Below are 72,089 nucleotides of genomic sequence, written 5' to 3'. Positions count from 1 at the left end.
AATACGTTGGAAAACATTGGCTGGGACATCCCTGATGCTATGGCCACTGGTGTTTGAAAAGACCCACTTGCAAGGAAATGGAGCACTGACAGCACCTGCCCTTGAGGGGGGATTCCTGTGGGATGGCGTATTGCTGACATCAGGTCTGGCTCCAACTGGGTACACAGTTCCTGGATTGTGGCACGGTCAAACCTGTAGGTGATGATCAAATGTCGCTCCTCCATTGTCGACAGGTCCACCAACGGGCGGTATACCGGAGGATGCCGCCATCTCCTCACATGTCCTAGCGGACGGTGCCTATGAAGGACAACAGCTAGCAAAGAGTCAAACAACTCAGAGGTACGAATCCACAGTTTACACAGAACACCAATCATACACAAAAGGTGGCCTGTATGTGTGTTGAGACTAGGCCTAGGTATGTGTGACGCAGTTTAAAATGAGGCCATGTGGGCCCCTGAAATGGCAGCTGCCTGACCTCTAAAGTGGGACAATGGGATGTGAGGTAACTGCGCTGGCGTTGTACACCGTCGCGGTAGGCGGTCGGAGACCGCAGCGCAATGCTGCATTGGTTAACATTGGACCCTATGGGTACCAGGAGCTAATGACGATGTACGCCGGCGGTGACGGTACGCACTGCCGCGGTCGTGACCGCCATTTTCTATCTGTTCAATCACTCAATACCTGATCTTCGACAGGAGAGGACCTACACTGCAAGTGCTGCTGTGACCTCAGTCTGGAAGAGACAATGGCTCGTGCGTCTGGGGAAAGGGCCCCTGCCTTCACATCGGAGGAGTTGGAGAAGCTCGTTGATGGGGTCCTCCCCCAGTACACGCTATTCTACGGTCCTCCAGACAAACAGGTAAGTACACAGGGAGCATGTTGTATAGGCTATGCCTGTGTGGAGAGGGCTGGATGTAAGAAGGAAGGGGGCAGAGTGCTGCGTGCATGAAAGAGGGTGGGTGCATGTGTCACATGGCTAGGGTAGGGATGGGGGCCACTCACTTTGACGGTGCAGTTGGTAATGACTTCTCTTCTTCCCCTGTGCATTTCATGTAGGTCAGCGCCCACCAGAAGAATGATATTTGGCGTGCCATCGCCAAGGACGTCCGGACCCTGGGGGTCTACCACAGACGGAGCACCCACTGCCGGAAAAGATGGGAGGACATTCGCCGCTGGAGCAAGAAGACGGCGGAGGCTCAGCTGGGCATGGTCTCCCAACGTGGGAGGGGTACCCGTCGAACCATGACCCCCCTGATGTTCAGGATCCTGGCGGTGGCATACCCGGAGTTGGATGGGCGCTTGAGGGCATCACAGCAGACACAAGGGGGTGACTCTACTGACTTTGCACGCAGTGGAGGTGTCTGGGTGGGGAGGAGGGCTGTGGGTTTCCCTAGGCCAGGGCGAGTTCCGAAGGCTAGGGCCCTCCGTAAGGCATGGTCCTGTGGCCCCCCACCCCACCTCTGTAGAGTGCCAAGTACAGCTATTCATGCCCCTCTGTCATCTATGTGTGCAGATGTCCTCCATAGCCTTGTAGGCCATTTTCCAGGAATTGCACTGTAGAGCCCAAGAGCGCGGCGTAGTGCAGGGGGAATCTGTGTCTGTCTTGTCCGCCAACGGTAGCGGTAATCCATGCACTGAACATGTCTTTCTTCTGTTCCCCCCCCCTTTTTGTGGTCTTCCTGTTCTTGTGTACATTAGCATCATCAGGCGGAGGAGCAGTGGCACCGGAGCACGAGGGAGCTGCATCCCACATGGCCCTGAAGGCCGAGACTACGGACTCTGAATTCACCAGTGTTACGGAGAGCAAGGGCAGCTCCACGGCAGGGACAGGAGCTGAGACCAGAAACACGGACTCGTCCTCTGATGGGAGCTCCCTTGTGCTGGCGGCAACATCTGTGCCCCCCGCATCTACAGGTACAGCCGCCACCCCCCCCCACCAGCACTGCCCTCCCAGCAGCCCCTCAGCCTTCGCCCCGTGCCCGCTCACCCAAGAGGGTGGGCATCACCTTCGCCCCAGACACCTCAGGCCCTGCCCCAGTCACCCCTGCTGCCCTCAGTGAGGAGGCCATTGACCTCCTCAGGTCCCTCACTGTTGGGCAGTCTAACATTTTGAATGCCATCCAGGGTGTAGAAAGGCAGTTGCAACAAACTAATGCATTCCTGGAGGGTATTCATTCTGGTCAGGCGGCCCTTCAGCGAGCTTTTCAAACTCTGGCCTCAGCACTGATGGCAGCCATTGTTCCTGTCTCTAGCCTCCCCCCTCCAACTTCCTCCACCCAGACCCAATCCCCTGTACCTCTGCCTATCCCAAGCACACCATCAGACCAGCCTGCACACACCTCACCACACAAGGGAAGCTCAGGCAAACATAAGCACCACACATCCCACAGGCACTCACGCAAGCATCACACACATGCAGACACACCAACATCCACTGCCTCCACTGTGTCCCCCTCGTCGTCGTCTCCCTCCTCCCTCCCAGTCTCGTCTACACACACACCTACATGCACTACCTCTACAGCCACTATGGCCATCACCAGCACACCCACCAGCACACCCCGCTCACGTGCAGTCACTACCCCACTACCATTCACACGTCCCCTGTGTCCTCTCCCAGTGTGTCTGTGACGCCCCCTCCCAAGATACACAAACGCAGGCACCCACTCACCCAACAGCCATCCACCTCACAACAGCCTCCAGCACATGCACCTGCACCCAAGGTCACCAAACGTACACCTCCTACTTCCACCACCTCTTCCTCCACTCCCAAACCCCATCCAGCTACCCGCCCCAGTGTGTCCAAAATAATTTTCCTGTCCAGCCTTGACCTTTTTCCCACACCTCCCCCACCCCGTCCATCTCATAGGTCCCGAAGTAGCACCTCAGCCACATTATCTCCGGGACCAGTGGTGCCTGTTGTCACAGGTATGTGGAGTGCACCGGCCACCAGGACAACCAATGTGGCACTGAGCCACAGCACAGCCATTCCCCCCCCCCCCTGTGAAGCATCGTAAGTTGGCCAGTGCCCGGCGGGAGAGGGGGAAGACTCCAGCCACCAAAGCCGCTCCCAGGGGTCCCGGTGGGAGTATGGAGTCAGCTGTTACACCTACCAAGGTGGGGAAGGGCCACAAGAAACCCGGCAAGTCTGGGAAGAGCAGCACGGCGGAGAAGACCGCCATCATCCCCGCTGCCCAGGAGGGCCCCGCCAGCCCCAGCCCAGCTGCCCAGGAGGCCAACGCCAGCCCCAGCCCAGCTGCCCAGGAGGCCACCGCCAGCCCCAGCCCATCTGCCAGGAGGCCACCACCAGCCCCAGCCCAGCTTCCCAGGAGGGCCCCGCCAGCCCCAGCCCAGCTGCCCAGGAGGCTACCGCCAGCCCCAGCCCAGCTGCCCAGGAGGCCATCACCAGCCCCAGCCCAGCTGCCCAGGAGGGCCCGCCAGCCCCAGCCCAGCTGCCCAGGAGGGCCCCACCAGCACAAGCCCTGCTGGGCCATGAAGGACCGCCAGCAAAAGCCCCGCTGGGCCATGAAGGAGCACAAGCCCCGCTGGGCCATGAAGGACCGCCAGCACAAGCCCCACTAGGCCATGAAGGACCGCCAGCACAAGCCCCGCTGGGCCATGAAGGACCGCCAACTTAAGCACCGCTGCACAGGGCACCGCCAACTCAAGCACCGCTGCACAGTGCACCGCCAACTCAAGCACCACTAGCCCATGAGCGGCAGGGGCACTGACGCAACTGGGTCCGTCACGGGGTGAGTGATGCCCTCGGGCACCAGTCCCCCTCCAGAACCAGTGGAGACATCCATCCACTTCCTCTGTCCTTCACAGGATGAAGCACTCTGGGCACCAGCCCCCCTCCAGAACCAGTGGAGACATCCATCCACTACCTCTGTCCTTCACAGGATATAGCACTCTGGGCACCAGTCCCCCTCCAGAACCAGTGGAGACTGTTATCCACTTGAGAGATGGTGGCTTTGCACTCCCCAGGATTGAATAGTGGGCAAGCCACCCACTGTAGAGACTTGAGAGACTGTGGCTTTGCACTCCCCAGGATTGAACAGTGGGCAACCCACCCGTTTGTGTGACTTGAGAGACTGTGGCTTTGCACTCCCCAGGATATGGCAGTGGGTAAGCCGCCCTCTTGTGAGACTTGAGAGACTGTGGCTTTGCACTCCCCAGGATTGAACAATGGGCATTGGGCCCCCTCATGGATCTGGCGTTGTGCACTCATCCGGCTGAGGTGCCCCCCCTTCCCTTCCCCCTGAGGGGCCTGTTGTATTTCTATCTGATGCCCCTGCAGTGTTCTCTCTGCTTTGATCTGGTATCGGGTGTGGGCCTCGCCCATGCATTTTGGGCCCAGTGGTCCACGGACTATAAATGGTGCAATACCTGGACTTGTATTATTGGTGTATATATTTGTTTATTGTGTATATATGTTTTGGAGTACTGGATTTTAATAGATTACAATGGTTACAATCATTTCCTTTTGTCTTTGCATTCTTCCGGGGGGCTTGGGGGGTGATACTGTAATGTATCAACATGTATTAGTGTGTGTGTTGTAGTGGGTGAGGGTGGGGGTGTTGCGTGTGTGTGTCCCTGTTTTTTGCCTCCCCCCTCCCCTGTGTCGGAGGTGCAGTACTCACCGTGGTCTTCGCCGCTGGCGTTCGTGCTCCTGGTACAGGAGCAGGAAGACTAACGCAGGTAGAATTTGGAGTTCTGGGTCCAAGGTGTCCTCGTTCCTCGTGGGGTGTGTAGAGGTGAGCATTTTGCCTTCGAAATTCCTGTTTCTGCCGTGTTTTTATCCGCAGTGAATCCTCCCCGGAAAAGGTGGTGGATTGGTCTGTCATAATAGTGTGGGCAGTACATTGTTCCCCGCCTGTCTGTTGGCGGTGACCGCTGCGCTGTTTGTTTGTACCGCCGTGGCGGTCGGAGTGTTAAAGTGGCTGTCTATGTTGGCGGTTTCCGCCACGGTCGTAATTGCAAAATTTTCACCGCCGGCCTGTTGGCGGTCTTACCGCCACTTTAACACCGTCCGCCAGGGTTGTAATGACCACCTTAGTCTGTGAGCAACAGAACAAATCCTGGGACATGAGCAACGCAACAGCGCATCAGACCTTTCAGGTGTGCAGCACCCTGATCACGGCTCAGGTTCATGCTCTGGAGAAGAGCCAATTGCGGGGGCTTTTGGGCAACAGTCAACGGCATTGACCAGCATTCAACAGCAATGAACTGTTCATCAATTCCCGAAAATAAATGGGTGGATTACGTGGCCAACATCTTTTTCAAACTAGACTCATCTGAAGCAAATTCACATCTGATGGAGCCTGCAAGTCCTAAGGTCCTCTGTCAGATCGACGTTGGATACAGTGCCAAGGCAGACTCCCAAATAATTACGAGGGGGCGTAGGGATGGTGCCCCCGGCCCCAGTGGCCTTCCACAGGCAATATTTAAGGCTTATATGGAGTACTGGTCAAGTACACTTGCAATCCTTTACACTGAAGTAGAGCGCAACTTAACCATCCCTGACAGTTGGAGAGGCTCTATCATCAATCCGATATTCAAAGGGGGTGACAGAACAAATCCAGCCAACTACAGACTGATTACTTTAATTGACAGTGAGGCCAAATATTTTGCCACGCTGATTTTGGATGATCTGCTCAACTGGTCCAATTAATATAACCTTATCCCCCTGAATCAAACTGGTTTCTGGAAGGGTTACGGCACAATGATCAATATTCTAGCACTAAGTGACATTGCCGGAGCAAAACGCCTAAAGAAAAATATACATTTATTCTGTCTGGATTTCAAAAGCGCCTTTGATTGGATGGCCAGACCAATTATTTGGTGCAAATTGCAAAGCTGGGGCCTGCAGGAACGGCTTCTCCGGAGCATCGAAATGCTATACGATAAAACCTGGGTGCAGATCAAGGTAGCAGATGGCTTGAAAGTTTCAAGGAAGATTCCAACAAATGTAGGCTTAAAAACAAGAATGCGTTCTGGCCCCGCACCTTTTTAAACTTTTTATGGCTGACCTCTACCCAAAGCTAGATGTGACCAATTCACACTCTCCAAGGATGAGGAACCTGCTTATATCACACCTCTCATATGCTGATGACATTGTTTTATTGAGCCACATGAAAATAGGGCTACAGTGGCTAGTTAGCACCCTGGGTGATTTTGCAACGTCAAACAAATTAGAAATCAATACTACGAAGACAAAAATTATGTCTATAGGACACCCTTCTAACTCTTTAAATAAAATTAAGTTGGGCAGCATTAGCCTTCAAGTGACTTGCTGCAATAAATATCTTGGTTTTACTATAGACAACAAGGCTAACCTTGTGCCGCAAAAGCAGTACATCACTCAGAAATGCAAAGCGCTGACATTCACTTTTTGCACCCTAGCCAAAAGGTTACAAGGACCATTGTATAAAACTTTACTGTCTGTCATGTCGGCCAAATTCCTTCCAGCTACCACATATGGAAATGGAGCACTATACGGGAAAGAGGACTAGGGTTTTACCCTATAAGTAAGGGGGATGTATTTAATTCAAAAATAAATTTATTTACATTTGTGAGAAGGCTTAAACTCAAGAAATATTTTGAATTACATAATACACAAGATGAAGCAAGAAGCAGGTCATCATTCAAGAGATCACAGAGGTAATTGTCAATACAAGACATTAGTGATACAATGGATCTTATGTTGATTACGGACTATGAGGAATTTCCAGTTACCACTTCAAGGGTGTTACAAGAATTAACTATTGCATCTGACGTACATGTGAGTAGTGGTCTTATCCACATGGATACCCACACTATCCATAGATAACAATATAGATGTTTTTTATAAACTGGTCAATGAGGATTTAGATAAATGCATGATGACAGCTACTGAGATAAGAAGAAAGTATAATTTGAATTACAAAGAATATATGGCTTTGAAAACGTTAAAGTGAAAAGAGGATATAATCATAAGGAGAGCAAAGTAAGTAACGTTGTAATTATGAATCGATGTGATTATGATAAAGAGATCTATACACAGTTGAACAATGTTGCATGTATGAGAAATTAAAGCATAACCCTATGACAACAATTAACTAGTATTGTTAATAGGTAGGTAAAATTGTGGTATGAGAAACATATAATAGATGATGATGTGTACAAGTATTTACGAAGTGATTGTCCTAAGTTCCCTTGTTTTTACACTCTACCGAAAATACATAAAAATCTTTTGTTTCCTCCATGGAGACCGATAGTATCTGGGATTGGGGGACCCACAGAAAAAATATCGGAGTTTGTTGATATATTTCTGTAGTGAGTCTCCCATCATATATTAAAGATACTAAACACTTGTTAAGTATGCTGTAGACATGAATTAGGAACCGAATATGTATATGGTGACACTAGCTGTAGAGGCCTTATATACAAGTATAACACATGATTCAGGTATTCAGGCTACTAAACATATGTTAAATAAGAGGTCAGGAAGTTTATTGGATTATACAGATATGTTAATAGAAATGATGGATCTTTTTCTTAAACACAATTACTTTCTGTTTAATGGTGAATGGTTCAGGCAAAAGCAAGGAGTTGTGATGAGGTTGAGATTTTCTCCCTCATATGCCAATTTACTCGTGGGCTGGTTCGAGGAGACCTGAATATGGGGACATGGAGCAGCAGAACGGCACACATATATTATCTATTGGGGGAGGTATGTAGACGATTGTTTTATGACATGGACAGGGGCTCTAGAGAAATTAGAAGCGTTTTGTGAATACTTAAATAACAATAAGGTGAATATGAAATTTACTTATCAACATAACACAACTCATATAGAATTTCTAGACGTTGAATTGTATGTGGTTAATAATGAGATAGAAAGTAAACTGTATAGGAAAAATACATCTTGTAACTCAATATTGTACGCTACAGGTGCTCATCCTGTATGTCAAATAGAAGCAATACCATATGGAGAGATGATAAGAGCAAGAAGAAACTGTAGTAGAGACAAAGAATTTCTTGAATGTTTACATGATATGAGGAAACACTTGCTAGAGGATATAGTGAGGAGATTGTGAAAAAACCCTTAGGAAAGGTGTCTCGGATCTCTCAGCAGCAAATGTTAGGATTAAAAAAAAATATATATAAAGTTGATGGACAAAGAAGAGAAAATAAAAATAATTTTGGACCATACAGAAAATTCAGCCACATTATTGAAAAGTATGAGAAAGCACTGGGAGATCCTTTTGCAAGACCAGACACTGAGAAAATATATTACGAATAAACCTATAGCTTCTTATCATAAAGGGAAAACATTGAGTAGCTTCCTAAGCCCCAGCTATTAAAAGAAAAAGATTGAGGATATATTGGTTTGATACATATAATAAAGGTTTCTTTAAATGTGGAAGTTGTGGGGTATGCAAATGGGCATGTCAAGCAAAGAAAGACTTCTAAGGAGTTTTAAACAAGAGATATCTAATTCAAACATATATAAATTGTAACACTACTTATGTAATATACATGTTGATCTGTAAGTGTGAACACATTTACATTGGCAGTACAAGCCGTCCTCTCAGAGTCAGAATTGCAGAACATTGGAGGGCAATCAGACAAGATGATGAAAGATATCCTATTGCAATACATTTGAAGGGGTGTATTGCACAAAATGTACATAAAGAATTAAAACTTTTTGGTTTTGAGCATGTAAAGAAAAGTCTACGAGGAGGAAACAGGAAATTAGCTCCAAGGAGGAAAGAGTCCATGTGAATTATGAGATGAAGAGCAGTAGAATGTGGATTGAATTCAGATTACGAACTTGAATATTTCTTAGGAGAAAGATAATTGGTTTGATTGTGTATTAGTAGTTGGAATATGTGTGACAAACAATGCACACACAAGTTGAATTATAATTTAGAATAGGTTATTATGAGATATATTATATATAACAGGCTAATTTAGATGAGAATATTAATATATATATGGGTAGATGCCTGTATTGAGTACATGATATGAAATTCTAAATTACAACTTACTATAACTAATAATGGTAGATCTAAAATCAAGTGTTGAAGATATTGGGGGTCATTACAACATTGGCGGTAAAAGCCGCTTACCGCCGTGCAGAAGACAGCCAATACGCCGCCGCGGCGGGAGACCACCACAGCTATTATGACACACATTACGGATTCCGCCGAAATTCAGACACCCACACAAGTCCGCCACACCAAAGGTCAGCGATAAATATACGGAAACAAATCATACACCTCCACGCCAACAGAAACACACATATGCTATTACGACCCACGAATCCACGCGGCGGTCTTTCAACCGCGGTATTCCATTGGCGGTACACTCTGCCGCGCTCAAAATACACACACAGCTCCAAAACACCTCCATATTGGACAATTACAAATACACACACCTGATACACATACACACACCACTCCCACACACCCAACACAATATAAAACACACACCCACATCACCCACAAACCCCTACGACCACAAATTAGAGATGAAGGCCAGAGAGAGACAGCACAGAATAGATAACACCATCACACAGAGGCACACTACACCATCACCCACACAACATCCACGCACAAAACACCACATACCACTACACTCACCACACTCATCAACACATACACCACCCCACACATCACACACACCACCCCATGTCATGCCAAAGACACCCCCGCTTCTCCGAGGAGGAGCTCAGGGTCATGGTCGAGGAAATCATCAGGGTAGAGCCACAGCTATTTGGCTCACAGGTACAGTACACATCCATAGCCAGGAAGATGGAGCTATGGCAAAGAATAGTGGACAGAGTCAACGCTGTGGGACAGCACCCAAGAAATAGGGAGGACATCAGGAAGAGGTGGAACGACCTACGGGGGAAGGTGCGTTCCACGGTATCCAGGCACCACATCGCGGTACAGCATACTGGCGGCGGACCCCCACCTCCTCCCCCACAACTAACAACATGGGAGGAGCAAGTCTTGTCCATCTTGCATCCTGAGGGCCTCGCAGGAGTCGTTGGAGGAACGGACACTGGTAAGTCCAATCTTCACTACCATATCCCCCACCCTACCTGCATGCTATGACACACCCCCACCCTCACACCCTCCCCTATCACCCTAACTCCTCACTAATCTACCCATAACACCAACCACCCATCCCAACCCCAAGACCTGCATGACACAACTAAGCATGGACATCCATCACTAAAGCATGCCCACTGCACAGACCCACAACACCCCCCAACCATCACCACACAAGCCCCCACACAGGAATGCCTGCACTGGGGTTCACGCACACCCAACCATTTCACACCATGAAACACAAACATGCAATAATCATGTACTTATACCCCCGCAGGAACCCGAAGGAACGTCACCACACCAGAGGGTCCAGACAACACCACTCCACCCCCAGAAGAGGCCCACAGTGACGACAGCAGCTCTGCCCTACTGGATCTTGATGACCAGCCCGGACCATCGTGGGCCTCAGGACAGTCGGTTCCCCTTGCCCAGCCACAGCCCAATACCGAGCTTACATCCTCTGGTAACCCCAGCACAGCACCCACCCAGCGGGCCCAGACCTCCCTACCCAGGACAGGTCAATCAGCGGTGTGTCCACCACTACAGGGCACCCAGGGTAATCCACCACCCCAACAACAACAGGGACCTAGGGGCAGTGGTAGTGGGAACACGGTCCAGGGGACGGAGGCACAGGAACACCGGGGAACTGGGAGGGCTGCTGTGCGACAGAGGGAGGACAGGCCAAGGGAACCTACTCTCAACGAGGCCCTATCCTCCATCATGGGAGCATACCACCACTCCCAGGAGACGATGGCAACGGTACTGGACAAGTTGCAGGAGACCCTGCGTCTGCAGGAGGAGCAGTATTTGGGGTTCAGGGAGGAGCTCAGGACCATCGCCTCCGCCCTGGGCATCATCGTAGGGGTGCTGACGGACATTCAAAAGACCTTGAGGGACACCGTGGCTCTCCAAGGGGCCCCTGACACTAGCCAGGACGATGAAATGCCCACCACCTCCGCCGGTGCTAGTGGACAGGACGCCCCGCCACAGGACCAACACACCAGCACCCCACCTCCTGCAGACGGACAACCACCACGAAAGCGGGCCCTGAGATCCAGGAACAGGACAGAGCAAGATGGCAAGACCCCCGCCAGGAAATAAGACCACCCTGATTGTCCCCCCACTGTCCCACTTTGTTACCCTGTCCAGATTGGAACTGCCCCAGCTCCACTTCCAATGGCCAGATGTGCAATGTACCTGTGAGATTAATAGACTGGACTCTGCCATGGACATTCTTCCACCATGACCTCTCCCCATTTCACAACCCCCCTACATTTTTATGCACTTCAATAAACACCCTTGAAACCTCAATAATATTGGAGTCAGTCAATGATTGTGAACTTTGTATTGTCAATTACAGTGTTAAAAAAGGTTACCCATTGGAAGGTCAACATACCAATATCACACATCACAAGCCTTTCAAGGGTGCAAGCTGTTGACACGGAGGTTACCACATTACTGAAACTGAAATGGAAGGGGACAACTCAGTTACCAAATAGGGAGTGAAATGTAGGTACAGGATAGAGGTAGATGTGTAAAATGTAATATAATGTGAAACATGAAATTGTACTCACCTGTGTCTCATTGAAAATATTGCTGTATGACTGACTCCCTGTTGTCGTTTTCATCTTCATCAGCTTCATCCTCATCACTGTCCACAGGCTCCACAGGCTCAACCGCTGCAACAACACCGTCATCTGGATCATCCTCCTGCAGAAAAGGCACCTGGCGTCGCAATGCCAAGTTATGGAGCATGGAGCAGGCGATGATGATGTCGCACACCTTCTTCGGTGAGTAGAATAGGGACCCACCTGTCATATGGAGGCACCTGAACCTGGCCTTCAGGAGGCCGAAAGCCCGCTCGATCACCCTCCTAGTCCGCCCATGGGCCTCATTGTACCGTTCCTCTGCCCTGGTCCTGGGATTCCTCACTGGGGTCAGTAGCCAGGACAGGTTGGGGTCCCCCAATAGCCATACACGGTGCCTCTGGAGTTCACCTATCATATCAGGGATGCTGCTATTCCGCAGGATGTAGGCGTCATGCACTGAGCCAGGGAACATTGCATTTACCTGCGAGATGTACTGGTCTGCGAAGCAGACCATCTGGACATTCATGGAATGATAACTCTTCCTGTTCCTGTACACCTGTTCATTCCTGCGGGCGGGGACTAGAGCTACATGGATCCCATCAATGGCACCTATGACGCTGGGGATATGTCCAAGGGCATAGAAGTCACCTTTCACTGTAGGCAAATCCGCCACCTCAGGGAAAATTATGTATCTCCTTACATGTTTCAGCAGGGCAGACAACACTCTGGACAACACGTTGGAAAACATAGGCTGGGACATCCCTGATGCCATGGCCACTGTTGTCTGAAAAGACCCACTTGCAAGGAAATGGAGCACTGACAGCACCTGCACGTCAGGGGGGATTCCAGTCGGATGGCGGATTGGTGACATCAGGTCTGGCTCCAACTGGGTACATAGTTCCTGGATTGTGGCACGGTCAAACCGGTAGGTCACGATGACATGTCGCTCTTCCATTGTCAACAGGTCCACCAGCGGTCGGTACACCGGCGGATTCCGCCATCTTCCAATATGTCCCAACTGACGGTGCCTAAGAAGGACAACAGCGAAGAAACTGTCAGCATTCCTCCAGGTATGTACCCACAGTCACACACAAGACTACACCAGACAATTAACCCATCCGGGAAAGGTTTTGAGTGTAGGCCTCGGTATGTGTGACGCAGTACTAATTGAAGCCATGTGGGCCCCTGAAATGGTGGCTGCCTGACCTCTAAACTGGGACAATGGAATTGTGGGGTAACTGCACTGGCGTTGGACACCGTCGCGGTAGCCGGTCGTAGAGCGCGGCGCAATGCTGCATTGGTTAACATTGGACCCTATGGGTCCCAGGAGCCAATGAACAGGTGCACTGGCGGTGATGATGCGCACCGCCGCGGACGTCACCACCATTTTCTATCTCTTCAATCACTAGATACCTGACCTTCGACAGGAGAGGACCTACACTGCTAGTGCTGCTCTGACCTCGGTCTGGAAGCGACGATGGCTGCTGCGTCTGTGGAAAGGGCCCCTGCCTTCACTGCACAGGAGTTGGAGAAACTTGTGGATGGGGTCCTCCCCCAGTATACGCTACTCTACGGTCCTCCAGACCAACAGGTTAGTACACAGGGAGCACGTTGTATGGGCTAGGCCTGGGTGGAGAGGGCCGGGTGGATGAGGGAAGGGGGCAGAGTACATAGAACAGTCATGCATGGGGATGAATGGGCCACAGAGATAGAGTTGGGAGGGGGCCAATTACAACGACGGTGCTGTAGGTAATGACTGTTCCTCTTTCCTTGTGCATGTCATGTAGGTCAGTGCCCACCAGAAGAGGGACATTTGGCATGCCATCGCCAAGGAAGTCCGGACCCTGGGTGCCCACCAGAGACGGGGCACCCACTGCCCGAAGAGATGGGAGGACATTCGCCGCTGCAGCAAGAAGACGGCGGAGGCTCAGCTGGGGATGGCCTTCCAACGTGGGAGGGGTGCCCATCGCACCATGACCCCCCTGATGTTCCGGATCCTGGCGGGGGCCTACCCGGAGTTGGATGGGTGCTTAAGGACATCACAGCAGACACAAGGGGGTGAGTACAACCTCATCCTATGGACTTTGCGTGCAGTGGAGCTGTCTGGGTGGGGGTGGTGGGCTGTGGGTGTCCCTAGGCCAGGGCGAGTTAGGTAGGCAAGGCCCCTCCGTTATGTAGGCCATGTGGCACTCTACCCCAGCTCAATAAAAAGGCAAATTGATGTATAGTTGCCCCTTTGCCATCCACGTGGGCAGATTTCTACCATTGCCATGTAGGCCATATCCCAGAAATTGCATGTGCAGAGGGCAGGAGCACGGCGTAATGCAGGGGGCTGCTGCGTTTGTCTTGTCCGCCAACGGTAGCGGTATGCCATGCACTAAAACTCTCTTTCTTCTGTCTCCACCATTTTTCTGCTCTCCCTGTCCTCCTGTACATCAGCATCAACAGGCGGAGGTACAGTGGCACCTGAGCACGAGGGAGCTGCATCCCACATGGCCATGGAGGGCCACACCACAGACTCTGAATTCACCAGTGGGACGGAGGGCGAGGGGAGCTTCATGTCGGCCACAGGATCACCAAACAGCGACACGGACTCGTCCGCCGATGGGAGCTCCCCTGTGGTGGCAGCACCATCTGTGTGCCCCACTTCTACCGGTACAGCCGCCACCTCCCCTACCAGCACCACACTCCCAACAGCCCCTCAGCGCTCGCCCCGTGCCCGCTCACCCCGGAGGGTGGGCATCACCTTCGCCCCAGGCACCTCAGGCCCTGTCCCAGTCACCCCAGCTGCCCTCAGTGAGGAGGCCATTGACCTCCTCAGGTCACTCACTGTTGGGCAGTCTACCATTGTGAATGCCATCCAGGTGTAGAACAAGAGTTGAAACACGGTAATGCATTCCTGGAAGGCATTCATTCTGGTCAGGCTGTCCTTCAGCGAACCCTGCAATCTCTGGCCTCAGCACCGATGGCAGCCATTGTCCCTGTGTCCAGCCACCCCCCTCCAACTTCCTCCACCCAGACCCAATCCCCTGTAACCCAGCCCATCCCAAGCACCTACAGACCAGCATGCACACAAGTCAACACACACAAGTAGCTCAAGCAAACATAGGCACCACACACACCACAGGCACTCACACAAGCATCAGACCCATACAGACACAGCAACATCCACTGTCTCCACTGTGTCCCCCTCCTCCTCTTCTCCCTCCTCCCTCCCAGTGTCGTCTACACACACACCTGCATGCACCACATCTACAGGCACTAGGACTCGCACCAGGACACCCAGCACCACAAGCCGCTCTCCTGCACTCACCACCTCCACTGCCATATACACGTCCCCTGTGTCCTCTCCCAGTGTGTCTGTGACGCCCCCTCCCAAAGTACACAAACGCCGGCAATCACTCACCCAACATCCATCCACCTCACGACAGCCTCCAGTACCTGCACCTGCACCCAAAACACCTAAAATGACACCTCCTACAACCACCTCTTCTTCCTCCACTCCCAGAGCCCCTCCAGCTACCCATCCCAGTGTACGTCAGAAACTGTCCCTATGTCAAATTGACCTTTTTGCCCCCACCCCCCCTCCAATTCATCAGTCCTGTCGTAGCGCCTCAGCCAAAAAGCCTCCAGTACCAGTGGTGCGTGTACCAGGATTTTGGAGTGCCCCGTCCACCAGGGCAGGCAGTAGGACCCGGAGCCAAGGCACTGTCAGCCCACCCCCTGTAAAGGCTCTGAAATTGGAGAGTGGACGACGGGACCGTGTCAAGACTCCTGGTGGGACAAACAGTGAAATGGGATCCAAGGCGATTGGTGAGTCATCTGTAACTCAAAAGAAGGTGGGGAAGGTCCCGAGGAAGTCTCCCCAACCTGTTGTGAGTGTCACGGCGGAGAAGTGTGCCATCATTTCCGGCGGTCCAGACACAACCGCCAGCACCGTCGTTACTGGTCAGGAGACCACCGCCAGAGTCACAGCCCAGGAGGGCCCAAGTATCGTTACTGGTCCAGAGACCACCGCCAGAGTCATAGCCCAGGAGGGCTCAAGTATCGTCACTGGTCCAGAGACCACCGCCACCGCCAGAGTCATAGCCCAGGAGGGCTCAAGTATCGTAACTGGTCAGGAGACCACCGCCAGAGTCATAGCCCAGGAGGGCTCAAGTATCGTCACTGGTCAGGAGACCACCGCCAGAGTCATAGCCCAGGAGGGCTCAAGTATCGTAACTGGTCAGGAGACCACCGCCAGAGTCATAGTCCAGGAGGGCCCAAGTATCGTTACTGGTCAGGAGACCACCGCCACCGCCAGAGTCACAGCCCATGAGGGTCCAGAATCCCACAGCCCCGCTGGGCAATGATGGAACGTCAAGCCACACACCAACGTCCAGTGTGGAGTTCGTCATGCCACACACCAATGTCCAGTGTGGAGTTCGTCATGCCACACACCAACGTCCAGTGTGGAGTTCGTCATGCCACACACCAATGTCCAGTGTGGAGTTCGTCATGCCACACACCAACGTCCAGTGTGGAGATCGTCATGCCACACACCAACGTCCAGTGTGGAGATCGTCATGCCACACACCAATGTCCATTGTGGAGATCGTCATGTCACACACCAATATCCGTACCAGAACCGCCATGGCAAAGCACCGCTGAACAGGGCAAAGACCGCCATGGTGAAGACCGCTGAACAGGGCAAAGACCGCCATGGCAAAGCACCGCTGAACAAGGCCAAGACCGCCATGGTGAAGACCACTGAACAGGGCAAAGACCGCCATGGTGAAGACCGCTGAACAGGGCAAAGACTGCCATGGCAAAGCACCGCTGAACAGTCCATAGCCAGCCATGGCAAAGCACCGCTGAACAAGGCCAAGACCGCCATGGTGAAGACCGCTGAACAGGGCAAAGACCACCATGGCAAAGCACTGCTGAACAAGGCCAAGACTGCCATGGCAAAGCACAGCTGAACAAGGCCAAGACCGCCATGGTGAAGACCGCTGAACAGGGCAAAGACCGCCATGGCTAAGCACCGCTGAACAAGGCCAAGACTGCCATGGTGAAGACCGCTGAACAGGGCAAAGACCGCCATGGTGAAGACCGCTGAACAGGGCAAAGACTGCCATGGCAAAGCACCGCTGAACAGGGCAAAGACCGTGTGGGTATGAATAGTCCGGCACATCAGGCATCGTTCTCCCATGTGCAGTTGGGACTGTGACAGGACATGTACTTTCACGGGGAGACTCATCCAGTCTGGGCACCAGTCCCACCCAGTACCAGTAGAGAACTGCATCTACTTGCGAAGATGTGTCTTTGCACTCCCCAGGATGGCACAGTGGGCACCCCACTCACTGTAGAGAGTTGAGAGACTGTGGCTTTGCACTCCCCAGGATGTAACAGTGGGCAAGCCACCCACTGTAGAGAGTTGAGAGACTGTGGCTTTGCACTCCCCAGGATGTAACAGTGGGCAAACCACCCACTGTAGAGAGTTGAGAGACTGTGGCTTTGCACTCCCCAGGATGTAACAGTGGGCAAACCACCCACTGTAGAGAGTTGAGAGACTGTGGCTTTGCACTCCCCAGGATGTAACTGTGGGCAAGCCACCCACTGTAGAGACTTGAGAGACTTTGGCTTTGCACTCCCCAGGATGGCACAGTGGGCAACCCACCCACTTAAGTGACTTGAGAGACTGTGGCTTTGCACTCCCCAGGATACATCAATGGGCATGGAGCCCCGTCGTGGATCTGGCTTCGCATTCATCTGGCTGAGGTGCCCCCCCTTCCCTTCCCCCTGAGGTGCCTGTATTGTTTCTATCTGATGCCCCGGCAGTGTTCTCTCGGATTTTGGTCAGGTATCTATTGTGGGCGTCGCCCATGCATTAATGGACTGTTGGTGCACGGACATTGTTGTGTACATATCTGCACTACTTCTTGTATTGTACATTTATTTTTGACAGATTTCGTGATATATATATCTGTATATTTTTTAATGAGTAGTATATTGGCACAATACAAAGTTTGACCGCTATTCGCTTTGTCTTTGTATTCTTCTGGGTGGGATTGTGGGTTGTTACTGTGATTTTTTTTAATGCATTGGTGTGTATGTTGTAATATGCGAGGGTGGGGGTGTTTGGTGGGTGTCCCCGTAACTTTTGCCTTCCCCCTCCCCCGTGTCGGAGGTGCTGTACTCACCGGTATGTTCTGCGCCTACGTCGCGGTTGGTCGTAGATGAGCAGGAATGCAAGGGCAGGGAGTATTTGTAGTTCCGGCTCCATGGTGTCCTCGTTCCTCGTGGGATGTGTTGAGGTGAGCGTTTTCCCATAGCACAAGCTGTTTCCGCTGTGTTTTTATCCACGGTGAATCCGCCCTGGAAAAGGTGGCGGATTGGTGTGTTGTGATAGTGTGGGCGGTACATTGTCTTCCGCCTGTCTGTTGGCGGTGACCGCTGCGCTGTTTGTCTGTACCGCCGTGGCGGGTGATGTGTTAAAGTGGCTGTCTTAGTTGACGGTTTCCGCCAGGGTCGTAATTTCCTTTTTTTGTCCGCCGGCCTGTTTGCGGTATTACCGCAGCTTTAACACCGTCCGCAAGGGTTGTAATGACCACCATTGTGTTATATATCGAACTGTTAAGTTTATATTTTGATACAATAGGTACAATGCCTAAAATATGGAGTCATAAGATAGCAATCGCCTTTTTCTTATTATTAGCAAGATTAAGGTTTGTTTGACAAATATTGATAAATATAAAATAAGATTGATGTTATAGTGATTCGGGAGATAATATATTTACAATAGGGAATTAGCATTTATAATAATATTTTTGTGCTTAGGTGTAGTGTGGGACGTTTTTATTTTCTAGCATGAACGAGGTAGTCCTCTTTATATCTCCAGTAGTAGCGAAAAGCGTTCTGATAAAGACAACGCACTCCGTCGAGGAGTGTTTATGATGGAGTCATGGACACTTGAATGAGCAAGTCCTCTTTCTCTGTTTAGCACTAAATAGGATTGGCTATTTCAACAGCAGGGAAACGAACATACTCCGTTTGACTTGTTTTGTGCCGGCTTGCGGTTACCAAAGAGACTTTGCCAAGTGGGTGTGACGTTTTGTATAAGTAATGAAGTAAAGTTACTGGTAACGAATAATGGATGGGACATATATATTTATTGTTTACCGAGGCATGTACGACTTATTCATTTTTGCAGGATACGCTTGAGAGAAAGCATCCTAATTAACAGGAATAATATTTGAGATAAAAACAACTGGAAAGGAGGTAAGCGAGTAAAGGACAGGATGGTACACATTAAAATATGAATTAGAAATATAATTGTAGACAAAATCGAATTCTTACTGAATATGATTTATCGCCATATAGGAACGGAACTGGTACATAATAAATAGACTTTATGATGGAATTTAGTGTATAGAGAAAAGGAAAACTGGGACATTTATTTAAGCAGGTACATTGGAATATAAGTGATATGGATATCATGCAGATAAATAATATTGACACATAATAGATGGGATGAGGGACTTCACTTGTGTGTGCATGTTTGGAGCACATAGGAGTTGTGACACATTACTATGGAGATTGATATTAATAATGTTGGTACAATAAGTGGTTATTCTCAATAACTTTTTTGGATTATTGTGAGCACTCATATTAAACTACAATGGTTTCCACCTAGTAATAGTGAAGCAGAATATAATACACTAATTTTAAGTTTTATCGATAAGTATTGATGAATAGAATGAGATGTAAGAAAATATATTTATTGTTTATATTATTGACAGCCTAAAGAAGCCCTGAGGAAGTCAAGGGGAGTTATAACCCAGATGAAACACGTGTTGGCTTGGCTGGAGTGGAACGTGAAGAAGCAATAAAGAAGAACCTTTGAATTCATTTTGGGACTTATTAGTGTTTTTTGTACATTATATTGGAGACGGGTGCTTCATGTTATTTATATTTTAGGGAACAATCTAAGGATTGTCCATTTACAAGGCTTATGTGGGGGAGGTACCTTCTAGTAGCACCGTCATTTTAATTTGGGAAGATATTATTGGTGAGCATCATTTCTCCATAAAACACCCCATTTCAGTAGGTAAATTGCTATACGGGAAAGATTCTTTGCTCCTGGATCAGCAACAAATAAAAATCTACAAACAAGTTTTCAATCTTCCCCACACCGCTTCCCCTGCTCAAGTTGGGCTAGAATTTGGCCTTAAACAACAACAGCTGGACAGGAAAGAACATACGATAAACACCTGCTATAAAACAAGAAACAATACCAGCCCTTTAGTCGTGGCTTTATGGAGTTCAGTAACCAATGATTCAAAGTCAGTATGTTGTAATCAAAGATGGATGCTCGTAGATTATAAAAGAAGTAGGTTTATTAACTTAGTTGTAGGTTACAGATAAAGCCCCACCAAGAGCAGCATCCTGCAGCTCAGCCCTTCTCACTCCAACTGTCCACTCATCCAAGCACAAACACTGTCAACATTCAAACCATACAATGACCTCACTCACTGGCTGAGTAGCAGGGAACATTAACGTTGTAGGGGGAATGCATAAGACAGAAAGAGGCCACAATACACCTGGAGCATCGTCGCATGGGGAGTGATAGTCTGACCTGCAGTGGTAAGAGGAAAGTGGCCCTCACCATCTCTGCCTATCAGGAAGATCCCAAGTACCTCAAGCAGTGCCTGGTCTCAGCCCGCTCCATAGTTTACTCTCAGGCATGTCTGAAGATCATCATGGTCATTGATGGGAACAGTGAGGAAGACCGCTACATGCTAGACATGTTCAAGGAGGTATTTAAGGAGGAGAAAGAGATTGGAACATATATCTGGGGTTGCTTCTGAAATGCTAACACTGAACATGTAGACTTGAGCTGCTTCTTCAATGCTAACACTGAACTTGTAGACTGGAGATGCTTCTGTAATACTAACACTGAAACTGTAGACTGGAGCTGTTTCTGCACTACTAACACACTGAACCTGTAGACTGGAACTGCTTCTGCAATACTAACACACTGAACCTGTAGACTGGAGCTGCTTCTGTAATACTAACACTGAAACTGTAGACTGGAGCTGTTTCTGCACTACTAACACGCTGAACCTGTAGAATGGAACTGCTTCTGCAATACTAACACACTGAACCTGTAGACTGGAGCTGCTTCCACAACACTGACCCTGAACCAGTTGACTGGAGCTGCTTCTGCAATACTAACACTAAACCTGTAGACTGGGGTTGCTTCTGTAATGCTAACACTGAACCTGTAGACTTGAGCTGCTTCTGTAATGCTAACACTGAACCTGTAGACTGGAGCTGCTTCTGTAATTCTAACACTCAACCTGTAGGCGGTGCTGCTCCTGAACACTGGCACTGCCTCTGTAGTCTGGCACTGCTCCTGTAGACGGAAAATATGTCTATAAGACCAACAGGGAACATGTATACTGGCGCTGTGAGTTGATGCTTCTTCTGTAGAATGGCACCACTACTGTAAGGCTAAGGTTGTTTCTGAAGGGTGATACTGTTTATGTAGATTCACACCGTTCCTGTAAGAATTAACCGCTCTTGTAAGACTGACAGTGTTCCTGTAACTCCAACATTAATCATGTAAGTGTAATGATGTCAGAATGAGACAATGCTCCCGTCAACTTTCAATGTCCCCACACCTCTTCCCCTGCTCAAGTTGGGCTAGAATTTGGCCTTAAACAACAACAGCTGAACAGGAAAGAACATACGATAAACACCTGGTATAAAATAAGAAACAATACCAGCCCTTTAGTCGTGGCTTTATGGAGTTCAGTAACCAATGATTCAAAGTCAGTATACAACAGGTACTTGCAGTACTCGCTGCAAGAGACACAAATGACACACCTATGGGACTCTAACGTGTCATAGCCCCTTCTCTGCCGTGTGTTAGAAAAGGAAATAGGTCTGCAATCCTTGCTAGATGATAAACACAAATTTGCACAACACTCGCATGCCTGGTTTTTCATGCATACTTACACCAGCCTGGCACCATCGCAAAATCTGATCTCAACATTTGCAGTACCCATCAAACGCCACCTGCTTGAGATACGGCTAGGATCCCTTACATCTAGAGCAGACCAACCACTGTGGAAGATCGGGGAGAGAGGTCATGCAGGCTATGCAATGCTGCCAGGGAGGACATGGTCCATTTGACCTGTATCTGCCCGTCCCTAAGAGAAGCACGTCCCCAACTGCTGAAACCAGTTTTTACGAGAAACGGGATAGGATCTTGTCGGCCGGCAGTGATGAAAATATTTGATTCAACTGATCCACAGATAAAATGTAAACTTGTTAAATTTTGGTCTGCACATATGAGAGTAGGCCCTATGTAGCCTATAGGGCAGGGGACTGTGTACGTAAAGGTAGGACATGTACTTTTAAGTTTTACATGCCATGGTATATAAAAACACCATCATTAATTTTTCACCACTATGAGGCCTACCCCTCCCATTGGATAACATTGGGGATTCCTTATTACATTTAATAAGCTGTAATTCTTAATTGAGAGGTGTTGGATCTGTTATGTTTAGTACGAATGGAATTGGCAAAAGAGAACTGTGCATTGATTTAGCTGCAAGGGTAGGAGTGCAAGCATGTGAGGTTGCCTTTTTATTATAACTCAATCTAAGGAGCCTGCTGATATTACGATGGTGATACAGGCAACATTGAAGTGGGAGAAGTCTCCTGGTGGTTTCCCTGGTAAATATTCTGATACTGTTAGTAAGGATTATTATATATTGGTATTTATTCTAGGGTAGCGAATGGACATATTGCAAATGATACAGATAGGTTAGATCTCATAAAAGCAGCCTATGAAGAAATGGCATCTGCCCATACATGCATCAATGCTACATTATCAACGCTAGAGACATGATATTGGTGACCATTTATGCCTAATGCTACTTACAAACGTGCACAACAATGTGCTATTTGTCAATAAGTAAAAGCCTCTACTTCTTTGAGACCCACTGTTCAGTGTTGAATAGCTCAACCACATCAAGCCATTGCCTGTGGGCAATGTTTACAAAAGAATACTGATTGTGCATGATCCATGTTATCGATTCCTGTGAGTACTGTTATGAGAGATTTTCACTGCTCAAAAGATGATGACTGGCTTACAAAGACTAGCATTTCAATCAGACTGTGGCCTGGCACCTACCACCGAAGCATTTGGTTATGTTTGTCTGCTCTGAGAATTTGCCTGCTACATCAGCAAACCTTTCATCTGCAATTGAATGGAATTGTAAATCGAGTCAATGGTGCTCAAAGGCAAGTCTTGCCTGCTAGGGTATTGGATACAGCATTGTTGTGAAACCACTCAGTATTTTGTTGAGGCCTGTATTATTGTATGAAACATTGGATGAGCACAATTGAATGTGCTTGGAAAAACTGAGCCACAGCCTGATTTATTTGTTGATTTGTTGCAGATCCTTCAAGAAACAGAGGTGAAATATTCCACAGCAAAGGTATCTGCAGACACTGTCTTCAGACTCAAAGCTGCCGAACAGTGACTTCCAAAACTGGGAGACTTGGTCCAGAAGATTCCTGACAAAATGTAATTTGGACCATCATAGAGACCACCGACTCTAATTGCTTGGAAAGAAGAGAAAAGTGTTAATTGTTCACATCAAAAAACATCACGTGTTCTGTTGTTCAATGTGTGTTTTTTGGTATATTTTTCCTATGACTGGCATGTTCACTGTAAATATTTAAAGTGAATGGCACATAATTACACAAATTATTATAATAGTGTAATTTCGAGAATTTCGCATGTGTAAATCAAAATTTCCAAAATTACATGTATTACACTGGTGTGATGGAAATGTCACCAAGATCTAATACTGACACAAAGATATATCAGGAGATGTACTGTTTTCACCATTAAAGTTGATGTTAATTTCATCAGTGAAAACGCCAAAGTGAACTCTACAATATCAGTAGGCAGGAGCAGTGTCTAACCTCTACTGCTGATAGCCTGAGTGCTTCAGAAAAACATTTTTTTAATGATTGTAGATCAGCTTACTTATAATTCCAGGGCCCTGAGATTTGAATACAATTCTGGTTGTATGTCATTGAACTATACATATTCACCTGAGTTCCCTTAATGTGTCCTAGAACAAGAGCATAAGAATTAAGAGGCTGATACTCCAGTGCATAGTGTATTGAACAAAATCATGCAAACCAACAGGGTCTAACACATTATTTTCTGCTTGCTTCTATATAAAAGAAATTGTTCTTTCTTGATGAAGTGGTTCAACAAACAATGGGCCTGATTCCAACTTTGGCGGAGGGGGTTAATCCGTCCCAAATGTGACGGATATCCCACCCGCCGTATTACGAGTTCTATAGGATATAATGGGCTTGTAATATGGTGGGTGGGATGTCCGTCACATTTGGGACGGATTAACCCCGTCCGCCAAAGTTGGAATCAGGCCCAATAATATTGGGTTTTGTTACTTTAAAGATATCAGATTGTAAAATATAAAATAGCAGCTTTGTAAAGGAGGTTTGCAGAAACGTACATTAAGGGGGTTATTACAACTTTGGAGTAGGTGTTAATCCGTCCCAAAAGTGACAGTAAAGTGACGGATATACCACCAGCCGTATTACGAGTTCCATAGGATATAATGGACTCTTAATACGGCTGGTGGTATATCCGTCCCTTTACCGTCACTTTTGGGATGGATTAACACCTCCTCCAAAGTTGTAATAACCCCCTAAATGTTTTTGCTCCCTGAGAATGAAATTTTACCAAGTGGAATATTAAGGATTAATGATATGGTTAGAAATACAAATAATCACTTTAGTGAATTAAGCACTCTGGGTCATCCTGATATGTATGTTATATATATTGACATTTTCTGAATTGAATTCACAGATTTCTGAAGATGATGGCGCCCTATTTCTTACAATCATTCACTGATTTGCTATGACCCAAGGACGGCTAGTCAATGCCATGGATGCTTGAGAGACAAAGATAAAGAAAAACTTGGTCGATTCAAAATGAGTTTACTATCACTAACTTTTGGCATACTCATTAACTGCTTCTGAATTCTAGGAATTGACTGGATTATTGGGGGGTGATGACATTGACTGTTTCGTATTGGTGAAGGCGACATTGGCCATACTGGTAGTGGTGTTGTGTAGTATGTGTGGTGGTGGTGATGATAGTATTGCTGGGGTGGTTTTGCTGGTGTTGTCAGCAGTTAGGAGGGCATGTTAGTGTAGTCAGTCATACTAAAAACCATATAAAGAGGACTGTTACAGTACAAAAGATGGCTTTCTGTACACAGTGAATTTATGAAATACAAAAATTGAATGTGACAGAATGTGTTACTGTTGGATTTGCTTGTTAGATTCAAAATAGGTACTCATGCATTGCACTTCAAGCACTCCACAGGAAACCGAATGATACTCAAAAGAGTTTTTGCACTCTGATAATGAAATGCCTCCCTTAATAGACTTAGGCACAAATTTCTTGCCCCCCCCCAGTGCCCCTCCACCGCCAAAATGTGTGTAGCGCATTTAATATACGGCGCACCAAGGCGCAGGGTAGGGGCAATAGAATCAACATTTTTTACGCTATTGATGTACAGCGCCATCCTGCATCCATTATGGTGGGAATCTTGCAGAGTACATAGGAGCCCATTGAAAACAATGGTATTGCCCCTTTTAACGCCTGCTCTGCGCAGGCATGAAAAATAGCCGCTAAAAATGGTGCAGTGGAATCTCTTAGATTCCACTGTGCCATTTTTGTGGTGACCCTAACTGGGGAACGCCCCCTTGCATGCATTATGTCTGGAGCAGGCATAATGTGGCATAAGGGGTTACAAAGTAGCGCAATACATGCATTGCACCACTTTGTAAATATGGCATGGCAAATTTGACCTCCTTGGGCCACATTAGCTTCATAAACAATGACACTAATGTGGTGCAAGGAGACACTGGGCCTTCTTAAATCTGGGCCCTAATGTGTGTCCTGTATTTTCTGTGATTGAGCAAACCCACTGGTCAAAGGTTCACACATACTGCCCTGAAGAATTCCTACCTGAGTATTGAAAGAATTTGTTTCCAGATTTTGACTTAAATCACTGGAACAATAACCCTTTGGCCTACTTACTTGCTGACCCCCATAGACAAAAGAATCCAGGACCAACTAATGCTGATACAGGCCTAACTTCCTTGTTGTTTAGGTTCTCATTGTCCTAATGAGGCTACTGGATTTGGGCAGCAGAATCATCTGAATTGTAGGGTACTGAGTACAATCCCACTCTATGTGACACTTGTCGGTCTAATCTGGGTTTTCCGTCTAACTAGCAGCTGCTCATCTCTGCCCAAGAGCAGGGATGATTGTGGCAACCAGGCGCATGACAAGAAAGGCTCCTCAGGGGAATGTTGGTTGATCAGATTTTACCCCTTTCTCTCAGTTACATTCGTCTCACACAGGCAAAGACAAACAGAGGAAGGATATAATTTATTGAGGGTCTAATGAAGTAACAGCATCTTAGATAAAATGGCATGTATTGCAAGGCCTAGGATGATAAAACACAATGGAATCAAAATTGTGACAAGGAGAGTGAAACACAAAAACAATCCCACCATACTGTCACTAGAAGTGATATAGTTGTTTCCTACCTAAACTATGTTAGAGCACAGCGTGATAAGCCTAATACGCCATTCAGGTTCCCCCCTGGGAAGACATCATTTCCCATACCTGAGCAAGGGAGCCTGTTGTCAAAGAAGGCACAGTCCCCATGTAGGCCAGGGATTCGGTAGTCTAAGTAAGCAGCTGTAGCGAAGACATTCAGCAATCAGCATGCAGTTGTGGTCATCTGGCTGGAATCTCCCTCTAATGTGTATAGGACAGGGGAGTGTTTTTATAATGAAACAGGTGATGTTCTGAGAAAACGTTGCCAGTAAAGATGTGTGTCTTCTGTGAATATCTGAGACACAGCGTACCACTTTTGCTGGCAATCCTATCTGACTGCAGCTTTGAGGAAAGCACAAAGTGAAATGAATACAGTACTAAGAACGTGGTTAGATAGAGAAAATAAAACAACACCGCAAATGTGACTAATGCTGCAAAAACAAAGCGATGTTGCATAAAATGTGACTGGGTTCAAGGGCACAACGGCAGGCCTAGATTGCTAAAATAACATGTCTAAAATATGGCTAAAATAGCTATACAACATACTAACTGATATTTCCACGGACTAGGAAAGCCAAAATGACTAGTAATCTTTTGGGAAATGTGTTGACAACATTCAGAAAAAACATATGAACCAGCATCCTTGCAAATAATAGCTGAGCGAGTTGCATCTGTTGTGATCACGCACTTTTACCATGTACACACTTTTCACAGAAACAAATCATATACAAGTTATGGACCTGTTTGTAAGCATTTCAATCATACAAAAACGTACACAGACATGATCCACTATAAGCCGCATGCCTCTTAACTGAGTTTACACAGGGAGGTGAAAAAGCAGGTTCTCTGGGTGCACCCTGGAAAAATTCCAAATTAGCAGCCATTAGCGTATCCATGCACTGAGGTGGTGAAAGGGGCTATCTATCTCCTTTGGACAATACCGTAAGGATGACAATATATGGTCTCCACATCTCAGGGAACACCAAAGGTTTTTACCTGAGGCACAGCAGATATGAAGTTTGAGGGGTTATTAATAATTACAGTAATGGCTCTACAAGCTCTGCTAAAAAACAGAAAAGCAGTACAACTCTCAGACAAAAACAAAGAGTGACAGGAATGAGGCAGGTGTCTGGATCTGCATTGCCTGAGAAATACAACGATTCATTACACTATTTAGTTAAACTTCACTAATTACGTTCAGTGTGCTAGCAGATATGACAAGAGGGTGGGACCAATAAACAGTTGTGTACATAGATTCCATTTAGGTGCTCAACTAGATCAAGTTTCAAGCGTGTTGCAATTACATTACAGCAACATTTTGGATAAAAGAAACATGACCTCTCAGAAAGCAAACATCCGAGCAGTTAAATTATTTATGCACCTCTACGCACATTCCTCCATGAACTGAAGATCTAATGTGCAAGGACTGAAGCAAACGTATTCCTCCACAGATTGAATATTTCATTTGGTAAGGACCTTTTTCACCATAAACCTTGAGAGCATCTACAGTGCAATGACTATAGCAGGCGTTTATCTAAGAAGATTGGATAAGTGTCAACAGACTACTGTGTAATTAGACGTCTATAAACCGACTTCTATAAACTGTCTGTCGAGTATATTAAACTACTGCACGCACGTACCCAGCAATCATTTGCTTAATTGTGCAAGACCCATTTCCTAATGAAAATTATCATGTGTAGAAAGTAAAATCTGACATTAGCGTTCCATCGACTGGACTGGCCTGATCCATGCTGAACAAAAACATAAATAAAGCATCTAGAGACCTTGCAATTCACAATGACAGATAGGATACTGACACGAGGATAGATTGATAGCAGAGTCACATGTACTGAGCCCCTCGGCTATATGAAGTTGATATTATGGTCCATATTTAAACTTTTTGACGCAAAACTGCGCGAACGCAGTTTTGCGTCAAAAAGTATAGCGCCGGCTTGCGTCATTCCAGAGTGCCAGCCGGGCGCCAAATTTATGGAACCCCGCAAGCTGGTGCAAAGGGTGAGCTAGCGTCTAGGAAAATGACGTTAACTGGTTGTGGGAGGCGGTATGGGGGAAGGGAGTTTCGCACCAAAAAACAACACTAGGCTGTTTAGAGGCAAAAAAATGCCTTTAACCAGCCTAGCGTCCTTTTCTGACACAAAACCATCCATACCACATGACTCCTGTCTTATAAAATACAGGAGTCATGCCCACCACCTCAATGGCCAGCACAGGGGACAAGGGTCCCCCAGGCCTGGCATTGCACCCAGTGACATGTAGGGGGACCATTTCAGGGAACCCAATGGCAGTTTAAAAATGTTTTTAATATACTTATCTCTACTTACCCTACTTACCTGTGATGGGGTCCCACCATTCTCTGGTGTCCGTCTGGTGTAGGTGAGGGTGTTCCTGGGGCTTGGGGTGGGCCCCTCTGGGCTCTTTCCATGGTGTTTGACCATGGAAATGGGTCCACACAGGTCCCCTAACCCCTGCCCTGACAGAGGCATTAAATAATGGCACTAAGCAGGCTTACCGCCATTATTTAGGCCAGTTTCCCCCCTGTACACCTTTTTTGCGCAGGAGGATACATAAGGCGCTGGGGGCTTTGAATAATTTTTTGGACGGGAACGCCTACCTTGCATCTCATTGACGCAAGATGGTTTCACGCATTGAAAAAATGACTTTAACTCCAATATTTTGACGCTAGACAGGTCTAGCGTCAAAATATAAATATGGAGTTAAGTTTGCGCTGAATTAGTGTAAACAAATTACGCAAATTCAGCGCAAAGAAAATATAAATATGCCTCTAAATGTTATGTTAAGTTAAATGTTTTTTACATCCCATTTTCAAGTATTTGCTTAGCTTTTGCAATGCCCTTGGAAAGTCTGCTCCCTTCCAAATTTAATACTGAGCATTGAATTATAGGTAAGAAGGGGCATACCTTCAAGGGGGTGTTACACCCCCCCCAATAAATGTATTTCCTGGTAAATAGTTAAGTACAGATGCTTTCAGTTGGGTATGGTGAGGTGTCTGTTGGATTTCACAAGGCATGTTTCCATACACACAGAGAAAAATGCACCTTGCAGTTTTGAGTCTACAGAAATGTTGGTTATTTGACCAAATATTGTATTTTCTCACACCTAGTACCCCCACCAATTTGTATTCTTCGCCCTTTACACTGCCTCTCAATCCCACTACTGTGCCCTGCTTGTCTATAATGTGTTTTAACCTTACATGCAGGAGTTATGGTTGGGAAATCTGAAGCTCACCCCCCCCAAATCTTAGTGACCAAGCTAAGCCTCTGTAGGTAAGGACATGTAATAAACAGCTTGCCATAAACTGGGTTAAACAATTTGGAGTGCCGTATACCTACCAACCAAGTAAGCACCATCTGTTTAAGTTAAAATATAGTTCACTGTGAATGTCTGCTTATCACCAGGTAGCTGTGGCACAAAGACCAGGTGACTCCCCAGAGATATCTGTGTTAAGTTCAAGTAGTACCAAACAACACTAAAGACAAGGACATAACACGGTAAAATTTCCAAATCAATTAAAAAAAAGTAAGACAAATACAATAAGCAAACAACACACACACACATAGTTAAAGTTGGATGTGGGGGATTGGAAATAGCAAAAACACCTTTAAAACACAAAGGGCTTGATTTAGAACTTGGCAGTAATGGTCCTGCTGTAATTTTTTTATTACAAAATTTGGATGTTGGTGCCCCCATAGGCAAAAGAGCACCCGAGTCCCGCCAACTCTGCCAAGTATCTCCAGCTGCCTTTACAGCTGCATTGGGAATCTGGCCTGACTCAAGCCACCATTACTGCTGAGCAGATTTGGATGTGCCTTACTGCCAAGCCAACTATGGCGGTCTGACCTCAACACCTGAGTTGGCAGATGGAAGGGGGAATAGGGTATATACCTACCTTTTTTCCCCATTCCACTTTTGTTTTCAACTGAACCCAACTGGACATGATCTTCAGTTGCTTCTGCCACTGGACCATGGGGAAAACATAACCACCCCCCATCACCAGACTTAAAGGTAGGGAACCCGCATTGGCTGTGTACATTGTGTAGTCACCGAATATGAGCTCTGGACCACTGCAGTCATATTCAAGCCTCAGTCATTTTTTAAATTAATGTGCCATGCATATGTAGGGAGCACATTTGTGTGGGTCATGGATGGGAACACACAACACACAAATACACAACTGTCATTTTGGTGTCAGTATTTATTGCTAAATAAATGTTGGCACCACAGTGATGTTACATTCACACCAATCAACTATGTTCATGTGTGCACATTGCAAGAGGACCTTTACCTGTGATGCTGGGCTTCCAGTTGTGTATGTGAGTCAGTAAGTCTATGCGTGTGTGTGATTCAATTGGCTGGTTGAGGCAGAGGGATCTGGAGTGGATGATGTGGTTGTGTCAGCATGTGTGCCACTTGCATGTGTTGTTGTGCTGCTGTGTGTTGCTGTGTGCAACTTTCAGGTGAGTGTTGTTGTGTGGTGGTCATTGTCATGATGTGTGTAGTTGTGTCTGTTGTGTGAGTTTCTGTAGCTGAGCGTGAAGTTGTGTTGGTAGTCGTGGTTATGTCATTTGTGGGTGCAATGTCAATAATGTGTATGTGTTGTGTCATGGATGTTTGGCAATGTGTGTTTTCGGCATGTACATATTGTGTGGTGTTGGAATGGCAATGGATTATTGTGTGTTCATGGTGTGTTTTGTAGTGTGTTGTGCAGGAGAACACATAAGAATAACATACAGTGTGTGTGTGTGACTTACCTCTATTCCATAGCTATCGCCATTGCATATTGGCCATTGGGTCCAGTGATGGGCTCCCTCTATCAGTAAACCACCGCCAGTACATTGCCTGCAGGCTTGTTCCATCTAATATTGGTCGCCGGAAACCATCCAGGCTGACGCCTAGGAAGAGCACTCAGTTGTGGTGGTATGCGGCTCAGCCACAATACATCTAAATATGGCGGGTGGAACACAGTCAACTTGATGGTGTTTTTGGGTCCACTGCTGCGGGCAGGTTGGCGGTATTACTCCTAAGATCTAAATCAGTTTGTGGTAGGCTGGAACCATGCAGCATTTGAAGGTGACCATGAAGCGGGGTCATGGAAAACCAATGGGTCATACCAGTCAAACTAAGTACTTTCCCACGGTCCTAGCCTTCAAAATACTTCTTAGGGACAAAGCATGAAGCTGAAGCAGGGGGGCGGGTCATTAAATTCAGATATGCTATTCACTGAGCTCCAGTTGTTTCAAGCATAGACTAAAAGCTCCTGGTGAGAGAAAGTTAGATTTCAGAACTGCTATGGTTAACTCAGCTAGTGGAATAAGTTCTTAGTCTCCCCTTGGTTTCAAGCATTACATTATGACCTAAGACCAGATGCAATATAATAGTGGAACAAAAAAAGTGTGAGCAGATTTTTGGTTATTACTACTATATTTTGCCAGTCAACCCAACTAATAGCTTGGTTCACAAAATTAGAATCTGCTGCGGAGGACAGGACAATCTGTTTAATTTTCATTAAACAGGTCACAATTAACGATCCCTTATTTTGTGAGTACACTGGTCAGGATATTCCTTGCCAAGAGGTCAGGGGAATTTTCCCACCGGGCAGGAGTCCTGATGTCTCTTCTACCCATAGTTCGGGCACACTGCCACCATGGGGGCATTTGTGCCTGTTAGGCCTGAAAGCCTCAGGGTGGTCACCCCTAACTTTTTGCCTGCCTCCCTCCACTTTTTGGATACTGTTTTTGCTGGTGTTAAGACTCTTCACACTTTACCACTGCTAACCAGTGCTAAAGTGCATATACTCTGTCCCTTTAAACATGATGACATTTGATCATGTTCAATTGGATTATTTAATTTACTTATAAGTCCCTAGTAAAGTGCACTATATGTGCCCAGGGCCTGTAGATTAAATGCTACTAGTGGGCCTGCAGCACTGATTATACCATCCACCTAAGTAGCCCCTTAATTATGTCTCAGGCCTGCCATTGTAAGGCCTGTGTGTGCAGTTTCACTGCCAATTCGCTTGGCATTTAAAAGCACTTGCCAAGCCTAAACCTCCTCTTTTTCTACACATAAGTCACCCCTAAGGTAGGCCCTAGGTAACCCATAGAGGAGGGTGCTGTGTAGACAAATGGCAGGAGAGGTACCTGTGTAGTTTACATGTCCTGGTAGTGTAAAACTCCTAAATTTGTTTTTGCACTGCTATGAGGCCTGCTCCTTTCATAGGCTAACTTTAGGGCTACCCTCATATACTGTTTGAGTGGTAGCTGCTGATCTGAAAGGATTAGGAAGGTCATATTTGGTAAGGCCAGAATAGTAATACGAAATCCTGCTGTCTGGTGAAGTTGGATTTAATATTACTATTTTAGAAATGCCACTTTTAGAAAATGAGCATTTCTCTGCACTTAAATCCTTCTGTGCCTTATAATCCACATCTGGTTAGATTCAGTTGACAGCGCCCTTGTGCATTCTCCCAGACAAACCCCAAACAAAGGATGCTCAACCTCACTTGCACACATCTGCATTTTGAATGGGTCTTCCTGGGCTGGGAGGGTGGAGGGCTTGACACTTACATGACAAAGGACAGTAGCCTGCCCTCACACCAAGGACTGCCACACCCCCTACTTGGACCCTGGCAGACAGGATGGAACTTCTTGAGATGAATCGATGCAGCGCCTGCCGTGCGGTAGAAATTTCCACACAATGCCCACCGGATCGACGCAGCCCCTGTGACTTTGTCCTGCCAGTCCCGGATTTCAACGCATCGTCCCCGGGGCATCCGAAAACCCCACACCCAGAAGAGGATCCAAGACAAAGTGCCTGAAATTGACGCAAAGCCTTCTCTGTGTAGAAAATAAATGGCGCATCGCCGTGTGGGGCCCAAGAAATTGACACACACCTCCCTGTTTTCCACACATCTCCTCCTCTGTGGAATGTATTGCTTTTAAGAGACTAAAGACGCTTTATATCATTTTTACAGTGGCATTTTCAACATATACATACTGCATCTTAATTGTTTTGACCTGCATTTTACCAGATAAATATTATATATTTTTCTAAACACTGTGTGGGGTATTTTTGTGGTGTTCTACTGTGTTATTGCATGATTTATTGCACAAATACTTTACACATTGCCTTCTAAGTTAAGCATGACTGCTCAGTACCAAGCTACCAGAGGGTGGGCACATGATAATTTGGATTGTGTGTGACTTACCCTGGCTGGAGTGAGGATCCTTGCTTGGACAGGGGGTAACCAAACTGCCAACTAAAGACCCCATTTCAAACATTGCCCTACTGTATTCATCCCCCAAACTCTCTGTATCATATCTGTCTCTCCACTATTTTGTATGTCTGTTGGAATTTGGGCCTGCACATCAGTATGGCACTACAGTGTGGTTGGGATGTTGTATATTTATGAGTTGTGATTGATGGTTATTGTTCTATTATTCAGATAACTTGCCTACACGTGGACTCTTTTGTGGAAATCGTTTATATTGCCTATTGTTCTATACCCACTCATTTGACTTATCCATGCATAGGGTCTCATTATGACTAGCCATTTATTTGGGTATACTTGGTTCCAGAATCTTTGATTTAGTAACACAAAGGCGCATATTTATATTTTTTAGCACCGCATTTGCTTAATTTTTTGACGCAAAGCTGTATTTTGTAAGCTTGTGCCACTTCTGTGTCAAAAAATGATGCAAATGTGGCACTAAAAAGGTATAAATATGGGCCAAATAGTTTAAAATAGCAATGATGGTAAGCATTGTTATTCCCTTCTCAAAATATATGTGGTGTTCTAGAGCCCAGCATTGTTGGTTTCTGATGCAAGAAAGTTCAGAACGATTATACACATGCAAAATTAGATTCTACTCATAAACTGTGCATTTAAAATCATCAGTTCACTCTCAAATACTTAATTCATAACAGTCTCATTTGTAAATATCTACAGGAAAGAAAAAGTGGGTATTTGTTAAGTTCTTTGACTTCCTTATCCATTTATTGCATCAAAGATTAAAAGTCAGCCAACGTGTTTTGTTTTCTTTTCCCATGGAACTTCTTCAGGGCTAAACACAAAGTTAAAAGATCTAACATTGTGAATTTCCAAACATACTTTCCATATCCATGGTATTTTTAATAAACATCCATTCATGATGTGTACATAAGAATGTATTCTTAATAAGGATGATAATTACAATTATGGGAGGGAAAGTAGGAAGCCAAACTGGTTTTAGTTCCAGTTTCCTCTTAGGCAACCCAAGTACATTTTTTGAAAGCTACTTTTCAGCTACACTTTTCAAAATCTACTTTCACTATTAAATTGGATTTTTGACAGAACATGAGAAAGAAATTTGATTTTTTTTTCTGCAATTTTCTAAAAAGGACTTATAAAAATAGAGTTATATTTGTAATTGTTCCTGTATATGGTAAAGTGTAAATAAGGCTTAGATAGTGACATATATGTTTAGAGTCTATTTTTAGAAAATCTAAATTTTAGCTGGTGAGACACATTTATTTACTGTCTGCGTCTACTATTGATTCCCACACAAACAAGAAAATCACTGTGTAACTAATTGACTGACTTTTTTAATGTGGCTAATGCATTGCTACTAATCCGGAAACACATCTTTCTTTTATGGTTTGCTTTTATAAAGAAGCTGGGCAGTAGCCTCAGTCAGGTATTTTCTAAGTGACCCCGTATATCTTTGGACCTCGCTGACGTAGACTGAAAAAGCACTGTAGGTTTCTATTCTTTCATTACAAATACCTATATCTTGTAGGCGATCTATCACCTGGGGCACTAGCTGCCTCGGCCATGGCACCCACACTGTGCATTTTGAAAGGACCAGGGACAAAGGGGACAATTTCCTACTCATCTGGGTAATTCAAGGAACATAGCACAGAAACACAATTAGTAATGTTGACCTAAGCCTGTGATTAACCATCTTGCAAAGAGAAGTTGTTGCCATCTGCTCCCAATGTTACTGGACTGTGGACAGTCCTAGGTGTGGTGGTAAAAATTAATATGTGCAATTCAGCATCTTCTGAATTCTGGACTAACAACTGGGCCAATTGGAGTTGATAAGAGAGTAAACGCAGTAGACAAACATGAAGTGATTTATTCTATGCCTATAATTCACAGAAGCAGTTGTTGTTCGGGAGCAGCAACCTTGCCAAAAGTTACTGCTCATTTCCACTTCTACATCTATCACCAAAGCCCCTCTTCTCATCAAAAAGGACATCCATCATTGTATCATTGCAATCTCATAGAGTTTTCAAACAATCTTCTAGTGCCTTGTGTTGTGTGCAGTGGGAGAAAATGGTAGTTTTTCCTCATGATCATCTGGTAGGTTGGGAAAACTGCCTGCACTGTAAGTCACAAGTACATAAATACATCAACTGTCATGCTAGCACCTTCCTCTCTGTACAGTTCTATAGATATGAACATATTACATTTATATAGCTATGCCACCTGCAACAGTTTAGCTCTACCTAATGACACTACGCCTATTTTCTCCACTGTTAAAGGAAAAAAAGAATTATATCATAATGTAACTGAAGGGCAATTAGCCGAAGTATGCCCTGTCAACTTGGTCATCTTTCACCATTCCCAGCATGCGGTGTCCATTGACTCAAAACTTGTAGCTCACCTTGGCAATCTCACAGTTAAAACTATATTCTGTATGCACTTTATCACCAGATCAGTCTCAGTAATTTGATAATGCAAGTGTGGGGTAGGTGAAGTCAATATTGAGCAAGGCTAGGGCTGCGTAGAAGTACTCCTTCAAGGCCTTCATTATGAGTTGCATGGTACTGATAAGGTGCAAACTATGCGGACGAAATTAATGTTATCACAAAGGTAACAAATCACCAGACCTGTGCAGTTATGAGTTAACCTACCTGGAATGGGAAATGCAGACCCAGTTTTACCAGCAGTAATTCTACATGTTTGTGCCTGTTGCGGTGGGATTAACGCTCACATTGACCACCTACTATGAGCTGGTGGTAAATACCTGCTGTGAGAACAAGTGTTAAATGTGAGCCGGAGGCCAGGTGCTAGTCAGGGTTGGGTGATAGGAGGTTGAGATGGAAGGGGAGGAATGAAGAATATGGCAGGGGATGAGCAGTGCATGCTCTTAACCTTGCCAAAAACAAATGCTGGGCAATACATGGACGGAGGCTTAGCTGCTGTCCCTGTAAAGCCTCATGCAATGCTACTAGCAAGGATAACCGGGCAGTAAAATCTGTTCTGGTGTACCCATGCCAGGCCTGTCACAACCACATGGAACAGTACGTCACCAGAGGACTTTGCTATGGTTGACTTGTAATGAGGGTCTAGGTCTGTAATTGCCACCCCTCTTTTCTCAACTGGGAGTGTCAATATTTCCCAACATGTCCATAGTTGTTTGATTCCCAAGGCCAATCCGGTTACCAACGATCACTGTGCAGCAAAGATGGATTTGTTTGGAGGATATATTTATGAACAAGTATAAAAATTGCAGCATCACAACTAATGAGTGTAATTCTTATTGGTAAGGAAAATATCAGAGAGATCCACCGATATACTTGGACCAAAAGCCTCTACACCACCAGTCCATTATTATCTATACTTTCCTCATTAATAGCTTTGTACTTTTGAACCTTCTAATACATTATGAGTTCAGCACACCAGCATACTTGGGGACATATTTATACCACATTTGTGCCAAATTTTCATCATTTGTTTTACACAAAATCAGTGCAAAACTAACTCCATATTTATATTTTGACGTTAGGCCCATCTAACGTTAAAATATTGGAGTTTGCACCATTTTTTAGATGCATGAACCTACCTTGCGTCAATGAGACCAATGCACCAGCTTGCTCCGTTCCATAATTATTGCACCCAGCTGGTGCTCAGTAATGGTGCAAGCTGGTGAAAACGTCTTGGTGCAAAACTGTGTTTGTGCAGTTTTGCACCAAATAGTATAGATATGCCCCTTGGTACTCCTGGTGAATTGAAGTACTGGCAGGAATAAGAGAAAAGACCTCCAACGAACCTCCAATATAAGTCATTGAGATACCAGCATAGCCACCAAACCAGATGGTCTCCTGAATAAGATGGGAGATGTTCTCTGCAAGTCGTTTAATAAAAAGAACAACATCATCTTGTATACATAGAGTAATAATGTTAGTCCTCTGTGCCAAAGGAACCCTCCATGGCGGCAAGCAGCGCCGCCATGGGGATTCCGACCCCCTTCCCGCAATCCTGTTCCTGGCGGTTTACACCGCCAGGAAGAGGCTGACAGGAACGGGTGTCGTGGGGCCCCCTAACAGGGCCCCATAAAGATTTTCAGTGTCTGCTTGGCAGACACTGAAAATCGCAACGGGAGCCATTGCACCCGTCGCACCGCAGCAAATCCGCCGGCTCCATTTGGAGCCGGCTTCATCTTTGCTGGGGCTTTCCCGCTGGGCCGGTGGGTGATCTTTTGCAGATCGCCCGCCAGCCCAGCGGGAATGTCGGAATGTCCCCCGCGGTCATCTGACTGCGGGGCGGTGTTTGGGCGGTTTCCGCCCGGCGGGCAGCACCCGCCGCCCGCCGGGGTCGGAATGACCCCCTAAGTCTCTTAAGTCCAATTCAGTGCACTTTAAATAGTGAAACAGTGATATGTTCCCATATTTAGATTTCAGGATTCAACATAAATTCAGCTTCCAAGTTGACGCACTTAGATTTGAAAGAGAAGTAATATGTTCCAAGAATTGAGTTTCAAAGTTCAAAAGAATTGCTGCCAAGGTTCAGTAGAATATCGGCCAACACGTGTTTCGCCCCACATTGCGAATACGCCAGGGCTTTCTCAAGGCTGTAAAAGAATTTGATGATATGAGACTCAAAATAGATCTCTAAGACAAGTAAGAGTGACACCCAGTAAGTGAATACCCTAAGTGCATGAAGAGAAAACATGCACCATATTTATTGTGCTCTTTTTAAGGAGGAAAGAGAAAGAAAAAGAGTGAACAACAGTGATATGTGTCCCCTCCATGAAGATCACCAGGAGAGAATATATAAGCACCCTCGATACGTGAGATATAAAGCCATGCATTGTTTGTATAGAGAACATGCATTATCTTAGCTTTGTTCTCTTAAAAAAAATGAAAAAGTAAGAGGAACAAATGTGAAACTCCCCCCAATTGGGGTCACTGAGAGGAGAAATTAACATCCTCAAAGCGCATAATATAGATCCAGGTTATAAAGGGATCACTGAGTGCCAGCATATATCTGATATAGTCCTTCACTTATATCTTTTTTAACCACTCCAGGATTGGTTTTTGGAGGGTGCTTATATATTCTGTCTTTCCCTTGACCCATCCTTACCACATCACACCTGTAGTGTGGGTGGGCGGCTTAACTTCCGCACAGCGTGACCTGCTATCGCCGAAAAGGCTGATCCCCACCCCACCCCCTTATATACTTTAACCCAAGACTCTATCACGCCCACCCCCAAGCCTATCCCTGCCCTGGCCGTCTACATAGGGCCCAAGAGCTCCCCCGGAAAGACTAGACCTTCTGAGCAACTGTAGCACCCTAAGATCCTTAGCTCTCTATCTATTCACCAACTCAACCACCATCAAGTTGTCCACGTGAAACATCACTGACCTGTTCGCCAACTCTTCTCCCAAGACCGACAATGCCACCAGCAGAGGAAGAATTCCAAAAAGGCAATGCCCCTCCCTTGATTCAACCAATGTACAGGCTATGTCTCCGTGCACCCAAAACCATGCGCCTGCAAAAAGTCCTCCCTTCCCGGACCACTCTACACGCAAAAGTTAGAATACCAAGTAGCTGTTGAGCCATGCGCAGATCCATTTTTTGCTTCAGTCTGATCTCCCTCAAGAACAGCAGAATCTCATCCACATTATGGCCGGTAGGTGTGCCATAAACTCCCTTGTGTCCAGTTCAATGGCCAAAAAAGTCAAAACACAACTTGGGCCTTCAGTTTTTATCAGGGCTAACGGTACCCCAAAGTCTTGTGACAACCGCTCAAACTGCCGCAGTTTCCTGCCACAAGAGTCTGACTGCACTGTTCCTATGAAGGGAAAATCATCTAAATAGTGTGACACCGTCCGATGTCCACTCACTTGACCAAAAACCCACTGCATGAAAGTAGTAAAAGCCTCAAACAATGCACAAGAAATCGCGTAGCCCTTGGGAAGGACTCTGTCCACATATATCGCACCTCCCAACTACATTGATAGCAAAGACAAATCATCTGGATGAATGGAGACCAGCCGAAAAGCTGCCTTGCTATCACATTTGGCCAACTCAGCACCTTTCCCACACCTACAGATGATCCGTATACCATCATCCACTGTGGCGTATGCCACTCTTGTATCTTCTGGAGCATTTAAGTCATTCACCGATGCCTCCTCAGGCCATGACAAATGATGTATCAGCCTAAAATACCCACTGCTCTTTTTTGGCACTACCCCTAGATGTGAGATCATCAAGTTCTCCATGGGCCATTCATAAAAGGGTCCCAAAATCCTGCCCTTTGCCATTTCCCCATTCAGTTTTGTCACCACCACTTCCGGCATTGCCTTAGCTGACTGCAAGTTCTCTGCCATCTCCAACTCCTTGGCCCCTTATACCCTACCCTTAAACCGTCCCTGAAACTCCATTCCAACTTTAGCGCTGTGTCTGTATCTGGGTACACCTTGATTGGAGTAGGTGCCCTTAGGACCAGGAGCCCCTTGTTCCCCCCTGCACCTGGTAGATCTCCACTGCTCAGCTGGGCTGGTGAGTGAAAAACATTGCATGAATGGGTGTTTACCCCCACATTTTGAACATTCGTGCTTAAATTTACAGGGGTACCTGGAGCAAAACCCCTTGTTGAAGTTCCAGCATGCACCTGAGGTGGATACCTGTGCCCGCTGAGGCATACCAGCCCCTCCCTGAGAAGGACGCTGCTGAAACGGCTTATATACTACCAGGAGACCACTGGCTGTGTGAGTGGAGGCCGCAAAGTGTGAAGATGCCATCCATTGTATCCATGGTTCCGAGTCCACATCCCCCCAGGGCTTCTCAGGGATTATGCTAACTCGAGCTCTGAATTTCTCATCATAATTTAGCCAAGCAAACCCCCCAACATGTAGTTGCGCTTTCCAGGTAATATCCATGTACTTAAAAATATTTTTCGCAGTGTATGCTAGCCTAAATCAAGAAGGCAGAGGTCCAATTGTCCATGGTGATTGGAACACGAGGCCTCCGTGCTAGCTCCCACTCCTCTTCCTTAGAACCTTCCTTCGCCTGAATATCCCTGTGTACTCATGTTTCCAAATCCTAGCTTTTGTCTTGTCTGCCACGTGTGACCCCAACAGCATCGCAAGTCCCATGTACGGGAGCCTCTTCTTATGTCCAGCCCCCCATTCAAATCAGCCTTCTCCCCGCTTGCAGCTACCTCACCTTCTTTGCTTTGTACCAACAGCACCTCGGCTCCACCCTTTGGCTTAGGACCTGCATCTACCACACCAGTATCAGGCTGCGAGTGTATTGAATCCTCGCCTACACCAATTGATTTGTATTGGGCCGCACTGGCCTTGCCCCTCCATTCACCCCATGGTGCCCACCATTCCTCCTTGCCTAGGAACCCACGACCAGTAGATACGAAGTCCAGCCTTGGTCTGCGCCTGCCTCCGTCCTTGCGTGAGACCTCGGACCAATGAGCGGTAGAAGTTGAAACCTGTAAAGCATTAGCAGAAGAGGGTGTTGCACCGCTCCTGCGCCCCAGCCCCTTCCCTTGTCCCGCGCTCACCTCCTTTTCGTGAATCTCCTCCTCTTCCCACTCATCAATGTCCTCTTCATAATCCAGATCAAGCATTTCCTCCTCATCCACACCCATTCCATCATCAGCACCAGCTGCATCCACCATCTCGTATTTTTAAGCCACCCTGAAACTCTTCTGGCGTGGACCAGGTGTGCACTTCGCGCGATCCCACGATGTAGAGAGGGCCGCCGAAGGACCCCTCTAGTTCTTCCAACCAACGTCCTAAGGCCGTGTTGCACCCAGTTGGCTTCACCACCTTATTGCCAGCCTCTGACGCTGGAATTGTCTCTCTGCTCTGCCCTTGGCCATGTGCGGCAAGTGCTGAAGCCATGCTGCCTAAAACCACCAGCCGCACCAGCTTCCTGCACTACCCCCTGCTCCTCATGTGGGATCTACACCCAACTACCCTTCTCCACCTGATGTCCTTCATCCGGGCCCCCACTAACCACCACTGACTTCCTCTTTGCCTTCCTGAACTTCCCCTCTGCCTCCCCCCTCTCCTTACATAGCTTGGCCCACCTTAGTTCTGTCTCCGCCACCAATTTCCTCTGCTCTTGAATTCTATCCTCTATGTCAACGGACACCCAGTCAATAGTGAGGGGGTGTCAGCCTCTGACACCCCCTTTGCCCTGCTGCTCTCCTCCAACTGTGCCCCATCCCCTTGGGCAGTTACTCTCACCTTATCAGGCACAGCCCTCCCTGGGCCCCCCCATCTTGGCACCAACCTTTTCCCCTTTCCCTTTGCTGCACTCCTGCCCCTTTCCCTTAGCTACTCTGGTTTTCCTGGCTGGGGCCCCCGCCAACATGAGATCTAAGGGCTGCCCCAGCCCCAGAAAGTCCTCTACGTCCTGTTCTGCCCTGCCAGCAGGTTCACCCTGCTCCAGTGGGTAGTATTAATGGGTGAACGCGAGGAGTATGTGGCGCTGCCTGTCAATTATTCACTGACATCCGATTAGTACTGATGGTGCACTTAAAAGAAGATCACCCTTTACTCCTTGCGCTCAGTGGTAAGAATCACTGATAACAGTATTACTTTATGTAAGGCACACATCAAACGTAAAGTCCATTTGAAAACAATATTTGTGTCTTCTATTCTTCAAATCTTGAATTTCCCCTCTAGAGTTCATCAGGGCTGCAATTACATATATATAACACATTTTCTATACAGTCCTCAGAAATATGAAATCATTGAAAACTTATAATTTTATACATCTCTCATGCAAAGAATGGGATATTACTGTGATTAATGATTTATACCAACCGCCATACCATGTGAAATAAGATTTACAATCTAAGAGATAAATCATTATATAATTGGTAAGCGTCACAAGAAGGTGGAAAAATAAGAACAAAAGAAAAGAAGAGAACATCGGTGCGTAGAAGACTAAGGTGGTCATTACAACCTTGGCGGACGGTGTTAAAGCGGCGGTAAGACTGCCAACAGGCCGGCGGTAAAAAAAATTCAATTACGACCGTGGCGGAAACCGCCAACAAAGACAGCCACTTTAACACTCCGACTGCCACGGAAGTACAAACAAACAGCGCAGCGGTCACCGCCAAAAGACAGGCGGAGGACAAAGTACCGCCCACACTATTATGACAGGCCAATCCACCACCTCTTCCGGGGCGGATTCACTGCGGATAAAAACACAGCGGAAACATGAATTCCGAAGGAAAAACACTCACCTCTACACACCCCACGAGGAACGAGGACACCATGGACCCGGAACTCAAAATTCTACCTGCGATAGTCTTCCTGCTCCTCTACCAGGAGCACAAAGCCGGCGGCGAAGACCACGGTGAGTACTACACCTACGACACAGGGGAGGGGGGGAGGGAAAAAACAGGGACACACACATGCAACACCCCCACCCACTACAACACACACACTAATGCATATCAATACATCACAGTTCCACCCCCAGACCCCCTGGAAGAATGCAAAGACAATAGAAAATGAGTGTAACCATTGTAATATATTAAAATCAAGTAGGCAGAAGCATATATATACACCATAAACAAAATATACACCAAGCATAGTAGTCCAGGTAGTGCTCCAATTAAGTCCGTGGAACACTGGGACCACACGGTATGGGCGAGGCCCACACACGATCCCCGACCATGATGGAGAGAACACTGCAGGGGCATCAGAGAGCAAGAAAACAGGCACCTCAGGGGGAGGGAAAGGGGGGGGCACCTCAGCCGGTTGAGTGCACATCCCCAAATCCACGAGGGGGCCACATGCCCACTGTTACATCCTGGGGAGTGCAAAACCACAGTCTCTCAAGTCTATACAGTGGGTGGGTTGCCCACTGTTCCATCCTGGGGAGTGCAAAGCCACAGTCTCTCAAGTCTCTACAGTGGGTGGGTTGCCCACTGCCATATCCTGGGGAGTGCAAAGCTACAGTCTCTCAAGTCTCTACAGTGGGTGGCTTGCCCACTGCCATATCCTGGGGAGTGCAAAGCCACAGTCTCTCAAGTCTCTCTACAGTGGGTGGCTTGCCCACTGTTCCATCCTGGGGAGTGCAAAGCCAAAGTCTCTCAAGTGGATGCCTTTCTCCACTGGTTCTGGAGGGGGCATGGTGCCCAGAGTGCTTCATCCTGCTAAGGACAGAGGTAATGGATGGATCTCTCCACTGGTTCTGGAGGGGGTATGGTGCCCAGAGTGCTTTATGCTGCTAAGGACAGAGGTAGTGGATGGATCTCTCCACTGGTTCTGGAGGGGGCATGGTGCCCAGAGTGCTTCATCCTGCTAAGGACAGAGGTAGTGGATGGATCTTTCCACTGGTTCTGGAGGGGACCTTGTACCCAGAGTGCTTCATCCTGCTAAGGACAGAGGTGGTGGATGGAACTCTCCACTGGTTCTGGAGGGGGCCTTGTGCCCAGAGTGCATCATCCTGCTAAGGACAGAGCCTGCTAAGGACAGAGGTAGTGGATGGATCTCTCCACTGGTTCTGGAGGAGGCCTTGTACCCAGAGTACTTCATCCTGCTAAGGACAGAGGTAGTGGATGGATCTCTCCACTGGTTCTGGAGGAGGCATGGTGCCCAGAGTGCTTCATCCTGCTAAGGACAGAGGTAGTAGATGGATCTCTCCACTGGTTCTGGAGGAGACCTTGTGCCCAGAGTGCTTCATCCTGCTAAGGACAGAGGTAGTGGATGGATCTCTCCACTAGTTCTGGAGGAGGTATTGTGCCCAGAGTGCTTTATCCTGCTAAGGACAGAGGTAATGGATGACAGTCTCCACTGGTTCTGGAGGGGACATGGTGCCCAGAGTGCTTCATTCACCCCGTGACAGACTCAGTAGCATCAGTGCCCTTGCCGCTCATGGGCCAGCGGTGCTTGAGACGGCGGTGCCCTGGTCGGCGGTGCGTGAGACTGCGGTGCCCTGTTCAGCGGTGCCCTGTTCAGCGGTGCTTGAGGCGGCGGTCTCCATTGCAGGGACTCAGCTGCTGGCGGTCCTTCATGGCCCAGCGGGGCTTTTGCTGGCGGTCCTTCATGGCCCAGCAGGGCTTTTGCTGCTGGTCCTTCATGGCCCAGCGGGGCTTTTGCTGGCGTTCCTTCATGGCCCAGCTGGGCTTTTGCCGGCAGCCCTTCATGGCCCAGCTGGGCTTTTGCCGGCGGCCCTTCATGGCCCAGTGGGGCTTTTGCTGGCGGTGGCCTCCTTGGCAGCTGGGCTTGTTCTGGCGGTGGCCTCCTGGGCAGCTGGGCTTGTGCTGGCGGTGGCCTCCTGGGCAGCGGGGATGATGGCGGTCTTCTCCGCCGTGCTGCTCTTCCCAGGAATTGACGGGTTTCTTGTGGCCCTTCCCCACCTTGGAAGGTGGCAGAGCTGACTCCACACTCCCACTGGGACCCCTGGGAGCAGCTTTGGTGTCTGGAGTCTTCCGCCTCTCCCGCCGGGCACTGGCCAACTTCTGATGCTTCACAGGTGGGGGACTGTCTCTGCTGTGGCTCCGTGCCACACTGGCTGCCCTGGTGGCCGGTGCACTTCAGATTCCGGTGACTACAGGCACCACTGGTCCCGGAGATGTTGTGGCTGAGGTGCTAGTTTAGGACCTAGGAGACGGAAGGGGTGGGGTTAGGCGTGGGAAAGAGGTCAAGGTTGGACAGGAAAAGATTTTTTGACACACTGGGACGGGTAGCTGGAGGGGGTTTGGGAGTGGAGGAAGAAGTGGTGGTTGTAGGAGGTGTTCGTTTGCTGACTTTGGGTGAAGGTGCATGCGCTGGAGGCTGTCGTGAGGTGGATGGCTGTTGGGTGGGTGTGTGCCTGCGTTTGTGTATCTTATGAGGGGGCATCAGACACACTGGAGAGGACACAGGGGACGTGTGAATGGTAGTGGGGGTAGTAACTGCACGTGAGCGGGGTGTGGTGGTGGGTGTGCTGGAGAGGGACATAGTGGCTGTAGAGGTAGTGCATACAGGCGTGAGTGTAAACGAGACAGTGAGGGAGGAGGGAGACGAGGAGGATGGGGACACAGTGAAGGCAGTGGATGTTGCTATGTCTGCATGTGTGTGATGCTTGTGTGAGTGCCTGTGGGATGTGTGGTGCTTATGTTTGCCTGAGCTTCCCTTGTGTGTTGACGTGTGTGCATGCTGGTCTGTAGGGTTGCTGGGGGTAGGCTGAGGTACAGGGGATTGGGTCTGGGTGGAGGAAGTTGGAGGGGGGAGGCTAGACACAGGGACAATGGCTGCCATCAGTGCTGAGGCCAGAGTCTGAAAAGCTCGCTGAAGGGCCGCCTGACCAGAATGAATGCCCTCCATGAATGCATTGGTTTGTTGCAACTGCCTTTCTACACCATGGATGGCATTCAAAATGGTAGACTGCTCAACAGTGAGGGACCTGAGGAGGTCAATGGCCTACTCACTGAGGACAGCAGGGGTGACTGGGGCAGGGGCTGAAGTGCCTGGGGCGAAGGTGCTGCCCACCCTCCCGGGTGAGCTGGCACGGGGCGAAGGCTGAGGGGCTGCTGGGAGGGCGGTGCTGGAAGGGGGGATGGCGGCTGTACCTGTAGATGGGGCGGGACAGAAGTTGCCGCCACCACAAGGGAGCTCCCATCAGAGGATGAGTCCGTATCACTGGTCTCAGCTCCTGTCCCTGCCGTGGAGCTCCCCTCGCCCTCCGTCCCACTGGTGAAGTCCGAGTCCGTAGTGTGGCCCTCCATGACCATGTGGGATGCAGCCCCCTGGTGCTCCGGTGCCACTGCTCCTCCGCCTGATGATGCTAATGCACAGAAGGACAGGAAGACAACAAAATGGGGGGGGATGACAGAAGAAAAACATGTTGAGTACATGCATTACCGCTACCATTGGCAGACAGGACACACACAGAAGCCCCCTGCACTACGCCGCACTCTTGGGCTCCACTGTTCAATTCCTGGGAAATGGCCTACAAGGCTATGGATGACATCTGCACACATAGATGACACAGGGGCATGACTAGGTGTACTTGGCACTCTACAGAGGTGGGGTGGGGAGCCACATGGCCTGCCTTACGGAGGGACCTTGCCTACGGAACTCGCCCTGGCCTAGGGAAACCCACTGCCCACCTCCTCCACCCAGACCCCTCCACTGCGCGCAAAGTCAGCAGAATGAGAGTGTACTCACCCCCTTGTGTCTGCTTTGATGCCCTCAAGCACCCATCCAACTCTGGTTACGCCACCGCCAGGATCCAGAACATCAGGAGGGTCATGGTGCGATGGGCCGCCCTCCCACGTTGGGAGGCCATCCCCAACTGAGCCTCCGCCGTCTTCTTTCTCCAGCGGTGAATGTCCTCCCATCTTTTCCGGCAGTGGGTGCTCCGTCTGTGGTAGACCCCCAGGGTCCGGACGTCCTTGGTGATGGCGTGCCAAATATGTTTTTTCTGGTGGGCGCTGACCTATATGAATTATACAGGGGGAAGAGAAGGTTATTACCAACTGCACCGTCAAAGTGATTGTCCCCCATCCTTACCCTTGCCATGTGGCACATGCATTCACCGTTGTTTCATGCACGCCGCACTCTCCCCCCTTCCTTCTTACGTCCATCCCCCCACCACAAAGGCATAGCCCATACATCATGCTCCCAGTGTACTTACCTGTTTGTCTGGAGGACCGTAGAGTAGCGTGTACTGGGGGAGTACACCATCCACAAGTTTCTCCAACTCCTCCGATGTGAAGGCAGGGGCCCTTTCCCCAGACACTTGAGCCATTGTCTCTTCCAGACTGAGGTCACAGCAGCACTTGCAGTGTAGGTCCTCTCCTGTCGAAGATCAGGTATCGAGTGATTGAACAGATAGAAAATGGCGGTCACGTCCGCGGGGGTGCGTACTGTCACCGCCGGCGAACATCTTCATTGGCTCCAATGTTAACCAATGCAGCATTGCGCCGCGGTCTTCGACCGCCTACAGCGACGGTGTACAACGCCAGCGCAGTTACCTCACATCCCATTGTCCCACTTTAGAGGTCAGGCAGCCGCCATTTCAGGGGCCCACATGGCTTCATTTTCAACTGGGTCACACTGACCTAGGCCTAGACTCAACACGAATACAGGTCACTTTTTGAGTATGAATGGTGTTCTGTGTAAGCGGTGGGTACGTACCTCTGAGTTGTTTGACTCTTTGGTCGCTGTTGTCCTTCATAGGCACCGTCCGCTGGGACATGTGAGAAGATGGCGGCATCCTCCGATGTACTGACCGTTGGTGGACCTGTCGACAATGGAGGAAAGACATGTGGTTATCACATACAGGCTTGACCGTGCCACAATCCAGGAACTGTGTACCCAGTTGGTGCCAGACTTGATGTCAGCTATCCGCCATCCCACAGGAATCCCCCCTCAAGTGCAGGTGCTGTCAGTGCTCCATTACCTTGCAAGTGGGTCATTTCAAACAACAGTGGCCATAGCATCAGGGATGTCCCAGCCTACGTTTTCCAACGTGTTGTCCAGAGTGCTGTCTGCCCTTCTGAAATACATGCGGAGCTACATCGTTTTCCCTCAGGTGGAGGATTTGCCTACAGTGAAAGGTGATCTGCATGCCCTTGGACATATCCCCAACATCATAGGTGCCATTGATGGGACACATGTGGCTTTGGTCCCACCCACAGGAGTGAACAGGTGTACAGAAACCGGAAGAGTTATCATTCCATGAATGTACAGATGGTATGTTTGGCAGACCAGTACATCTCCCACGTGAATGCCATGTTCCCTGGCTCAGTGCATGACTCCTACATCCTGAGGAATAGCAGCATCCCTTATGTGATGGGTCAACTCCAGAGGCACCGTGTGTGGCTATTAGGTGAGCACCTGGAAGCTAATCAGTGGGAATGGTTGTCTGGGTCTGGGGATATCCCTCCAGGTTAGTGTGTGTCTAACAGTTGTCCCTCGCCATTTGCAGGTGACTCTGGTTACCCCAACCTGTCATGGCTACTGACCCCAGTGAGGAATCCCAGGACAAGGGCAGAGGAACGCTACAATGAGGCCCATGGGCGAACTAGGAGGGTGATCGAGCAGACCTTCAACCTCCTGAAGGCCAGGTTCTGGTGCCTCTGTATGACAGGTGGATCCCTATTCTACTCACCAAAGAAGGTGTGCCAGATCATCGTGGCCTGCTGTATGCTTCACAACTTGGCTTTGCGAAGACAGGTGCCTTTCCTGCAAGAGGATGGTCCAGATGGAGGTGTTGTGGCAGCTGTGGAGCCTGTGGACATTGAAGACGAGGAAGCAGAGGAAGAAGACATGAACAACAGGGACTCAGTGATCCAGCAATATTTCCAGTGAGACACAGGTAAGAGTACAGACCTGCCTACTACATGTACTTAAACACTACTGCCTCTCTACTGTCTGTCGTTTTCACCCATGTATGGTCACTGAGTTATCACTTTCCCTTACGATTTCACAGATGTGGGTCCCACTGTGTGACATCTGCTTTGGTTCCTCATGGACTAGAGCTGTGGGACATAGGTATGTTGACCTTACCAATGAAAAAAGCTTTTTGACACAGTTATTGCTAATACAGTATTCTGAAATCACAGACAGACTCCAGATTGTTTTGTGCTTTAAGGGTGTTTATTTAAGTGCTCAATATTGGAGGGGGTAGTAAAATGGTAAGGGGTTATGGTGGAGGAATGTCCATGGCAGAGTCCAGTCTATTAGTCTCACAGGTGCATTGCCCATATGGGCATAGGAAGTGGAGCTGGGGCAGTTTAAGTATGGACAGGGTGATAAAGTGGGACAGTAGGATGACAATCAGGGTGGACACATTTCCTGGCGGGGTCTTGGCATCGCTCTCTGTCTTGTCCTGGATCTCAGGGACCATTTGCGGGGTGGTTCTCCCTCTGCAGGGGGTGGGGTGCTGGTGTGGTGGTACTGTGGAGGGGGCGTCCTGTCCACTAGCGCCGTCGGAGGTGGTGGGCAGTTCATGGTCCAGGCAAGTGTCAGGGGCCCCTTGTAGTGCCACAGTGTCCCTCCTGGTGTTGAGTACTTCCTTCAGCACCCCTACGATGGTACCCAGGGTGGAGTTGATGGTTCTGAATTCCTCCCTGAAGCCCATATACTGTTTCTCCTGCAGGCGCTAGGTCTCCTGAAACTTGGCCAGTACCATTGCCATTGTCTCCTGGGAGTGGTGGTAGGCTCCCATGATGCAGGAGAGGGCCTCGTGGAGAGTGGGTTCCCTTGGCTTGTCCGCCCCCTGTCGCAAAGCAGCCCTCACAGTTCCCCTGTGTTTCTGGGCCTCCGTCCCCTGGACCGTGTGCCCACTGCCACTGCCACTGCCCACAGGTCCCTGTTGTTGTTGGGGTGGTGGGTTAGCCTGGGTTCCCTGTAGTGGTGGACATACAGCTGATTGACGTGTCCTGGGGACGGAGGTATGGGCCCGCTGGGTGGGTGCTGTGCTGGTGTTTCCAGAGGGGGGAAGCTCTGTAGTGGCCTGAGACTGTGTCAGGGGAACCGACTGTCCCGAGGTCCCCGATGGGCCGGGCTGGTCATCTAGATCTAGATGGACAGAGCTGCTGTCATCACTGTGGGCCTCTTCTGTTGGTGGTGTGGACATGTGTGGACCCTCCTGTCCGGTAACGTTGGGTAGGGGTCCTGCAGGGGCATAAAAGGATGTTTATTACATCTGTGTGTGTCATGGTGTGCAATGGGTGGGTGACTGTGTACCCCAGTGCTTGCATTCCTGTGTGGGACCTCGTGTGATAATGGTTTAGGGGGGTGTATGGGTATGTGCAGTGGGCATGCTTTAGTGATGGGTGTCCATGCTTTGATGTTGCATGCAGGGCTTGGTGTTGGGATGTGTGGCTTGTGATGTTGGGATATTTGTGAGGAGTTGGAGTGCTGGGGGTGAGGGTGGGGGTATGTGCTGGCATGCAGGTAGGGTGGGGGATGTAATAGTTAAGATTTGTCTTACCAGAGTCCATTCCTCCACCTACTCCTACGAGGCTCTCAGGGTGCAGAATCGCCAAGACCTGCTCCTCCCATGTTGTTAGTTGTGGGGGAGGAGGTGGGGTCCGCTGCCAGTCCGCTGAACCGCCAGGTGGTGTTTTCAGACCACGGAACGCACCTTCCCCTGTAGGTTGTTCCACCGCTTCCTGATGTCCTCCCGATTTCTTCTGTGCTGTCCCACTGCGTTGACCCTGTCCACTATTTTTCACCGTAGTTCCATCTTCCTTGCTATTGAGGTGTGCTGCACCTGTAATCCGAATAGCTGTGGCTCTACCCGGACAATTTCCTCCACCATGACCCTGAGCTCCTCCTCTGAGAACCTGGGGTGTCTTTGCCATGCCATGGGGTGGTGTAGATGATGTGTGGGGTGGTGTGTGGGGTGATAAGTGTGCTGATATGTAGTGGGGTGTTGTGTGAGGTGCGTGGAAGTTATGTGGGTGATGGTGTTGTGTGCCTCTGGATGCTAGTGTTCTTGCAGGTGCTGTCTCTCTCTGGCTTTCGTTTGTGAATTGTTGTCGTAAGGGTTTGTGGGTGATGTGGGTGGGTGTTTTATATTGTATTGGGTGTGTGGGAATGGTTTGTGTATGTGTATGAGGTGTGTGTTTTTGGAATTGTCCAATGTGTTTGTGTTTTGTAAATGTGTGTGTATTTTGAGCGCAGAGGAGTGTACCGCCAATGGAATACCTCGGTTAAAAGACCGCCGCGTGGATTCGTGGGTCGTGATAGTGTGGGCGTATTTCTGTTGACGTATCGGTGGAGGTTTTGTTTTCGACAGTATATCACTGACCTTTGGTGTGGCGGACTTGTGTGGGTGTCTAGATTTTGGTGGATTCCGATCTGTGGGTCATAATAGCTGTGGCGGAATTCCGTGGCTGCGGTGGTGTGTTGGCGGTCTTCTGCACGGTGGTAAGCATCTTTTACCGCCGATGTTGTAATGAGGGCCTAAGTACTAGAGCAGTGTTCTAGTGCAGTCCATAAATTGTATTCACTTGAATACGATTTAACACATACTCGATTCATTATTGGAATTTCATTCTAAATCAAGTCCCCCAATGTGCAAGCATACACCTGTGTAGTCATGACCATGACTCAGTGTGTTGTGAGTTAAAAGCAACAAAAGGAGTACCCGTTACCTAATAAAATACCTCTTGACTCTTCCTTTTGGTTTTCCTATATCCCTTATTTATTATTGTCTATAATGACTCCTGTAATAAAACCAATAAGAGTTATTAACACCGTATATTCTAAGTTCTGAATATGGATGGAGAGGGATAAAATTGCAGAAGATCTGTTTAACAACTTAAATCGTGGTCACAATGTCCAGGAGGCTGTAAAGAGTGGAACGTGTTTGTGAAGAGAGGGTTTAAGGGATAAATTCATTAGACTGGAAAAACTGAAGAAAAATGAAATGTCAAAATGGTGGGATGGAGTAACCCTAAAACAGTACAAAAAATTAAATAAAATCCCAAGGGGTCTTAGATCACACATTTTCCCCACATATGATAACTTGGACATGGACTTATTACAACAATTGGATAAGGAATTAACAGCAAGTTCAATGAGACTAATGGATATTCTCATTGAGAATGCAGAGAGGAAGGTGGCGGAACTACAGAGTGAAATAATTACATTAGAAAAAAAGATTTGTCACTTGGATCCGGAGGAAACAATAGAAAAAAACTATAAGATACTCAATGACATTATCCTTAGACACCAGGAAGAAATCAAAGAGAGGAAAGCTAGGAAGCTCAAGAGGGATGAATGGGATTATCAGAATGGTAGAGTTTTCACATTTGCAAGGAAGTATGACCATCTAATTAAGGGGTCAATGGCACAGGCACCCTCAACTTCATCAATAGATTATGCTTCATCTTTGGCCAGTGCAGGTCCCACAAGTGAAAGTGATATAGAGGTGGCAGAGGCAACAAGGCAATCAGCAGCGTCAACTAATGAGAATACTTTTTTACAAGAAATGAGAAGGATAAAACAGGGGAACCGCGGGGCAAGAAAGGATTTCGTAGGAAAACCCTGCGGGGCGGAGAAGAGGAGGCTCATCATCCCAGGGGGGGGGGCGTAAGAACAAGATCATGGGACAGAAGAGTCTGAGCACACTAGTTGATCTGGGGTTGAATGTGACAAATATATCTGGTAAAACCTTATCAGCAGATATGGTATCACTTCTTAGTAAGGGGTTAGGTTTTTGCCCAACCAGTAGAGGTGATGTATGCAGATACAAAATAGATTTATTAAAATTTATTAGAAGACTTAAAATAAAAAGATTCTTTAAATTGAAACAACAAGTCGAACGAGAAGTGGTAACCATAAAGGAGAGATCTGAAAAAAGAAACTTTTCCATACAAGACATACAAGATACTGCAGCATTACTGTCTATTGCAGATTACGAGGACCGTCCGAACATGACTACAAAGGTGCTTAGGGACCTGAATATAGTTTCAGATGTACATGAAACGAGTGGTCTGAAGACAAAATCCAAATGGATACCAAGTATGAGTGGTGATACTAATATTGCGATGTTTTATAGATTAGTGTGTAAAGTCTTAGATAAACAGCTGTATAAAAAGACTAATATCCAGGCAAGGAGTAATTTAACAAGTGGTGAATGGCAGATATTGAAAACATTACAGAGAGATGAAAGCATTGTTATCAAACAAGCGGATAAGGTTGGAAACATTGTGATAATGAACAAACAAGATTATGACAATGAAGTGTATAGACAGTTAAATGATGGGGATTGTTATGAGGCCCTTACATGGAATCCCATCAAGGATCTAACCAACAAAATCAATAACTGTTTGAATATATGGCACTTACAAGGCTTACTAGATGATGATGAGTACACTTATTTGAAAGTCGACCGACCAAGATTCCCATGTCTACATATGCTTCCAAAAATTCATAAAAGCCTTGACTTTCCCCAGGGTAGACCGATAGTTTCTGGGATAGGAGGACCAACATAAAAGTTATTAGATTTTGTGGATACTTTTTTACAACATTTGTTGAATAACTTACCATCATTTGCCAAAGACACAAAACACATTTTGAGCCTGTTGACTGATATACAATGGGAATGTGGCATGATTTTGGTCACCCTGGATGTGGTAGCATTATACATTAGTATACAACATGCAGTAGGTATACGAGCATTAAAACATATGCTTTACAGAAGATCGGCGAGCTTACTAGAACATACAGACGTGATTTTGGATATGATTGAATTGATTTTGAATCATCATTTTTTCTTATTTAACAATAAATGTTATAGACAAAAGCAAGGGGTAGCCATGGGCTCCACGTTCTCTCCCTCGTACGAAAATCTCTTTATGGGATGGTTCGAGGAGAAGTGGGTCTGGGGACCAGGAGTGGCAAAATGGCAGACTCACATTTTGTAATGGGGTAGGTACATTGATGATTGCCTCGTGATGTGGACGGGAACTACAGTACAATTGGAGTCTTTCTGTAATTACCTCAACGGCAATGATGCCCATATTAAATTTACTTACCAGTACAGTATGGAGAAAATAGAATTTCTGGATGTTGAATTGTTCATTTTAGATAATAAAATACAGAGAAAATTATACAGAAAACCCAACTCATGCAATGGTATACTTCATGCTTCGAGTGCACATCCCAAACATCAAGTAAATGCAATCCCATATGGTGAAATGGTAAGGGCAAGACAGAACTGTAGCAGAACTGAAGATTTTGATATATGTATACATGACATGGGACAACGTTTTGCACAAAGAGGCTACCATACTCAGGTGATTGAGAAAGCTGAACGACAAGTCAGACAAATAAGTAGAGTTGAGACATTACTGTCACGGAAAACTAAGGATAAACATAGGGACAGGGTTACTATGGTTAAGGATTTTTCGGTATTCTCCAATATGCTGAGGAGGTCACTGACCTGGCATTGGGATATCCTAAGGCAGAATGAGACATTGGCGGCTACATATCAAACAGGCCAGAGATAACATATCGCAAAGGGAGATCATTAATGAATTTTCTTTGTGCTAGTTACCCCCGTCATGGAAATAGAGATAACTGGTTAACAGAATGGAGCAGGGGATTTTTGAAATGTGGTGATTGTGGGGTCTGTAATTGGGCTTGGCATGTAAAGAAAGAGTTTACTGATCATGATTGTCATCAGTTTAAAATACAATCAAATATCACATGTTTGACACCGTATGTGATCTATTTAATACTATGTAAATGTGAGCAGATATACGTGGGGAGCTCGATTCGTCCTTTGAAAGTTAGGAATGGGGAACATATGAGGGCCATTAAACAGGAGGATGAAAGATCTAATGCAAAGAAAAACTTAAATTCTTTTGGCATTGAACACGTACATGTTGACCCTAGGGGAGGCAACAGAGAACTGCAATTGAGGAGAAGAGAATCAATGTGGATCATGAAATTACGGGCGTTAGAAAAAAGACTGAACACTGACTCAGAACTGGAGTATTTCTTAGGTACATAATGTGGATTTGTTATATATGAACGGTTATATAGCTGTGTACATGTGTGTTAAATAATGGCCAAGCACTTCAGAATTTATTACTTCTATCATGGATTATTGGCTGTTTTTAGTACCAATGTGCAAGTATACACATGTGCAAACTTATATAATTCACTTCATGATGGGAAGTTCATTGGAAATTTATATTAGGATACTTTTGTGGTATTTTAGACACAATGTTGAAGATATTCTTTTCCGATCAAAATTTATTTTATTTTTATTTTTATTTTCAGAAAGGTCAGATAATACAACAATAAGAAGGGAACAAATAACTAAGTGATATGTATCACAATGTTCATCATATTGTAATCAGTGTAGGTTTTCTTATAAGAATGCTAACGTTACAATATAGTCAATAGATAACATAGGACTATAAACACTGCAACCACAATGCTTCGCTGATCTGAACAGGTCCTATTTCTACTTCCATGGATAGCTGAGAATATTTATAGTGAGAATACAACAACGGACTATGAGATAGTAATGGAAGCCTACTCGTGGTGAAGTACAGAGACGCATTAATGTGGTAAGGAGATTTTGTTATTTTTAACTTAGCGCGGCGTGGCGCATATGTCATATATTCATTGAGCGCCTATGAGAGAGGCATTACATATAACACTATAAGAACGAAATTGTAGCACTTTGTTGCTTTTTGGAAGCATACTTGTGGCGAGAGTTAAATATCTATGCAATGATGAGATTTCTTACTTACTGTTCAAACTTAGCGCGGAGACTCGTATAGCTATACCTATGCAAGAATATTTATGAAATGGTGCCTCTGGATTACATGTTAAGTACGTTATGATTGATTTACTTAGAAGAAGAATGGCACAATATAACAATTTACCGCTAGTGTTTCTGATGATTTGCTGATATGCCAGTTAACATAGGTAGACGTTGGGGTTTTGAATATCTGCCTAACTTGGCTTGTTTACTTTGGTTGAAGCACCAATAGAGCTTAATCTTTGAGTACGGTCCTATTTAGATCGTTTTCGTATTAATCGATAGATTAACAGCACGTCACGCGCTTCGATAACATATTCAGATCTTAGGATATACAGTGTTATTAACTCTTATTGGTTTTATTACAGGAGTCATTATAGAAAATAATAAATAAGGGATATAGGAAAACAAAAGGAAGAGTCAACAGGTACTTTATTAGGTGACGGGTACTCTTTTTGTTGCTTTTAACTCACAACACACTAAATCATGGTCATGACTACACATGTGTCTGCTTGCACACTGGGGGACTTGATTCAGAATGAAATTCCAATAATGAATCGATCATGTGTTAAATCGTATTCAAGTGAATACAATTTACGGACTGCACTAGAACACTGCTCTAGTACTTAGGGGGTTATTACAACTTTGGAGGAGGTGTTAATCCGTCTCAAAAGTGACGGTAAAGTGACGGATATACCACCAGCCGTATTACGAGTCCATTATATCCTATGGAACTCGTAATACGGCTGGTGGTATATCCGTCACTTTTGGGACGGATTAACACCTCCTCCGAAGTTGTAATAACCCCCCTTAGTCTTCTACGCACTGATGTTCTCTTCTTTTCTTTTGTTCTTCATTTTCCAGCTTCTTGTGACGGTTACCAATTATATAATGATTTATCTCTTAGATTGTAAATCTTATTTCACTTGGTATGGTGGTTGGTATAAATCATTAATCACAGTAATATCCCATTCTTTGCATGAGAGATGTATAAAATTATATATTTTCAATGATTTCGTATTTCTGAGGAATGTATAGACAATGTGTTATATATATGTAATTGCAGCCCTGAGGAAGTCATGGGGTACACCCCTGATGAATCACGTGTTGGGTGTCTGGCGGTTTCTGGCGGCAACTGACAAGTGACTATTGAACTCTAGAGTGGAAATTCAAGATTTGAAGAATAAAAGACACAAATATTGTTTTCAAATGGACTTTACATTTGAAGTGTGCCTTATATAAAGTAATACAGCTCCAGTGGGCCAGCATCGTCCCCCAGGGACCCCCTTCCCCCAGGGCCTCCCCTTCTGGATCCCTGCTTCCCCTGGCCTCCCCCTTTGGCCCCGCATCGGTGAAAACAGGAGAGGGTGGACGCTCTGTGTCCCCCCCTTTTTTGACGATTTTTGGCTGCTTTTGCCCTTATTAGCCTATCCCGGCCCTGGCCATCTACATCCAGCCAGAGAGATCCTGCGGAAAGCCTGGACTGCGTCCAGCTCTCCGCGGGACCCGGAGATGGATTTACAGTCCAACAATTACTCCGCTGTAAACCTCCAACACGTGTGGGGTGAAGAAGACACTATGAGCTAAATAGAATTCTTCCATGAGGCTTTCCGCTTTTAGGACTGTATTATACATTGTGCATTGAGGGTGCAAAGGGCGTGTGTACCCAATATGTGCACCCCCGGGCATGAGGGAATTACAGAAAGGGCTGCAGACTTTTGTAATACTGGTGGATCTGGCACGCATTTAGCACCAGTCCTATCATGAGAGGGCATTCCCTCATTTGTATGGGGTGAGGCCCCATGCAAATGAGAGAATCACTTTGCCCCTGTGCACTCGCCACATTATGGACACTGGTGCAGAGTAAAACATGCCCTTTAGTGTGACTCAAAAAGGTGGCACACTTTGAGTGTGCCTCCTAAAGGCATACTTCTAGAGGAGGGAAAGGGGATCCTCTGGACCCCCAAGACCCCCGTGCAAGAGGGTGCAGTAACTGAGTGAACCAATCTGCAAGGGGATGTTCTTCCTACTTGAAAGTGCAGGACACTCGGTGCACACACAGCAGCTTTAAAGCAGCTGCTGCCTATTTCACTTGAATGCACTGCCCGGAGTTTAGCATTAGTTTGCAGCTGCCCTGGGGGCAGCACAATTTTTCTCATACAACATACTGTCCTTGTTTGCATCCGGTGCACCTTTTTGAAAGGTGCTCAATGGTGCAAGGCCAGAAAGCGCGCTGTATACATAATATGAATCCAGGGGCCATATTTATACTTTATACTTAATACTTTATATATTAAAAAAATTAGTGCCGGCTAACGCCATTCTGAAGCGCCATGCGGGCGCCGTATTTAATCAATGATGTTAGCCGGCGTTAGCCGCCGGCGCTGCCTGGTGTGCGTGGAAAAAAACGACGTACCAGGCAGCGCCGGCATAGGGGGATATGGAGCTTGGGCGTCAAAAAATGGGGCAAGTCAGGCTGAGGCAAATTTTTCTCCTCAACCCGATTTGCGCCATTTTTTTAGACTCCCAACCCCCATAGAAATGACTCCTGTCTTAGCAAAGACAGGAGTCATGCCCCATTGTCCAATGGCCATGCCCAGGGGACTTATGTCCCCTGGGCATGGTCATTGGGCATAGTGGCATGTAGGGGGGCACAAATCAGGCCCCCTATGCCACAAAAAACAAAAAAAACAAATACTTACCGGAACTTACCTTAATGTCCCTGGGATGGGTCCCTCCAGCCTTGGGTGTCCTCCTGGGGTGGGCAAGGGTGACAGGGGGTGTCCCTGGGGGCTCCTTCCGAGCCCACAGGTCCCTTAACGCCTGCCTTTTCCAGGCGCTAAAAAACGGCACAAAAGCGGCCGTACGTCATTTTTTTTGACCCGCCCACTCCCGGGCGTGAATTTTGCCCGGGAGTGTAGATACGGCGCACATGCCTCGGAGTAAATGTTTTTGACGGGAACGCCTACCTTGCATATCATTAACGCAAAGTAGGTGTCCACGCTAAAAAATTACGCAAACTCCATGGACTTTGGCGCTAGACGCGTCTAACGGCAAAGTAAAAATATGGAGTTAGTTTTGCGTCGGAATTGCGTCAAAAAAAACGACGCAATTCCGGCGCAAACGGAGTATAAATATGCCCCCAGGTGTTTTTCCTCCTCCTACAGTATCAATATTTGCACTGATTTCTGCTATTAAGAAAGGAATAATACCTGTGTGATTCTTCTAAACATGCACTTGCAATTCTACTGTGAATGTGTTGTCCTATCTGTGTGGTATTCAATTTCAGTCTAGAGGCATAGAGTTCAGCAAGCATTGTTTAGCATGGCACAGTTTTTTTGCAGCTTCACCACCTGAAGGGTTCCAAATTGAATCTTTGCTTCTGTCATTCCGAGGGTAACCAATCTTCCACATCATCATAAGTCTCCACATATTTATACTTTTTGACGCAAAACTGCGCTAATGCAGTTTTGCGTCAAAAAAATTAGCGCCGGCTAACGCCATTCTGAAGCGCCATGCGGGCGCCGTATTTATTCAATGACGTTAGCCGGCGTTAGCTGCCGGTGCTGCCTGGTGTGCGTGAAAAAAAATGACGTACACCAGGCAGCGCCGGCGTAGGGGAATATGGAGCTTTGGCGCCAAAAAATGGGGCATATCAGGCTGAGGCAAATTTTTCGCCTCAACCCGATTCGCGCCATTTTTTCCGACTCCCAACCCCCATTGAAATGACTCCTGTCTTAGCAAAGACAGGAGTCATGCCCCCTTGCCCAATGGCCATGCCCAGGGTACTTCTGTCCCCTGGGCATGGTCATTGGGCATAGTGGCATGTAGGGGGGCACAAATCAGGCCCCCCTATGCCACAAAAAAATAAAACAAAAATACTTACCTGAACTTACCTTAATGTCCCTGGGATGGGTCCCTCCAGCCTTGGGCGTCCTCCTGGGGTGGGCAAGGGTGACAGGGGGTGTCCCTGGGGGCATGGGAGGGTACCTCTGGGCTCCTTCCGAGCCCACAGGTCCCTTAACGCCTGCCCTGACCAGGCGCTAAAAAACGGCGCAAAAGCGGCTGGACGTCATTTTTTTTGACCCGCCCACTCCCGGGCGTGAGTTTTGCCCGGGAGTGTAAATACGGCGCACATGACTCGGAGTCAATTTTTTAGACGAGAACGCCTACCTTGCATATCATTAACGCAATGTAGGTGTCCACGCTAAAAAATGACGCAAACTCCATGGACTTTGGCGCTAGACGCGTCTAACGCCAAAGTATAAATATGGAGTTAGTTTTGCGTCGGAATTGCGTAAAAAAAAACGACGCAATTCCGGCGCAAACAGAGTATAAATATGCCCCTTAGCATCCTTTCCATAACTGGTTCATACCATAGAACTGGTTTCTTTCACAAAACTCATAACACAAACTCACACCCAAGAAGGCATTTCTTCGTATGGAAGGGAAGGATAGTTAATGGTGGCTCGCGTCCACGCATAAAAGCGCAGATTTATATTCTGTTTGTGCTGAATGAGTGTCATTTTTTTATTACGCTAATGCAGCATTAACTTAACTTCATATTTATATTTTGGCACTAGACTAGTCTAGTGCCAAAATTATGGAGTTAAAGTCATTTTTTGGATACGTGAACCAACCTTGCGTCAGTGAGATGCAAGGTAGGCGTTCCCATCCAAAAAATGACTCTAAGGCCCTAGCGCCTTTTTTATCCTCCCGTGCAAAAATGGTGTAGGGAGGGAGGCAGGCCTAAATAATGGTGCTAGGCCAGCTTAGCCCCATTATTTAATGCCTGGGTATGGGCTGGCATTAGGAGACCTGTAGACCCATTTCCATGGTGAAACACCATGGAAAGAGCCCACAGGTGCCCTCCCCAAGCGCCAGAAATACCCCCAGCCACCCCAGAGGGACACCCCAGGGTGGGGAACCCTATCCCAGGTAAGTATATTTTTTTTTAAGTGCCATTGGGGGCCCTGAAATGGGGCCCCATACATGGCACTGGGTGCAGTGGCAATGCCCAGAGGACCCTTGTCCCCTGTGCTTGTCATTGGGGTGTTGGGCATGACTCCTGTCTATTATAAGTCATGTGGTATGGATGGTTTTCCGTTAAGAAATGACGCTAGGTTGGTTAGAGTCATCTTTTTTTCCTCTAACCAGCCTAACGTCATTTTATCTTCTCCCATACCGCCAACCTCACCGGCTAACGTCATCGTTCATGATATTAGCCCACCCTTTGCACCAGATTGCGCTATTCCATAAATTTGACACCCAGCTGGCGTCCTGGAATGGCGCAAGCCGGTGCTATACTTTTTGACACAAAACTGCATGTGCGCAGTTTTGTGTCAAAAAGTATAAATTTGGGGCAAAGTATGAAGAAGCATTATCTACTGCTGATAGTTTAGGACCCATTTCTGCAGCCAATCTTTTACTGTAGCCTTGGAAAGTAACTATTTTCTATTTTTGCCAATGGAGTCGAGGTTGCGTGAGAATTTATTATCTCGGCAGTCATTTTGCTCACACGAACTATGTAAACAATACCCTTAAGAATCATACCTTGCTCAGCAGTCAGTTAATAGTAACGGTATGCAGCCAGTGAAAACAATAAGAACATTGCGGCTCTGTGGAGAAACACTAGTCATTCCCAAAACCAGAGGCACCCCATGAAAGTATAACATTTTGGAGAGTAATAGTATTGTCCTTTAAGGCTAATCAAATGTTTAAGTTCAATTACATACTGCAATACAGAAATGGCAATGATTCAGAACTGTAGAAACAAGCAAGATTGGTTATAAATCTAAATAAGTTAATCTCAGTTAATTAAAATATGAAATCGCATTTTTACCAAATACTAAAACAGTGTTGTCCCTTCTCTCCTGTATTTCCATTAGTAGCCGAGTCGCTTGTTGTCACGATCTGACCTGCCATGCGTCAGGTGTCAGCTGTGTTACTCAGTGTCTCTCTTCCCCTTTCCCACTATGCAAGATCGTGTCTAACACTAAGGGGCATATTTATACTCCGTTTGCGCCGGAATTGCATCGTTTTTTTTAACGCAATTTCGACGCAAAACTAACTCCATATTTATACTTTGGCGTTAGACGCGTCTAGCGCCAAAGTCCATGGAGTTGCGTCATTTTTTAGCGTGGACACCTACTTTGCGTTAATTATATGCAAGGTAGGCGTTCCCGTCTAAAAAATCGATTCCGAGGCATGTGCGTCGGATTTATACTCCCGGGCAAAATTCACGCCCGGGAGTGGGCGGGTCAAAAAAAATGACGTACGGCCGCTTTTGCGCCGTTTTTTAGCGCCTGCAAAAGGCAGGCATTAAGGGACCTGTGGGCTCTGAAGGAGCCCAGAGGTGCCCTCCCATGCCCCCAGGAACCACCCCTGTCACCCTTGCCCACCCCAGGAGGACACCCAAGGCTGGAGGGACCCATCCCAGGGACATTAAGGTAAGTTCAGGTAAGTTTTTTTATTTTATTTTTTTGTGGCATAGGGGGGCCTGATTTGTGCCCCCCTACATGCCACTATGCCCAATGACCATGCCCAGGGGACAGAAGTCCCCTGGGCATGGCCATTGGGCAAGGGGGCATGACTCCTGTCTTTGCTAAGACAGGAGTCATTTCAATGGGGGTTGGGAGTGAAAAAAAATGGCGCAAATCGGGTTGAGGCGAAAAAATTGCCTCAACCTGACTTGCCCCATTTCTTGACGCCCAAGCCCCATATCCCCCTACGCCAGCGCTGCCTGGTGTACGTTGTTTTTTTTAACTCACACCAGACGGCGCCGGCGGCTAATGCCAGCTAACGTCATTCAATAAATACGGTGCCCGCATGGCGCTTCAGAATGGCGTTAGCCGGCGCTAATTTTTTTGACGCAAAACTGCGTTAGCGTAGCTTTGCGTCAAAAAGTATAAATATGGGCCTAAACATTTAGGGGCATATTTATACTCCGTTTGCGCCGGAATTGCGTCGTTTTTTTTAACGCAATTTCGACGCAAAACTAACTCCATATTTATACTTTGGCGTTAGACGCGTCTAGCGCCAAAGTCCATGGAGTTAGCGTCATTTTTTAGCGTGGACACCTACTTTGCGTTAATTATATGCAAGGTAGGCGTTCCCGTCTAAAAAATCGACTCCGAGGCATGTGCGTCCGATTTATACTCCCGGGCAAAATTCACGTCCGGGAGTGGGCGGGTCAAAAAAAATAACGTACGCCCGCTTTTGCGCCTTTTTTTAGCGCCTGCAAAATGCAGGCGTTAAGGGACCTGTGGGCTCTGAAGGAGCCCAGAGGTGCCCTCCCATGCCCCCAGGGACCCCCCTGTCACCCTTGCCCACCCCAGGAGGACACCCAAGGCTGGATGGACCCATCCCAGGGACATTAAGGTAAGTTCAGGTAAGTTTTTTTATTTTATTTTTTTGTGGCATAGGGGGGCCTGATTTGTGCCCCCCTACATGCCACTATGCCCAATGACCATGCCCAGGGGACAGAAGTCCCCTGGGCATGGCCATTGGGCAAGGGGGCATGACTCCTGTCTTTGCTAAGACAGGAGTCATTTCAATGGGGGTTGGGAATGAAAAAAAATTGCGCAAATCGGGTTGAGGCGAAAAAATTGCCTCAACCTGACTTGCCCCATTTCTTTACGCCCAAGCCCCATATCCCCCTACGCCAGCGCTGCCTGGTGTACGTCGTTTTTTTTAACTCACACCAGACGGCACCGGCGGCTAACGCCAGCTAACGTCATTCAATAAATACGGCTCCCGCATGGCGCTTCAGAATGGCGTTAGCCAGCGCTAATTTTTTTGACGCAAAACTGCGTTAGCGTAGTTTTGCGTCAAAAAGTATAAATATGGGCCTAAACATTTAGGGGCATATTTATACTCCGTTTGCGCCGGAATTGCGTCGTTTTTTTTGACGCAATTTCGACGCAAAACTAACTCCATATTTATACTTTGGCGTTAGACGCGTCTAGCGCCAAAGTCCATGGAGTTAGCGTCTTTTTTTAGCGTGGACACCTACTTTGCGTTAATTATATGCAAGGTAGGCGTTCCCGTCTAAAAAATCGACTCCGAGGCATGTGCGTCTGATTTATACTCCCGGGCAAAATTCACGCCCGGGAGTGGGCGGGTCAAAAAAAATGACGTACGGCCGCTTTTGCGCCTTTTTTTAGCGCCTGCAAAATGCAGGCGTTAAGGGACCTGTGGGCTATGAAGGAGCCCAGAGGTGCCCTCCCATGCCCCCAGGGACACCCCCTATCACCCTTGCCCACCCCAGGAGGACACCCAAGGCTGGAGGGACCCATCCCAGGGACATTAAGGTAAGTTCAGGTAAGTTTTTTTATTTTTATTTTTTGTGGCATAGGGGGGCCTGATTTGTGCCCCCCTACATGCCACTATGCCCAATGACCATGCCCAGGGGACAGAAGTCCCCTGGGCATGACCATTGGGCAAGGGGGCATGACTCCTGTCTTTGCTAAGACAGGAGTCATTTCTATGGGGGTTGGGAGTGAAAAAAAATGCCGCAAATCGGGTTGAGACGAAAAAATTGCCTCAACCTGACTTGCCCCATTTCTTGACGCCCAAGCCCCATATCCCCCTATGCCGGCGCTGCCTGGTGTACGTCGTTTTTTTTAACGCACACCAGACGGCGCCGGCGGCTAACGCCGGCTAACGTCATTCAATAAATACGACGCCCGCATGGCGCTTCAGAATGGCGTTAGCCGGCGCTAATTTTTTTGACGCAAAACTGCGTTAGCGCAGTTTGGCATCAAAAAGTATAAATATGGGCCTTAATTACGCAACAGGGAATAATGGATTGTCAGCTTCCGCTTCGTCCAGATCGGCTTTAAATAAGTCTCTTAGTACTTTTATAGCGCAACTCAATCATTCTTTTTTGAAGTTTGACATTTACCCAAATATGCCATATCCATGTTTGTTGTCTCGTGAGAAATAATCAGGACTCAATTAATTTCTACTAAACACCCAGGGTCTCTAGATTGTGTATAAAAAATGTTTATGTTGCACTTGGTCTTTCTTTGAAAAATGGTTCAGCAAGAGTAAGTCACGCAGGACACCCGTATGCGCAGCAATAGTCACCCCTAATATAAATTGTGAATGATTCCCATCCTGTGGCATACTTAGGCACCGATCCCGCATTTATGTCAAAGAAGTCTTTGATAAATCAGCACATCCCAGGTGAATCTCCAACATCCTGCCTTGCAGCACCTAAAAGTAACTGGCATTTTATATTCTACTGAGAAATGGTCCTGCACAGTGCAGGCTAAATATGTGACATATGTTTTCCATGGGATAATGTCCCAGCAACCCAGTCAGTAATCTGTTTAATACAGTGAGAATTGGCCTAGGGTAATAATATGACTATTTATTTATCTTCAGTGTGTCTAACTCTCCAAATGTTCACTATCTTAAGTATCTTCATAATCTAAAATAGAGATTTTCTCTGCATTAATAAAGAGGCCAGTCATGGGTTAGATCTGCCATGTAGTGGGCCCTATAGTGAGTCCAGGGTACGGTTTAGCTCTCCTCCCCATATTATGTTAAATGCACCGATCTTTCTGAAAGTATTAAGGTCCAGATTTATACTTTTTGATGCAAAACTGTATTTGTGCAGTTTTGCGTCACAAAGTCATGTGCAGGCTTGCACCATTCCAGGACGCCAGCCTGGTGCCAAATTTATGGAATGGTGCAATCTGTCGCAAAGGGGGGGCTAGCATAAAAAAGAAAATTACAATAGCCGGGTGGGGCTGGCGGAAAGGTAGAAGAATGTTTTGCAACAAAAAATTACATTAGGCTGGTTAGAGAAAAAAAGACAACTCTAACCCGCCTAGCGTCATTTCTTGATGCAAAACCATCCATACCAGATGACTCCTGTCTTACAAAAGACAGGAGTCATGCCCACCACCTCAATGGCCAGCACAGGGACAGGGGGCCCGTAGGCATGGCCTTTGCACCCAGTGCCATGTAGGGGGGCCCATTTCAGGGCTCCCAATGGCACTTTAAAAAAATTAAAAAAATTACATCTACTTACCTGGGATGGGGTTTCCCATCCCGTGGTGTCCCTCTGGTGTGGGTGTTCCTGGGGCAGGCACCCGTGGGCTGTTTCCATGATGTTTGACCATGGAAATTGGTCCACAGGTCCCCTAATGCCTGCCCAGACCCAGACGTTAAATCATGGCGCTAAGCAGGTTTAGCACCATTATTTAGGCTTGCCTCCCTCCTGTGCACCATTTTTGCATGGGAGGATAAATAAGGCACTAGGGCCCATATTTATACTTTTTGACGCAAAACTGCGCTAACGCAGTTTTGCGTCAAAAAAATTAGCGCCGGCTAACGCCATTCTGAAGCACCATGCGGGCGCCGTATTTATTGAATGATGTTAGCCGGCGTTAGCCGCCGGCGCCGTCTGGTGTGCGTTAAAAAAAACGACGTACACCAGGCAGCGCCGGCGTAGGGGAAAATGGAGCTTGGGCGTCAAGAAATGGGGCAAGTCAGGTTGAGGCAATTTTTTCACCTCAACCCGATTTGCGTCATTTTTTTTCACTCCCAACCCCCATTGAAATGACTCCTGTCTTAGCAAAGACAGGAGTCATGCCCCCTTGCCCAATGGCCATGCCCAGGGGACTTCTGTCCCCTGGGCATGGTCATTGGGCATAGTGGCATGTAGGGGGGCACAAATCAGGCCCCCCTATGCCACAAAAAAAAAAAAAAAACACTTACCTGAACTTACCTTAATGTCCCAGGGATGGGTCCCTCCAGCCTTGGGTGTCCTCCTGGGGTGGGCAAGGGTGACAGGGGGTGTCCCTTGGGCATGGGAGGGCACCTCTGGGCTCCTTCAGAGCCCACAGGTCCCTTAACGCCTGCCTTTTGCAGGCGCTAAAAAACGGCGCAAAAGCGGCCATACGTCATTTTTTTTGACCCGCCCACTCCCGGGCGTGAATTTTGCCCGGGAGTATAAATTCGACGCACATGCCTCGGAGTCGATTTTTTAGACGTGAACGCCTACCTTGTATCTCATTAACGCAAAGTAGGTGTCCACGCTAAAAAATGACACAAACTCCATGGACTTTGGCGCTAGACGCGTCTAACGCCAAAGTATAAATATGGAGATAGTTTTGCGTCTAAATTGCATTAAAAAAAACGACGCAATTCCGGCGCAAACGGAGTATAAATATTCCCCTAGAACCTTAGAGTCATTTTTTGGAAAGGAACGCCTACCCTGCATCTCATTGACGCAATGTGGGTTCATGCATCCAAAAATTACTTAAACTCCAATATTTGGACATTAGACTAGTCTAGCGTCAAAATATATATGGAGTTGAGTTTGCACTGAAATAGCGTAAAAGAATGGTGCTAAATCAGGGCAAACGGGGTATAAATCTGGGCCTAAGTATCACATAGAAAAATTCCAGCTTCAGTATTAGAACAAAATGTGTTTATATAAATAGTAGGCATACCTAGTAGAATCCCCTGCGCTAGCAGGTAGTTATCACTCTTGGTCTGTATGCATCACATCTGTCTTAAAATTTAGAGCTTTCCAATCAATGTTCACACCCAATTATTTGACACAATGTATCTGCTGTTTCCCCACAAGGGATCAAAGTGTGGTTACCTGGTACTTCAGGAGACCTTTTTCTTTGGCCAAAATCAAGGCAGTGTCCTGATCATTATAATCCAATATGCAAGCCATCTGTCTTGGGGACACCTCTGATGGCGATCATGGATAAAGCAGTGGTATTTCTGAGACGTTGGACTGCCAAATAGATCTGAAAGCAGTGTATCTACACACTCCTCCAGCCTCCTTGCCTGTTTGATATTTGTCTGCTCAACAATTCCAGTATTATTTTGACACAAACCTGCATCAAGGTATTTAATTAAGACTTTTTCCGTTTGCAGTAGTTTCTACTTAGAAGTTGCCATGTTGCCTTCTAAATCTTACCTTTCATTTAATTGAGGTAGGCTGGCACTGAGGACATCTCTTTTGCCATGAAATGATCTGCAGTACCCCGTCATGTTATGCAATAAGCTGTTTTCATCTTCCTCAGGCTCTGAGATGATTTCTCTGTTGGTTCACCTATTTTCACACACTTGTATCAATATTTAGCTGTTTATATTGTCTTTTGAGCCATATGAAAGTTCAGTGTGTCTTTGGTCACATTTACCCATGATGAACAATATCTCTCTAATTGTTGATTTTAGGATTGTGTGTTTGAAAATGCCACTTTTAGAAAGTGAGCATTTTCTGGCTTAAATTTCTGTGACTCTGCCTGTTCGTGGACTCCCTGTCTGGGTCAGTTTGACAGTTGGGCTGGTTGCACCTCACACTATACAGTGACACAAAAGGAACTGGGGTGTAGTGTGCATTTCCTGAGGAGCCATCTGTGCTAGGAGGGAGGGGAGGAGTGGTCAATTACACCTGAAAGGGCTGTGCCTGTCCTCACACAATGCAGTCTCTGACCCCCTGGTGAGTGTCTGGGGCCTGGTCTGGACAAGGCAGGATTTCACATTCACAAGAGACTTTACTTTGAAGTAGGCCTACTTCAAAGGAGAAATTGGGTATAAGAAGGGCACCCAAAACCACAGACTTTAGATCACTTCTGGACATCAAGAGGAACCTCTGCCTGGAGAAGAGCTGAAGAGCTGAGGAAAAGTGCTGCCCTGCCTGTGACTGTGCTTTGTGGAGCTATCCTGCAGTTGCTGCTTCTGCCAGAGTAAGAGGGCAAAGACTGGACTTTGTGTGCCTTCCATCTTGTGAAGAAATCTCCAAGGGCTTGATTTAGAGCTTGCCTCCTGTTGTTTGAAGTCTCAGGGACAGCAAAGACTTCTCTCTGCAAGCACCTGGAGTCTCTGGAGAGACTCCTGCTCTGACAAGTGGTGCACTATCCAGTCCCTAGGCCCTTAAAAGGAAAGCTGGTGGAAATCCAAGGAAATCGACTTTGGATGACTTCGGACCGACGCCGCTGCTGAATCCGGTGACGCCGCCTGCAACCGACTCCGTGATCTTCTCTGGAACGTGACGACCTTATCTGGGCCGACTCCACTGCAGCCCCGCTGAAGTTCGCGACTCCGTGGAAGTCGCCGCACCACGTCGTGACTGACACCGCTCGAAGTGTGCGGATTCAACGTTTCACACAGACGCCGCGATCCCCGACTTCACGCATCAACTTGTTTTCACTCTTTACCAGAGGTACTGTACTTGGGGGTCTACGCGACTCAATGTCCGGCGCCGCTGGTGTCGGATTGTTGGGAACTACTCCATCACGACGCTGTGTTAACACCTCATCGAAGCATTTTGTGTTTCTAAGCGCTATTTTTGAGTTTAGTCTTTAAAAAGTCATAACTTGACTTGTGTATGTCGGATTTTTGTCGTTTTGGTCTTGTTTTGTTTAGATAAATATTTCCTATTTTTCTCAACTGGTGTGTCATTTTGTAGTGTTTTCATTAAGTTACTGTGTGTGTTGGTACAAATACTTTACACCTAGCACTCTGAAGTTAAGCCTACTTCTCTGCCAAGCTACCAAGGGAGTAAGCAGGGCTTAGCTGAGGGTGATTCTCTTTTACCCTGACTAGAGTGAGGGTCCTTGCTTGAACAGGGGGTAATCTGAGTGTCAACCAAAGACCCCATTTCTAGCAATCACCATTATCAGGTGCCCATCTTGGTTGTCAGCCAAACCATGCCCAGAGGTGAAACATATGAACATATTTCTTTTTGGGGGAAAAAAAGTGAAATCAGTAAAAAAAAAATGCTTTCTCACACAGATGAATTGCAAAGGAATGGAGTTAAGTGGTTTGAATCTCATCACTGAAAGGATGGGGTATGGGGGATATTTCTAAATAAGGGAAGGGAACTAGCCTGTCTAAACACATATGGCTGAAGGGATAGATCTGAGGCAAGTATGAGGTGTCTGGCTGGGTTCTGTTCCAAATCAAATCACAGAGGTCTTAGAAGCCTGCGGTGCTCCTCCAGATCCTGGGGCACAGGCAAAGCATGTTAGACACTGTTTCTGGTGTTAAACCGCAGAGCCAGAAAAGTCCGTCTTTTGGTGGCTGCCACCATGGACTCTCATGTATTCGTACTGGGAGATCCCCTCGGCGATAGAGCAAGTACGTCTTCTTGATACTGTAGGTTAAAGTTTCACCCAGATATGGCTGGGGAGCTAGGATCTTGTAGCTGTTTAAAACTAGCCAGGCGTGGTGCCTTTCTTCAAGGGCTGTCTTGGCTTTAGTGAGGGACAGAAACTTTATTGTTTTTTTTTAGTTAAAGTTTTGAAACGTTTATGGTTAAGCTCCCATATCCATAGGCATGTTCTTGTTGGTGAGCGGGGCTTCATCGTTATTTCTTCCCAAATGTCATGATTTATGGTGTTCGTGGCTGCAGTACTTGTTTTGTGAAAAAGTTGCTAAAAGCTGCTCTCCTAGCTAGAGACTGTTCGATAGGCCGAACTCCAACCTCATCTGTGCTGGTGATGTATGCCTGAGGAACTTGAACATTTGCCTGTAGATGCTCACTACTGTAGCGTCGAGAACCTTTGCGTCCCTACTGCGGAGTGCAATACTGCCGTAGGCTAACGTTGGGACCACCTTGGCTCTTGCTACTTCAAGCAGTGGGCTGAGCGGGTACTTGTTCAGTTTTGTTGGCAGTGTCTGTAGCCCCATGGAGAGCACACCCACCTTCTGCCTTGTTTGTCATTTATGTTTGAGAAAGGAACCATGATGATCAAACAAAAGGCCTATGTATTTATAGATTGCTGTTTCTTCAAGCGTACTTCCAGTGGCAGCTGGTGACGTTTGAAAGTGGTGGGGTGTAAATGTTTGTGAAGGATGACCTATCACAAGCCACCGTAGTGAGCGAGCCCGACTGTCTTATGTGGGGATCAGGGGGATTCTTCCACCTAGAAAATTCTGAAAAAAGAGTGGGCAAATGGTGACTTTTTAAGTAAATTTGGGAACACACAAAGGTTTGAGTTTTGAGGTTTGAGTAGTAGTTTGAGGAAGTAGCTCAGCTTACCACAATATAAGTAACAGTAGAAACAAAACTCTGGAAAGAAAAAAATAACATTATGACATATTCTGTCTCTTTCAATTCATGATCTCAGCTGTTGGGGGACTTATGCCTTCTGTTACATCACGTTCATTTAGAACAGATATCTTGCAGCCCAGACACCATGGGGACATATTCATAGAACTTTTGGCACCTATTCTCAGAGAGTGAAGTGATTGCAATGTTGAAGGCAGGCAGTTTATTTAATTGTACATGGCAACACCTGTACTAATTGACCGCAATGAGAGCAAAACGGTTTTGCCTGTCATTTCAGAACTAAGCCATCCAAGTGAGAGTTAAAGGCTTCTGCACAAAAACACCTATGCACCCAAACAAATGTGAGGAGGGTCCTTAAAGACTCCTTTAAAGCACATAGAGTTACAGCTCCCACACTGTGTGTTAAACCATTCCATGCAGCTCCACCTATGAACCCAAATGAAGAACCTCTAAGGAATAGCTTTGTACACTAGAGAGTACACATTCCCCACATGCAACCTATGAACCCCAACTAATCTTTGCAGATCCCTATATATGTCTATTCATACCAGAAAACAACAACACAGAAAGTCTGAGTTCAAGAGTTCCTCACAATGTTAGTTACTACATTTCATTTGTGAGAAAGTACATCTTGATGTGTACCCCATTGGTCTTTGGTCTCAACTCTTGGAATACCACTTTTCACCTTAAGGGAAATCTCATAGCAAATCCTCCTACCACCCCCTGACACTATGAGCCCAGTCCTTTGAAGTGGAATTTGGCAGGCCCACTGCCCACCTCTAAAAGTTGCAAATGAGGATACCTTGAAGAACTGTGTCTATCATTTGGAATATTTTTAATGTGAGCTCAGGCAAAATAATTTTTATCTTTTAAAATTGTAATAATAATCCTTGAGTCATTTCAAGAGGAATTATCATTGTCAACCAATAAACAATACCAGGACCAACCCAACAGAAACCTTAAACTTAAGGACACAATTTATTGTAGTATCACCTTGGGTAGGGAAAAAAGAATGGGAAGAACCTCCAGTCAGCTCACAACTTGTTTGAAGGCACTGGAAAGGAAAGAGTAGTCTTGGTATACTGGGATTGGGGTGAGGAACGAGGGTTAAGTGAGAGAACTATGACTCAAAAATGGAGAGGAACAGCCAGAGTAGAATATATGA

This window comes from Pleurodeles waltl, chromosome 2_1 (assembly GCF_031143425.1).
Source record: "Pleurodeles waltl isolate 20211129_DDA chromosome 2_1, aPleWal1.hap1.20221129, whole genome shotgun sequence".
Classification (NCBI taxonomy): Eukaryota; Metazoa; Chordata; class Amphibia; order Caudata; family Salamandridae; genus Pleurodeles; species Pleurodeles waltl.
Note: the sequence above shows the minus strand (reverse complement) of the source record.